The 68,515-nt window shown below is 45.0% G+C and overlaps 3 protein-coding genes across 3 annotated transcripts; 2 read left to right on the top strand and 1 right to left on the bottom strand.

Annotated features, from left to right (window-relative positions):
- Positions 1-15,003: 15,003 nt before the first annotated feature.
- LOC123116580 (putative serpin-Z5) lies at positions 15,004-16,551 on the bottom strand. The gene is made up of 2 exons (XM_044537519.1): positions 16,131-16,551; positions 15,004-16,029 (listed from the first exon to the last, which is right to left on the bottom strand). The coding sequence occupies exons 1-2, from the start codon at positions 16,521-16,523 to the stop codon at positions 15,154-15,156; spliced, it is 1,269 nt and encodes a 422-aa protein (XP_044393454.1). The 5' UTR covers positions 16,524-16,551; the 3' UTR covers positions 15,004-15,153.
- Positions 16,552-23,603: 7,052 nt separating this feature from the next.
- Positions 23,604-27,610, top strand: LOC123112736 (inositol-tetrakisphosphate 1-kinase 6-like). Its single transcript, NM_001422829.1, has 12 exons — positions 23,604-23,906; positions 24,010-24,045; positions 24,517-24,712; positions 24,876-24,964; positions 25,048-25,119; positions 25,199-25,401; positions 25,560-25,713; positions 25,916-26,029; positions 26,227-26,289; positions 26,551-26,687; positions 26,804-26,951; positions 27,116-27,610. Exons 1-12 carry the CDS (start codon positions 23,754-23,756, stop codon positions 27,260-27,262), a joined length of 1,512 nt encoding a protein of 503 aa, NP_001409758.1. The 5' UTR covers positions 23,604-23,753; the 3' UTR covers positions 27,263-27,610.
- Positions 27,611-27,781: 171 nt separating this feature from the next.
- On the top strand, positions 27,782-30,044 carry LOC130685180 (uncharacterized). Its single transcript, NM_001422828.1, has 5 exons — positions 27,782-28,002; positions 28,098-28,273; positions 28,489-28,567; positions 28,655-28,769; positions 29,074-30,044. The coding sequence occupies exons 2-5, from the start codon at positions 28,099-28,101 to the stop codon at positions 29,854-29,856; spliced, it is 1,152 nt and encodes a 383-aa protein (NP_001409757.1). The 5' UTR covers positions 27,782-28,002; position 28,098; the 3' UTR covers positions 29,857-30,044.
- Positions 30,045-68,515: the final 38,471 nt, after the last annotated feature.

Here is a 68,515-nt window from a genome sequence, read left to right as displayed (position 1 = left end):
TCGTGTGTCTTCTGGATTTACCGCACGTGAAATACCATGTGTGCATGAACAATTGCATCATTTATCGGGACGAGCACGCGGAGTCTACCATATGTCCGGTGTGTGGCGTCACTCGATACAAGAAGAGGAAGAAAGCTCCTCGAAAATCGGTGTGGTAATTTCCGATCACTCCTCGTCTGCAGCGGTATTTCGCGGACCCTAAGGTAGCAAAGCTCCTGCGTTGGCACGCGGATAGGGAGGAGAAGAAGCGGGAAGATGACGGAAATGATCCGGAGATAAATAAAAAAGACAAGATGCTGAGTCACCCTAAGGATGCGAGCCAGTGGCAAGCGTTGAACTTCGAATACCCAGAATTTGGGAAGGATCCAAGGAACATCGTGCTGGGCGCGAGCACCGATGGAGTCAATCCATTTGGCAGCCAGAGAAGCACACATAGCACCTGGCCTATGTTTGTGTGGATGTACAACCTCCCCCCTGGTTGTGCATGAAGAGGAAGTACATTCACATGAGTATGCTAATTGAAGGGCCGAAACAACCAGGGAACGACATCAATCTGTATCTGGGGCTGCTGAAGGAGGAGCTAGACACGCTATGGAAAACGCCAGCCAGTATGTGGGACGCCGCAGAGAAAGAATACTTCCCTATGAGAGCCGCACTGCTCACGATGGTGCACGACTATCTCGGTTACGGATATCTCGCGGGGCAGGTAGTCCACAGATTTTCTGGATGCGTAAGGTGCATGGATGACTCAACGTATCGCCAGCTAGATAGAGATCCCGGGTCTTCGAAAACCGTGTTCATGGGACATCGAAGGTGGCTTCGCGACGATGACCCATGGAGGAAACGCAAGGATCTGTTAGATGGTGAAACCGAACCCCAAAAACACCCGTGTACGAGGAGCGGCGAGGAAATAGACGAGCTGTTGAAAAATTGGAAAGACTGCCCACTGCCGGGAAAGAAGCAAAAGGCACCAGAGCCGGGAAAGAAGCGAAAGGCGCCAGAGCCGCTGCTGAAGGTATGGAAAACGAGGTCTGTTTTCTAGGACTTGCCGTACTGGAAGATCCATCGTGTGCCTCACAGCCTTGATGCCATGCATATCACGAAGAACGTGTGCGAGAGTCTGCTTGGTACCCTGCTCAACATGCCAGAGAGGACCAAAGATGGACCGAAAGCAAGGGCAGACTTGAAATCAATGGGCATCAGGCAGGAGCTTCACGCTAATGATGATGATGAGGCGAAGCAGGACATAGAAAGTCGTCGCAAAGGCAAAAAGGCCAAGAAGACCGGAAATGACTACCCTCCTGCGTGCTTCACTCTAAGTCAGGAGGAGATCGAGCAGTTTTTCACCTGCCTCCTAGGAGTAAAACTTCCTTACGGTTACGCGGGGAAGATAAGCAGATATCTAGATCCAGCGAAGCAGAAGTTCAGCGGGATGAAGTCTCACGACTGTCACGTGCTGATGACGCAGATACTTCCATTTGTAATCCGTGGGATCATGGACGCGCACGTCCGTGAAACGCTATTTGGCCTATGCAACTTTTTCGACGTCATCTCTCGGAAGTCGATTGGCGTGACGCAACTCAGAAGGCTACAGGAAGAGATCGTGGTGATACTATGCGAGCTTGAGATGTACTTCCCGCCCGCATTCTTTGATGTTATGGTGCATCTGCTGGTCCATATCGTGGAGGATATCATCCAACTTGGGCCGACGTTCCTGCACAGCATGATATCGTTCGAAAGGATGAATGGTGTCATCAAAGGATACGTTCGCAACATGTCACGTCCAGAGGGAAGTATAGCCAGGGGCTTTCTGACCGAAGAGTGCATCTCCTACTGCACGAATTATCTAGGCATCAAGAACCCCGTTGGTCTGCCCGTCAACAGGCACCTCGGCAGGCTCGCTGGATGGGGTCACCGTGAGGGTCGCCGCGAAATGCATGTCGACTTCGAGGGTCGACTTGCCGATTTTGAAAGAGCAAACCTAGTCGCGCTACAACACATAGACGTGGTCGATCCTTGGGTGGTAGAGCACAAAACCTTTATTGAGAAGACGTACAATGACCGAGGCCAACAGAGGACGGACGGAGATATAATCAAAGAGCACAACTCATGTTTCACGCATTGGTTCAAGCAGAAGCTTCTGTCATACCCTTTACATGAGGATTCTTCCGCGGAAGACAACTCATATTCGCCTTGTCACAGGGCGCCGAGCACAACCTGATGACCTATGAGGCGTACGATATCAACGGCTACACATTCTACACCGAGAACAAGGACATGAAGAGCGATGGTTATCAGAACTTCGGGGTAACGATGGAATCCTACACCGACAACGACAAGGACAAATACTACGGAAGGATCAAGGAGATCTGGGAGCTGAGCTACGCTAGAGAGAAGGTCCCGATGTTCCATGTCAGATGGGCCAAGAGCGTCCTAAAAGAAGACCGGTATTTCACCACCATGGTTATACCCGAAGCCAAATCCAAGACCGCGGGCGCAAACGTCACCGCGAAAAATGAGCCATGGGTACTGGCTTCCCAAGTGGACCAATGCTTCTTCATTACCGACCCGTCAAAGCCCAGTCGTGTTGTCATGAGGAGAGGCAAAAGGAAGATCATCGGAATGGATGGAGTAGCCAATGAGCAAGACTTCGACAAGTACGGCGACCCGAAGATCGAACATGACGACGACGATGAAGTAGCAGCACACACCATAAGAAGAAGCAGGACCACCCTACCTAAAGGACGTCCGTTCCACAGAAGAACTCCATTTGCGAAAAAGAAGGGCAAGAAGATTATGAACAGATAGCTAGCTAAGATGATTGTATTTAAATTGTAGTCTTCATTTCTCGATTGTATTTCGACATTTTGAAATGATATTTCTTGTGTTCTAGTCCTCATGAATATTGAATTATGTTTATTATGGTATTGAATTACTAACTCACAAAAAGTATTGAATTTGTTAATATTTTGTGAACTCATTAATATTTTTAAATTTTTATGATATTTTTTCAAATATTTTCAAATAAAAAATTTGATGATATTTTTTAATATTCATAAATAATTTCAAATAAGAAATTTGATGATATTTTTTCACATTCATAAATGTTTTCAGATTTGATTTGTCATTTTCTAAAAAAATATTAGAAAAAATAATTTTTATCAATAAAAATAAAAAATAAAAATAAAAATAATTTTATCAATAAAAAAATAAAATAAAAAATATTTTTTATCAATAAATAATTAGATTTGATTTGCACCCTCCCTCCCTCCTCTACTCATCTCCTGTATATGGTGTAATAATTTTTATCAATAAAAAATAAAAAAATAAAAGTTACTAATGGCGCACCAGGAGAGGGTGCGCCATTGTTATCAATAAAAAAATTACTTATGGCGCACCCCTCGGTGGTGCGCCATTGTTATGGATGTACTTATGGCGCACCCCTGGGTGGTGCGCCATTGCTATCCCTTTCCCCCCTCTATCCCTTTCCCCCTCGCCCCCCACGCTAGATCAAATCCCTAGCCCCCTCGCCCCCCGCGCCAGATCCCTTTCCCCCTCGCCGCCGACGACCCCTTTCCAGTGCACCCTGTCCCCACATCCAGCGCTCCTCCACCCATCACCACCGCAGCTCTTCCACCCCTCACCACCGCAAGCCGCCGCCACTCCCGAGCATCCCTCTAGTTCGATTTGAACTCATCAGATCGCGCGATGACCGCGGCCCCCTCGTCGTTGCCGCGACCACCGTCGTCGTTGTCGCGCGGGAAGACGTCCATGAGGATCACCGCGTTTGGCTTCTTCCGTTCAGGGAACCAGCTCGAGCCGGGGTCTCGCGTAGCCGCCGCCGTCGCCGCCTTCTTCGTTCGTCCACCCACATCTCATCACCCCGGCCTTGTCGAGCTCTCCTCCGGCCCTCCCCGTGGTGAGCGTCCTCCACCCCCACCCGTTCCCCCCTCTGTCGCATGCACCCGTCACCCCCATGGGCCTCCCCTTCCCCCTGTTGCCCCCATCGCTGATGATTCTGCTGCCGCTGCTCTATTGTTTTGCCGCCACTGCTGACGCTGCTTGCTCTGCTGCGCTGCTGCCTGTCCTTGCACAGCCGCCCGCGTCCCGCCCGTCTTGGCCTCAGAATGGAAATAGGGTTGTTGTTGTAAACTAAAAATGGATCAGAATGGAAAAGTGCGTGTTTCTCTCAAAAATTTCAAAAGAGTAGGATGGGTCTTTGTTCAAAAATGATTTATAGGAATTATAGGGTCTCCCAAAAATTTTGTGGCAATTTTATAAAAATTATTTGAATTAGTTTTAGTGCAACACAGGCAACTCAGAGTTTGAAAATGGCATTAAAGGAATTTGTTTTTAGGGTAAACTCTATTATGAAATAATTCCTATTGTTATTTAAAATATAAATGAAATGATTTGGAACACCAAGCAAGAGTTACGTTTCAAGTTGCTGAACCTTTTCATATAAGCTTGCAGAAGATTTAATTGATCATACAGAAAATGAAAAACGAAGGTCATACCGATCCTAGTTGGTATTATTTTCCTCAATTTTAAGTGTTGAATGAACACATAAAGAGAGTGCTAAGTGATTTCAATATATCAAGTTTCAGAATAATATATAGGATTGTTCGTTTTTAACCTTGGTTGCCATTGTTTCTATTTGTAACGGTCTGAAGAATGACTCATGCTGTTTGTGCTAACAATCTCTAAGTGAGAGCAACTAGTTGGAGTAGATTTGTGCACACAATACTCCTTCCAAGACAATTTGCTTCCAAGGAGTAGTTTCAGTTTGCTTGCAAGGAGTAGTTTCAGTAAAGTTTCAGCATGGTTTCAGTATAGTTTCAGCATGGTTTCAGTTTGCTTCCAAGGAGTTGTTCTCTGTCTGGTCCAATTCTGAAGAAATAAAAAGTAAATAGTTTGTTTGTTCCCTGTGTGGTCACTCTATTTTTTGAGTACTAACATTAGTTATGTTTGTTAGCAGCAAGATATTTAAATGAAGCTTGTTCTTTTTCAACTATTCAACTGATGCCATGAAACTAAATATAGTAGTTGAAAACCCTGTTTTTCTTCCTGATCGTGAAAATTTGAAGTCTTGTTTGTGTTTTGGTTTTGTTGGTTGACAATTATGTTTAGTTTTTCATTTCATGGGTGCTGTAAAATGTGCAGGTGGTGAGTTGAGGCTCAGCATACAGCTTGTTTGGACTAACCAAGAGGACGAGGTATGTTGCTTGCCCAAGCTAAGTGACACGTACGCGCCAAGTTTTCTGTTATATAATTACCTGTTAGTGCTTAGTTAAACTGCATGATACGGCCATAGCAGATGGATGGTACTAGGTGTTGTTTTGTTTCTTGCCAATGTATTCAGAGAGCAGATGTGCCACTGCAGATTTCTTTTCTTGAAGGCAGCTCACATAAGTTGAGCTACAAGTGAACAACTTGCTGCTATTAGATCTGGAATGGAAGCTCACATAAGTTAAGCTGATTTTTGTCCATATGAAAGAAGAGGACCATATGGTCTGTGGCCTTTTCATCCATATGAAAGTAGAGGCGCATTGTGGTGCTAGTTTGCTGGGTTTTGTCTCCGACCATCGTGTCGTGATGATTTTGCAGGTACCCCGAGAGGCCCTTGAGTTTGCCAGAATGTTGATTAGCTTCCATTCCGGCAAATTCGGGTACTCCATATGTCCTATTTTCAGCAAAGGTCATGCTGAAATTTTCCGTGAATTTTAGCATGACTTTGCTAAAAATAGGACATATGGGGTACTTGCTACTAATGCATGGGCCGGGGTATCTTAATACTTAATTAAGTAGGATCAACTGCCCCTTTATTCTTGCTGCATTAAACCATAGGTGGCAATAGAGCCAAGTGATTAGGCCCAACTTAGAATTCTCCTTAGCATCGATAAACCCTAGATGATAAACCCAACATAGGTGGCAATAGAGCCAAGTGATTAGTGCCAAGTGATTAGGCCCAACCTAGGGTGCCTCGGCATCGATAAACCCTAAATGATGAAAACTTAACTTGGCTGCCCCGGATGCCTCAGTGTCGATGAGAACCTAAATGATGTACGCTTAGGCTTTTAGGGTGCCTCGACGTCGACAAACCCTAAATGATGAAAGCTTAGGCTTTTAGGGTGCCTCAGCGTCGACAAACCCTAAATGATGAGACCATGATCTTGTTCCTTGACAATAACCAACTTTTTGACCAACCTTTTTTCCTATTTAGAGCGAAACATGGCCCACAACGATGAGGCCGGTGGTTCGGGTGGCAAGCAATTCTGGGAGCTATCCCAGGAGATGGAGGAACAACCTCACCGCTATGAAGACGCTGCAGAACACATCGATCCTGACTACACAACCCCTAGTGGCGTCGGGGATGACACCACTGATGGTGCCACCGAGGATGCCACCACTGATGATGGCGGCGCACACACAGATGGCAGCCAACCGAAGAAGCAAAGGAAGGACCGGCGCCCGAATGCGCTCCGCACCCTCAAGGAGGAATTTACTCAAGTGGACTCCGACGGGCATCCAACGGAGCCCAAACATATAGTCAAGGGGTACTCGCTTCAGCTCGGGTACATTCTCTAGAGCACCATCTCGATCAACGCCGAGAACCTTAGGCATAAGGACCACGGGAATTTGCACAACCTCCTCTTCACGAAGTTGCACGAACGATACAAGTTCCCCGCCGAATTTGAAAACACACGCCTCTCAGGAAATAAAGTGAACAGTGCCGCCCTCATGGGGATGAGCACGGCCCTGTCTACTTGGAGAAGCGCGGTGAAGAGAATGATTGATAAAGGTGATAGTTATGAGAAGATCAAGGCGAAATATCCTTTGATGAGCGAAGATGAGTACAAGGAGTTCAAGATCAAGTGCGAGAGCAGCGCAACCTCCGAATCAAGTCAGTGGGGGGAAGAAATGCGGGGGCTGAACTTAGGGGAACACAAACTCGGTCCCGGCGGTTACAGAGTGGTGGAGCCTATATGGGACAAGGAGGATGCAGAGCATGCCGAGCAAGGCCTACCGCCCCGCTTCGAGAAATACAGCAGTGACAAGCAGACCAGGAACTTTGTCAGGGCCTGGTATAAGGAGGACCCGATAATAAAGGAGCTTACCACGGATCCGAAGACCAGGGCGCTTGAGCTTGTTCTGGTAAGGAATACAGCCCCGCGTAATTAGCTCCATATGGTTGCACTCTAATTAATCCCCAATATTTCTAAATGGTTCACATTCCTTTCGCAGGACACTGAAAGCAGTAGCACGGGGTCGTCTCAGAGCTCCCCTTTCGGCACCCCTTTAAATAGGGCGTTGAACGTAATGAAAAAGAAGGATAAGCTCACTAAGCCGACGTCAGCTGGTCGTGTGGCCGGCAAAGGCTTGTCCACAAAATGGGGGTCATACTATACCGCTGGTGTGTGGAAGGAGAAAAAGACCAGCTCGGAAAGCCAGACGCGCGAGGTTGAAGCACTCAAGGCACAAGTGGCGCGGATTTCGGAGCTTGTCCAAGAGCAAGTGGAACAACAACTGGGAACGAAGCTCAACGCCATGGTGCCTACGTTGATTCATGGGCTGACGACGTGGATTGCGGACGACCAACAGGGGCCTCCCCCGGTTCCCAGCTTCATGGCCAGCAACTCGCACAGCGCGCAGGCGGCGCCATTGGTGTCTCAGGCGGCGCCATTGGTGTCTCTGGTGGCGGCGCCATTGGTGTCTCCGGCGGAGGTGGTATTCGTGTCTCCGGCGCCGGCACGGGCATTGGAGCTTAATGCACCCGGGTGTACGCCGGCCGGCACCTCGCCAGCAAGCGCCCCCTCCGTCAGTTGCACGCTCGCCGTTGGCGGTGCCTCGACATTAGTCGAGCTCGACGGCATCATGGTAACTAGGCCTCTCGGCCAATGACTTCATCTCCTTGCCTTTGACTGGGCATCCCTGACGCCCTACATGTTTTCGCAGGGCGCCGCCGACGTTCCTTGCACTCTTCTGCACTTCGTGGGCGGCGAGTTGGTCGATGTCGCCAAGGGCAGAATCGTTCAACTGGGCAACCGCATGTTCCACGGTAATCCGATGGCACCCACAGTGTATAGGGTTGAAGTGGTTCGGGTGCTGCCAGGCTGCGACGAGCTGTTACCTCCGATTCGACCCGATGGGGCCGACGAAGAAGATGAGATGACCCTCAGCGCCTGCGTAAACTGGCCCCTGCTTTGGCCGAAGAGCCAGATTCGTTTGGGGGCGGGGGACACCACCCCACAGACAAGACCGCCAGTCGTGCCGGCGCCAAGCCATGGCAAGAACGCCGCAACGCTACCTGACCTGCCGGACATCCCTATGTCGGACATCCCTATGGCACAGGATACGGACATCCCTATGACACAGGATCCGGACGACGACGACAACGATGATGATACATTTACCAAAGTTGATAAGTACTTTGCCGAACATGGGTACGCTGATGAGTTCTGCGGGCCTCTTTCTCAAGAACCCAACCAAGACGACCGCAATCTAGCTGATACGGCGGAGAAATCCAATTGCAACAGGCGTCGTCTGGCGTTCAGTTCTCAGGAGACGCCTCCAGCTCCCGCCTTCACCGAGCCTCATATAGCTGAGGTGCGAAATATTATCAGTCCCAACACGCTCAAGAAGGCGGTCTGTGAGCAGAACTCGGTCCCATTACAGGAGATCAAGAAGAAGGGACGAAAACGAAAGACTAACAAGGGCGCCGGTGCGAGCCAGCCGGCACTGAGTTCAATCCGTGCTCAGGACGGGCCACCTTCACCTAAGGATATCTCGAGGAGGGTGCATGTGGCGGGTAGGGCGATGCTACCACCAAATATGCTCAATGCTGCAACCAGCGCTATGCGGAGTCTGCACGACAGTGTTCTTTCTTTGGAGAAGCGGCGTCTCAGAGAGAATGATGTGGCATACCCGGTTTTCGTGGCCAAGGTGCCAGAGGGCAAGGGCTTTGTGGATGGCGACATCGGGGGTACGATCGTCCTGCGATTTGATGACATCTTTGCTATGTTTAACCTTCATCCGCTGCACTACACCTTCGTTCGGCTGTTTTCGCTGAGTATGGAGATGCGGATCATTAGAGACAAGACCCCGGACATCGTGATAGTCGACCCCTTCTACATGCGTGCCAAGCACTTGAGCAGCGCTGGGGACCGCCAAGTTGCGAGTTCACACCTCGAAGGCGTCATTCTGGCAAACCCAGATAAGGATAACTTCCTTGTGGCTTACTTTCCCGAGTAAGTCATCCCTTAACCGCCCCGTAACATATGATTTCTTAGATTTCGATCGTTCTTTTTTTTCTAACATTCCGTGTTCTGTGCAGTGACACACATTGCACACTCATCCTCTTAAGCCCGAAATATTCCATGGCCACGTATTTCGACCCGAACCGTAACTCCAAGATAGACTACACAAATGTCAAGAAAGTTCTTGATGATGTTCTCCCCGGCTACGCCAAATCTGGAGGCACCTTCACCAGGGCAGTTCGTAAGTACGGCAAGCACACCTTCTCACACAATACGAATTTCTGCTGCGTCAAGCAGCCGCCTGGCGGTCAGAAGGATGCCTACTACGCCCTCCATCACATGCGGGCGATCGTAAGGGACCATCATCACCTTCTGCTACCAGATAGTCTCAAAGATTGGGCCGCAAGGTTGTCGGCAACCCAGGACGCGGACCTCAGACAAGAATTCTTTCGCATCCAGTCGGAGTTTGCGGACATCATCCATCAAGATATCCTTCATACCTCGGGGCAGTTCTACCTCAGATATCAACCGTCCAACAATGAGATATATGAAACGCTACAAATGCAGGGTGACAACGACCGCGATTTCATGACCATCACGACAGACGACACTTCATCCACGCTCCTGTCCGATGAGTCGAGTCGAAAGTAGTGATGTGTAGTTCTGAAACATTGATTGACTCATGTTGTAATTAAACTTTAATGAATTCGTATGTCTTTGGTTTGGATAGTCATTCAACTTAGATGTAATCGATGCTATTTATTAGTAGGATCATGAATCGTGCTATTAATGTCTTGCTTTTCTCTTCCGATCCTTTTGTTGCATACTTACATATTGCTTATGTATTGTCTGTTGTCTATTGTTTGGCTTGTTCATAGAGATGCCGTCATATTCGTGTACAAGGGTAAGGTTCCCGGAGTCTACGACGATTGGGAGGAGTGTCGGAGACAGATTCACCATTTCAGCGGTAACAGTTACAAAGGGTACACCACTAAGGCGGAGGCCGAATCTAGATACGATAGCTATCTAGCGGGAGAGAGGAGGGAGCGTTGGAGGAACCGGATGAAGACCAGTTTGATCACGATGATGCTCATCGTGATGACTGCAACTCTCTTTTATGTGATGGTAGTTTAGATGATCGATATCGACTTGTAATGTGAAGACAAACTCGATACTCGCGGTCTTGAGACTTGTAATGTTTTATCTTTCTTCGGTCTTTTAAATTCGGAGACTAATATGATAAATTGTATTCGAAGACTAATCTTCTATTGTGTTCGATGAATCTGCTGTTGTTGTGTGCTGCTGTCTATATTCTGTCCAATAATATATTTTGTAACATGTGCAAAAATCAGAAAAGCAAAAAAAACCCAAATATTCATACTAATGGCGCATCACCACAAGGTGCGCCATTAGTATGCCAAAGGATGCTAATGGCGCATCAAGGCAGAGTGCGCCATTAGTATGACAAAGCACATGGTTACATATGGGCCCCGGGAGGCATACTAATGGCGCATGGTCTTACATACTAACGGCGCACTGCCTGGTATGCCATTAGTACACTAGATACTAATGACGCACCAGTGATGCACCATTAGTAAAAAATACTAGTGGCGTGCTACTAATGGCGCACCGGTAGTGCGCCATTAGTAGGCAAAACCGGTGCGCCATTAGTAGGCCTTTCCCTAGTAGTGGAGTTTTTGAGTGAAATACATTTGAACGAGTGAAATATGTTTATTGAAATGATTGAAATCAATTTTTATATGAGTGAAATATCAGTTCTGCAAGCGCACAATGAAATTAGTTTGTAGTATATCTTTTGTAATGAGTGAAAAAGATTTTTCAAAATGAGTGAAATACAATATTTCAATTCAATGAGTGTAATGTGTTTTCTGAAATGAGTGAAATGTGTTTTTGTAGTGAAATAAGTTTACTGAAACTGAAAATTCATATTTGTGAGGATGAGTAAACAAATATTCAAAAGAAACCTATTTCAAAAGAAATAGCATGAACAAAACCTATTTCGTAAGAAATATGTGAAATAAACCTATTTTATAAAATGTGGTAAAATATATTTATTGAAATGATTGAAATCAATTTTTATATGAGTGGTATATCAATTTCGCAACCACGCAGTGAAATTAGTTTTGAAATATATCTTTTGTAATGAGTGGACAAGGTTTTTTGAAACAAGTGAAACATAGTATTTTCAATGGAGTGAGTGTAATGTGTTTTCTGAATGAACGAAATCTGTCTTTCGTAAATGAGTGTAATATCCGTCTTTCGTAAATGAGTGTAATGTGTTTTCTAAAATGAGTGAAATCTATCTTTTGTAAATGATTACAGTGTGTTTTCTGAATCTAGTGAAATGTGAAATTGACTGGAAGATTTTCCGAAACTAGTGAAATGTGAAGTTGACTGAAATGCTTTCTCTGAAATGAGTGAAACGGTAAAATTCAAACTAGCCAAGTGCATCCAAGATTGATCTTGTTTTAAAGGTCTTGCCGCCCTGAATTTAAAAATATAAAATATTTCAAAACTGGATATTTAGTTCAAAAGTTATCAACATTTTATAATGTTGTATGGAAAATAAAATGCAAGTATTTAGTGTGTGTGCATGCAGCTCGTCCATCCGCTCTTCCTCACCCTGTCACCTGACAAAAGTACTGTTGTGGACCCCGTCCAACCCTGTATATCTATTTGTATAAGCTTGGTATTGCTAAAAGAGAGAAAGTGGGGTCTACTAGCCACACCAATCTCAAAGCAATGTTTGTGGCTGATTCTACACCGGTACCTCCCTCCACCGGTAAAAAAACTTAGCCGAAAGAAATGCGTACCGTGCATTCGGCACTATCTTTTTTCTCTTTCTGAGATCTGGCAGTTTTTCCTTTAACTTTCACGCATTGGGCAGTTATCCACTCCCTCCAACCAAGCTTAGGTTTTGGGTACCGAGCGAACATTGGACGAAAGGCGTGAAATAAATTCAAAGAAATGCAAGCGTCCAACCATACATTGGTAGTCGCCTACTCACGCAATCACCCCCTCTCATGGACATCATTTATCCTTTATGTTTTTCTTGTGTCTAACTTGGGACAGGTTGGTAGGAGGACAGCGGTATCCCCCAGTCCATCAAGGTTCATGTCCTAGACTTAATATTGATGCTCATATTTTTTCTAGATTTATTATTCCAGACTTTCCGGCGATGTTCTTTAAGTGAAAGGAGATGTTTTCCTCGACTACGAGGCGCGTTTGATGACTTGTTAATCTTAAGATGATGTGCCGGTCATTTTCTCGGAGCGGAGAGGCTCAGTAAGGGTAAGATATACGTGTGTGTGTTTATAGGTGTATATATGCTCGTGTATGTGAGCGACTTCGATTGTATTGTATTAAAAGAAAGAGTAAAATGCACCCGCGGTCATTAAACTTGTGTCAAAAGCTCACTTTGGTCACTGTACTTAAGAATACAGTCAATACGATCATTATATACAACTTGAGGTGATTATACGGTCACTGGGTCACCGTATAGCTCCGTATTTTTCTCTGTTGACTGGTCAAACATCACAACACCCTATATGGGCCCCATCTGTCAATTAAAAAATGCCATGCGTGGCAGGAGAACCAGCGATCATCTGCTGAAGCCCACGTACGCACACAACTGTGCCCACACAACTTCGTTTTAATATGTACTCACAGAACACGCATACAGCACACTTGAATGCATATTTAATTAACACGCACACAACACACTTAAATCGCATGCACGCAACACTTTCGCAAGCCGTTGGGCTACTTGCACAACACGAGGTTGAGGCGCGACGTTGTAGTGTCGCAGTTCTTTGTCGACGTCGCCATCCTTCTGGCGGTGCACATCCTCGGCGCCGTCGCCATTATGGGTATCATTTACGTGTCGCCGGTGGCAAGGCAAAGATGAGTGGTTAGATAAGAGGGTGTCCTAAAACCTATGCTCTACAATATGTTTACCGGCAAGGCGAACGCTATGGGGCAAGGTCTAGATGTGTGAACCTTCGCCGTGCTCATCATGGTGTCCATGTTGTCGAGCTAACAGCTAAGGCCTGTGCGGCTGCGCGTGCATGCCGGTGAACGGGAACATGGCCATGTTCAAGCGAGCACACCGGTCTCAGCTGCTTGTGCCGAGACACTGGTCGAGAATGTAAGATGAAATAGCACGAGAAAGACTGCAACTGCAACTATTTTCGACCGTATTCATTCACCGTGCTCAACTGTATTCACCATCATCGCACGAGAGAATGTACAGGGATGATGAGCAGGTAGGTGCGGCAACTACGCTAACAAGCAAGGATGGCGTGGCGACGGCGGTATCCTCGTGGTGGACCTTTGTCCTCGGGCTCTGTCGTTGCGACGACGTTTGCTCCAGCATCGGCGTGGAGCTTGGAAGGTAGTCCAGGAACGAATGCAGACTATGGTAAGCAACAGACACTTTAAGTCACCACGCTCTAAAGCGGTAAGCAGAGGGGAGGCAAATCCATGAACTCGTAGGTAAAGTCTAGAGGGGAGAGTTTATCCTAGCCATCTAGGAGTAGGGAAGAAAACAAGAGGAACTTTTCACATAACAGAATTTAGGTTAATTGGGTTGATATTTTGTGTCGGTGGTTTGGTACATATAGCTGCCATGTTTTTAGGCTAGAAATTTAGATGTGAAAGTTAACCCGTTTTCACTCGAACGTGAAAATCGACACTCTTTCCATACTCTTAAAATCAACAAAGAAGATTAAGATTCTCTAAGATTTATAGTTTTTTTGACATAATACATACACATACACTTATATATGCGTACATACATTCATCTTTATAAACGCACGCACATCATACACCTATGAGCACCTCTAAGAAATTGAGTCTCCGTATCATCTTGAGATTGACGAAGTCATCACAAACACCTTCATAGCCGGTGGGGATATCTCCTCCCACTGAATACACATTGCCAAAAAGCATGAAATAAATTCAGAAAAATGCGAGCACCCAACCATAGGTTGGTAGTCGCCTACTCACCCATTCACCCCCTCCCATCGACATCCTTTACCCTTTATGTTCTCCAATTTGTGTCCAACTTGTGATAGGTTGGTAGGAGGATAGTGGTATCCCCAGTCCACTAGGTTTTCAAATCCTAGACTTAAAAGTGGGCTAATTTTGCCTGACAAACTTCGATGGCAAAATCCTTTCCAAAATTTTGAGTCGTCTTTAAACTCTTTTCTTTGTCTCATTTCGAATGAATTGACTTTTATTCCTTATTCTGATCCAACTCTGTTGTTGAGACAACTGAAAATTGTGTTTACTTGTTCTGAAATCCTTTATCTTTGATTTGTGAAATCCTTGGTTTAGACATTGGTGCTTGCATTCTTTGGATTTATTTCAATCTTTCCGGCCATGTTCATTAAGTGGAAGAAAACGTTTCCCTCGACTACGAAGCGCGTTTGATGACTTTGTCAATCTTAAGATGATGTGCCGGTCATTCTCTCGGAGGTGCTCAATTGGGGGTAGGGTATGTGTGTGTGTGATTATAGCCTAGGAATGGGTGTATATATATGCTCGTGTATGTGAGCGACTTTGACGGTATATATTGTATTAAAAAAAATTGTGTCCACCTTTGACACGACTGGGTGCGCAACGGACACTCTAGCCGTTCGATTTCGAGCTTGATGCGATTCTAGCCGTTTGATTTGGCCTCGAGTGATTCCTGTTCGTCGGATAAAAATCGGGTTCGAAGCAATGAATAGTAATAGTCCATATTCCCCTACTCATTTCTCTCTTTGAATAGTCAATCCAGTTTAAACTCCCAGTCTTCGGCAAAATAAAAATTCACAAGCTTGAGTCATTAGTTGGCGGGTGGCTATTGGAGATACAAAATATAGTCGAGTTTCTAATCCACGTCGTGTAATGTGTCTTGGTGTTTTGTAGGATCAAGCACATGGCCGGCGAAGACGACGGCACCGGACACCTCCTCGATCACAAAGAAGGCAAACGGATGGTCGGCGATGAAATCCACCGGCTGACAGGCCGATTCATCTTCCTCCTCACAGACGGTTACTGCCGCCGCCTCCGTGCCTTCCTCGTTCACCTCGACCACCGCCCTCTGGAAAACGTCCTTGAGCACCAGCCGCTTTATGTCCCCAGAGGTATCCTCGACGTCGGGCGCCATGCCAGTCAGGTCAGCCTTGTCGGCCTTGAACGTGGCCACGAGTCCCATATCCCCAAGCACCCCGGACAGCTTGCCGTAGAAGGAGACCTTGAACTTGGGCAGGCGGAACTCGTCGACATCGACCTCGTATTCCGGCAGGTGGTCGCGCAGGAAGCTCGGGCTGGACGCGATCTTGCCGACGAGGTCCCACAGGCCGTCGCGCGCGTCCGGCAGGAAGACGCACATGGAGTAGCGCGGTAGTGGCGGGGCAGGATCGTCGCCGGACGAGGTGCCGCGTCGCCGCTTCTTGGAGGCGCCGGGGTCCTTGGACCTGTACGGCAGCCGGAGCACCTTGAAGCCGTCGTGCTCGTCGATGTACTGGCTCCGCCCGGTGCGCATCATGGGCGCATCCACGGCGGTCCCGTCCAGGAGGTAGAACCGCTCCACCTTGGTCTTCTTCTTCTTGAATGGCGTCTCCCACTTGCCCTTGAAGTAGATGGCGTTGGCGAGCACCACGGCCGTGTCCTCGCCCACCGACTCAGCGGGGAGGATCGAGTCGATGAGGTTGCCCGTGGCCGCCGCGACCCACTTGTTGATCTCTTCCCTCGACTCGTCCGCCTGCACCGACAGCAATCGATCAATTTCCATTGGATGGATTCATGCGTGCACTATATATATATATATATATATATATATATATATATATATATATAACTGACCTTGTTGCGGAAGTCGACGGCGCGTATCTCGGCCAAGTAGGACGCGGCGACGGCCTCCCTGTAGGCCGGCTCCAGCGGCCGCCCCGCGTCGTGCCACACGCCGGAGGCGAACACGACGCGTGGCCCACCTGATGGCGAGCGGTCGGCGAGCGCGCGCTCCGCCACGAAGCGGCCGTTCGCGGCGAGTTCGTCGCGGGAGCTCGCGCCGAGGACGGCGAGGAGCTCGTCCAGGGTGCTGCCCCGGGCCCCGGCGGCCACCAGGGATAGGGCCGAGTAGATAGTGAGCGGCGAGAAGGCGACGTTGCTGGGGGTTTCCCTGGTGACCGACAACTGGTCGGCGAGGCGGTGGGTGAGCGCCGTCAGGGCGTCGGAGCCGGTGAACCCGCGTGCCATCTTGTCTGGCCCTAGCTAGGTTTGTTTTCTTTGGTGAATCTGATGATCTGATGTCCCGGGTGTGTGCGCTTATATATATATGGAACACTTTATACGTGCGACGATCGGAGTAACCAAACGTATAGATTTGTCTCTCCCACGTTAGTAATACCGATTGGTTCATAGCTCAAAGAGGAAATAGAGGGAAGATCAGATCCTGCAACTCATGGAACAGTGCATACAGCATACGTATCTATGTTCAGATTGCCTCCCATAAACAAGTCCAATATTCTTCTTTTTCTCTATGGCGGGCAAAATATGTCTTAATCTATTCCCCTCCCTCCCTAGGTGTATTTTCGGCACAGTGACCAAGTCACATAATCCTAGACATTTTAGGTTCGTTGATTAGAGGCAAGTAAATTGTTTATGCTAGGGAAAAAAAGATATATATCACACGTTGGGTTTTACATTTCTGAAGTAGAACACGCGCCATGAAAAGATAATTGCGACCAAGTGTTCTAGACTTCAAGTGGGACCAAATGTTCGTTAGGAAGATTATTACTCCCTCAATTCCTTTATATAAGGTGGATTTTTTTAATGAAATTTTAAAATGTAAGATGCATTTCTTCTAATTCCTCGCAGTTTCAGTTTTAGCCCTCTAGAAAAAGAAAAGTATCTCTCGCTTGGTTGCATGTATCTAGAAAAAACGTGTGATACGCAGGTTCAAGAGGGTAGCGGAGACCATGGCATAGTGGACCTAAACCGTCTTCCGTCGTTCAAAGAAGCCTGCATTCTTTGATGTAATCAGAGTAGTTATTGGATGGCGAATCACGTCCAAACCGCTTGGTCCAGACGGGTGCAGGCGGTTTAGGGGCCCATATTGGAGATGCCCTTATGCTCTACACGCTGGCCTCACCTCCCTACATTCATTTGTGGGAGTTCAATTTTAGAAAGAATGTGCTTATGTGGAGTACATGATCAAGGATGATCGTTTGAATGCTCCTGATATTGCAGATGAAGCTCAAGAGCTTGCCATCAAAGACTTTTTTTCTTCCACGAAAAGAAAGAGGGCCCTTTGGCTAGGGTTTCCCGTGCCTCTCGCCGATGCCGCCACCGGTTTACCTTGTCCCCTGTGGTCTTAGGGCCATGGATGCGTGGTGGACCCCGGCCTTTGCTGGCGGGAGGACTTCAGTTTTTCATGCTCTTTTGAGTTTTGTTAAGGTTCGTGTCCTGCTCAGAGAGGCAAGGCAGCGGCGGCTCTTTGAAGATGGAATAAGGTTCTCCGCGACCTGTCTCTGTCACGGTGGTGTTTCTAGCATCGTCAGAGGGCGTGTGAAGGTTTTTCTCCAGCGGATTTTCACGGGATTCGATCGGTGTTTGTCTTCGGTGGATCCATGTGGATCTTGTCTTCGTTCGTCTGTGTTCGTGTGTTTACAGATTGAATCCTTCCGGTCTACGCTTCTCTTCATCGGCGGCGGTTGCTGTTCTGACGCGCAGGTCCTATGGGGCCTTAGCACGACGACTTGCCCGACTCCGATGAGGGAGTCTTTGGCTCACTCCAATGCTAGTAGTCGTCGCTAGGTGGTCTACGGACCTAGAAGAAATTCTCTATACTACCTTGACAGTTGATGAATAGATTGAAATTTATTCTCGACAAAAGAGGTTGATGAAGAAATATGAAGCTGGAAAGACTCTAGGGACAATCGTGCAAATTTTATTTCTTGTTTGGGTCTTTAGTATATTCATTTTTGTCACTTGAGGTGTTTGTGATACTAGGAAACATGCCCGTGCGTTGCAACGGGAGAAAACAGCCCTCACACATCTTACCCACTAAGCATGGCTAAAGACCTCACCCTCATGCCCATAACATAATAAACATGACTAATACCTCATCCTCAGGTCCACTCCTCCATTTCAATATAACACCAGACACATGTTTCCGCTTGTCGTCTTTGCCGTCCTCGTCACCGGTGGTCGCAGCACCAGTTGTCACTAACCAAGGTTGGCAAGGTCCAATAGCTGGATTGTTGAGCCGCCTTCGTGTCCGACGAAGATCAAGAGTGTTGAACGCAGTTTTTTTATCATCTGGCTAATATAATAGGGAAAAGCACTGCACACAATATATGTCTGTGTCATCATGTAAATTGAGTAGTTTGTGTCTTATAGGCCATGCATGAAACCTTGATTGGACTTCATGCATTTTGACGGGAGTCACTGGGCAGAGTGAGACTGGTTGTACGTGAAGATGCGTCAGAGAAAAAGATTCCTTCCATATCCCTAGTTTAGTAAAGTGAAGTAAAACAAAGCATCATGTGGGCATATTTAAAAAACTCGCCAAGTTTTATTAATATAGGTATAGATTAAAACAATTTAGCTATAGTACCTCCCAGTTTAAAAAAACATGTTTATAAAAATGTTTGCCTGTTCAAATTTAATGTTCAAAAAATATTTTTGTTTTTAAAATATTTGCAAATTTGAGAAATAATGACAACAATACCTCCTACTTTTAAAAAATTGTTTGTGTTTTAAAAAATACTCAGGTTTAAAAAAAAGACAAATAGTGTTCTTTAAAAAAATGTTTGCCTTTAAATTTTTTATTAACAACTTTGCAAAAATTTCGCGTTCTAAAATTTATTCACTTAAAAAAATATTCCTCTCAGTATCTGGCGCGACTGTGTACTTAATTTTAAATTTTGTGATGCTAATTAAACACCTAGTCTTGTTTAGTTTAATGGTTAGCATTTGAGTGCTCTGCCGTGAGTGGCTGGGTTCGAATCCTTCCGTGGCAGTATTATTATTCCCCAGAAATTCTTTTACTGGCATGTGCCGTTTGTACACCAATGGGCCGGCCCATTGAGGCCCCGTGCGTCCTGTAATTTGTTTTTTACAAAAACTCTGGCGTTCGCACGCCCACCTCATGCCCCGCCGATTCCCCGCGTAGCCGCCCCGCGCCCGGACACAGGCGCCGCCCCGCCTGCTACACCGCTCCCCATCGCAGTCGCCACCCCTAGACGCCCTTGCCTGCGCGCTCCTGGCCTCCCTCCCCGCTCCCCCCATGGCAGACCATAAGCGCGCACGAGGGGCGACATCAACTTCACTCACTAGTGTGTTATCTTCTCCATCGTCCTTCATTCCCATTGACTGGAAGCAATCTTGTCGATTTCATTTATTTGATTTTGATTGTTCGTCGCCACTCTGTTCTAGATGAAATAACCTCCGCTGCCCGTGGCTCCCTGACTCTCTGATGGCAAGAACTGGAACTTGTGGCACTCATACAAGTCAACAGCCTGCACTTTAATGCTGCACAAAAGGGTTGTACTCGATTAGTCATTTCGTCAGATTTTAATGTGAGTCCTTACTGACAAATGCTTGCTAGATTGATCAGTGCTCCACTGGTCCTTTCTCTGCAGCTTCCTTTTGGGTGTATTTTCTAGGCACATAGTATAATACATGATACATAAGGGCAACATGAATAGAGTGAAATACTAAAATTCACTATTTGTAATGGATATGTCGTCTCCTTGAACAAATACGAGCAGCCGGTAGTATTTGTTCATCGCCATATTTTGCATATAGGGGTAGTAAATAAATGTCTTCATACGGAATTATACATCAAAGGTATGCTACAGTACTAGAGATATATTTATTTTCCCATTTTTTGATAACCGTCGCAAAGGATGGACACATATACAACAAGTATGTTATTTCACCTATTGAGCACTCATAATTGAACCCATACAACAAGTATTTGTAGTTCTTTTCTACGAGTTGAGTTTTTGCATAGTGATTTTGTATTAACTATAGATTCCCCTCAGCCACTAGAAGGTCCTAATTGCAATTCTGAGCACTCCTGGTTGTACGCATACAACAATTCTTATAGTTCTTTCATAACAGTTGAGTATTTCCATATAGATTATGTACTTATAGAGATTGCCATCAGCCAGTAAAATGTCCATTTTTTGGATCACCTCATTTTTGCAACTCTGATCTATCTATAATATTTTTCGAGTTATCAATATTGTATCCATGACATGGGGAATATTCGTTGAATTAAATCTGAGTCTACACGTGATATTGTTATCTCTGTTTATCCCATTTGTTGAGCAATGGTACTATTTTTTAAGGCTGCTTGTTGAGCAATTCCATGTTAGATCCCGTGTTCACACTGAACATTGTATTCATACGCGTCCTTGTATTAAATTTTATATTGCTCTGGTTGATGCAAGCCTTCTTGTTACCTGAATGTTGTTTATTCTGCAATACTTGTCTTACGTACAATCCAAGCTTCGACTCAAAGTCAAAAGTTGTTGGCTGTGTCAACCCCTCCCCTGTTGTTCATGTAGTCTTAGATTTGGATTTAGAATCTCTTTTTATTCTGCAACCAAAGTGTTAATAAAGTATACTGATTAGCATCTGCAGTCTTTCGATTAGCACCTGCAATCTTTTGCAGGTTTTCATTTTATGTCTGACTTGTTTTCATATTCACTCACTCCCGAACCAATGAAAGTTGATAATATTTTAAAATTAGTTTTTTCCTATCAAGCAGTTGTAGAATCCAAGGTTCAAGCTATCTGTTTTGAACAATCACACAATGATTGTACAAGAAATTTGGAGATACATATACAATAGCTAGCTATTGACAAGCCTGATTTTATGTTTTTTCTCGAGGGTCTTAATATCAATCAAATATTTTGATTTTTAGCTGAATGATGGAACAATGGAGAGTGCTTCTTAATCTCGAACTAGGCCACTGAAAGCTTATTCACATAGATAGTTTTATGTCTCCTTAGAATTTAGTCCACATTTATGACTATGACTTTATATGCTCTGCTAATTCTGTAACGACATGTTAGATTTTTGCTACATGTGTGAGGTGCTATGTTTCATAATGACATGTCTTCTAGGCGTCAGGGAACGATTTGCTGCGACTACAACTCACATGAAATATATTTGTTTACAGCTCAGCATTCCTTCTTTTCTGTTGAGTTTTGTCGATATAGCAATGAACATGCAATGGTCTATATTTATATTACTTCCGAAGTTGCATGTGCACTATTGCTGGATTAGACTGTTAGTATACGAATCTATTTGTATATGAGAAAAGAAAGCATTGCCTTTAAAAACTAACTTATGTGTATGGTTTATCTTAGTTGTTGGTCTGCCATTTGAGGGCGTGAGCACGTGAACATTTTCAATGTACATATGATTTCTACTTTCTTGATCAATAATAACAGATATGCCAATGAAAGTAAGGTCTTTTTACTGTCAAATGGGAGGTTTGGAGTATGATATTTGGTCTACTCACATGGCATTGGCCCTGCTTGATCAACACATGATTCTTGTTGACTTCTTACATAACCTGATGCACCATCCACATGCACCTGCACCTGGTCTTGATTTCATATATGTTACTGGTAATAAGACACTCCATTTTTTCTTTGCCACATTTCTATCCATGTTAAATCTGTGGTCATTTCAGTGTTTTTTTTATTCTTGGTTCTGGAGCAAATTATGCTTCCGCTAAATGCAGTTACAGCAGGTTAAACGACTAAATACAGTTACACAATAAAGTTTGAGGAAGATGGCTTTCATGATCACATTTATTTCCTCCTTATTGTTTAATACATTCAGAAGTTATGCTTGACAAGAAAACTTATTTCTCAGACTAAACCATATATGTTAATACATTGATTTATGCTACAACAACGTAATTTTGGAATGTATAGCTCCTAAGTGCCGAATACATGAGATTGAATTTGGTTATCCAGAACATGATTTGGTCTTATTGATAGCAAGGTGAACCTTTAGAAAATTGTTTTAATTCATTTGTCTTCTCTTAGTGGACCTGGAATCTTTCTGTGGCCTTTTTTCCTGGGGCTGCATTATTTCATTTAATCCTTTTTTGCCTGAGCTCAAGGATCTAATGAGAAACTGTTGGTTCACAATCAACCCTTGGAAGAGTCAACATCTAGATCGACCAATTTTACAGCAAGGTTGTCATTAAATTCTTTTGAGGCCCCTATAGAAGTGAAGGTATTTCATGTAATTATAATTGTGCTTACTATTTATTAGGTGACTTGAATTTTCAGCTGCGTCAGTCGACATGTGCCTGAGAAGTAGGTGAGACGGCACCAAGGCTCAGGTGGAGGCGACACTACCTGTTGCATGGACGTAGGCAGGGACGACACAACTTGTTGTGGCGTCGACGGCGGAGGACATGCAACGGGTTATGGGGTTTGGGTAGAGGTGGGTTAGAGGGATGACCGGCAACAGCAGTGGTAGCTCGGGCAGACCAGGGCGGCAAGGCTGCAACGTGGGCGGTCGTGTGTGGTGGCGTATGCCTGGAGGAAGAAGAAGGCTATAGGTCCGTTGGATGCATATATGGAATGGTGGAGGGAAAACCGACTGAGGAGAAACCTTTTCGAGCCTGAAATAGTCGCTCTCAATTGTAACTGTAGAAGCTTGGCACGGTTTTGAAGGATCAGAGTTGCTTGTGTGTTGTATGACTGAATTTTTTCTTGCAAATTTAAGTCATTTGTTTGCTTTATATGTTGAAGACTTTTGTTCTACACGTCTTCCTATGGGTTTTGAAGAAATAGAGTTGCGTCGTACGACATGGTGAAAAGAGAAGATGCACATGATGAGATAGAAATGAACTATGTGTTTTTATCTGTAAGTAGCTACGTAGGTTAAGTGTCACTACATGGACAGGATCATCACATTGCTATGATTAATTGGTCAACACGTGCGTTGCACGTGCACATTTACTAGTCGGGAAAACGCCCGCACGAGGAAACGCCTGCGACGTACGAACGAAGCCTGGGACGTACGAAAATTATGTGGGTCCCACCATGAACGAAAAAAGCTGAAGAAACAATCCTTCCTTTAATATTAGGTAAAGGTAAAGATAAAGATAAAAAATAAAGATAAAGATAAAGATAAAGATGTTGAAATGCCCGCAACTGTTTATTTAATTTAATTTAAAAAGAAAATGAGGACGTACGCCCCTCGACACAGTGCACCGGATTCCTGCAACACTAGCCAGTAGCCATTATATCAGCCTTATTAAAAAATGAAAAAATATAAATAAAACGAGAAGGTGCTTTCCGCATTTCGCCACCGTCCCGCCACCTGTCTGCCACGCGCCCGCAGGGCCCACCTCGGCCCTCTCACACGTGGGCCCACCGCTCAGGAGCTTCTCCTTCCTCCAAGTCCGGCCCCCCAACACCCAGAAACCCGAAGCCCGCAGCCATGGCCATGGAGCGACCTGTGCGGCTGGTGCTGGATGCGTCCCTCCTCCTCGATCCCGTCGGTGCAGGGGCGCAGGAGGCTGCGCCGGTGCCCACGCTGCGTCCCGGGGCGGAGGCGCTGCTGCGGCGGCTGCGCCACTCCAATCTGGGCGTGGTACGAGCCCGGCTCTTCCCCGCGTGCGCTCTGAGTATAATTCTTAGGAAATAGTAGTACCTTGTAGTCAACTGATTGCATCTTCTTGCTCCTTTTGTTTCAGGCAATTTGCCATCCGGAGGAAATGCCAACTACTGTGGTATATCTGTCTCCCCCCTTCTGAACCTTTTTTTCCTCCAAGTTACTGTGTTTGATTCATCTCAGTTACACTTGTACTGTTTATGATTCGTGATGGGGGCTATACAGAGCAGAGTATACTTAAAATAGAAGTGTGTGCATGATCACTTCAGACGAACCGGAATATATCCAGCTAGATTTATTTCCAGATGCTCCCTTGCACTGATCACTCTTGATATCTGTCAAAGTTTTCTTTTGCTAAATCCCGCCGTGCGGTTAAAACTTGCAATACTTGTGGCCAAGCCTTTTATAACCCTCAGTTTACTGCGCTAATATCCGTACCCCTCCCCTATGGAATGAAAAAACTGCTAGCGCAGGCTTGCGGCATTACATTCCCATTCTTCTGAAGGCATTGTTTTGTGAATGCTTTACATCATTCCGTAAGGTAGTAGACGTATACGCTTACACGGGGCTTCTCTGTTGCTTTTATCAGTCAGGCTTTCTTGAAATGACAGCAGACTTGAACTCCTTTGGGTATATACCACTACCTGCTCCAACTGGGAATCACTTACTAAATGAATTGATGCTAGAGTGGAGCAGAACAAGTTCTTGTTTTTATGTTACTTCAAGAGTTGATGAAGATCTATTTTCTGAACTTCAGAGCCATAACTGGAAGGTTATTGCTGTAGGTAAGCATAAATCAGGATGAAATGTTAATTGTCCTTCTCATGCTGTTTCCAACTAGCTGTTTGGCGTTAGGACTTCATCCATGATATATCTGCTGTGTAGCCCATGCTGTTTTACATATTGGAAGGAGGTGCTAATATTATCTTTGATATTCTTATGATCCAGATAGTGAATGTGGAACAAAAGATTCTGGAGTTGTAAATATTGGCAAGCTTCAAGAGCTGCTTATCACTTTGGCTACTTTAATTAAAAAGGTTAAATTGTCATTCATGTCTACTTGGTCATATTTCTTGTGATGTGGTGCACTAAATTCGAAATTATGTTTTCTTTCATCCAGGAAATAGCTAGCTCATCTATTTTGATGGTTGGCTATGCAATGAAACCATCCCGTGAGGAAGACTTTGCCAAGGCAAGTTTTCTATAGTGTGTTAGTAAGTACATAGTATTTGATCTCTGCTGGAACATCATTATTCCTATGTTGCTTGCAGAGAGGAGCATTTCCCCTTTATCCAAGTCAAAATGGACTTATCTTTGTCCCACTCTCATTTGAACTTCCTTTAGCCTCTCAACTTCAAGAAGTTGACATAATCCTCCACAAAATGACGGATGAGATCATTAGCATTGATCCAAATTGCTCCATCAGTTTTCCCAGGGGAATTTCATTTTCTGCAGGAATGTCTGAAGTTATAAGGTACAATGGATTACAGAAGTAATTTAGTGGATTTACACTTTCGTATCTTCTAGCAACAAATATCAACCATCTGATAACTTGCTTTATATAATTTGTAACAGGTCGATATGCTGAAGTATTATACTCACTGTTTTCACTATCACCCTCTTTGTAAGCAGGTTTATGGAAGAATATCCTGATTTCTGCATCATTGATCCATTCAAACATATTTCCCCGTTGCTGGATCGTCTGCAAATCCAAGAAATTCTAGTTAAATTGCAAGAACTTGGCTCTGAAGGAAGGCCCAAACTCCGAGCACCACATTCTTTGAAGGTCTTTTTATTTGAATTACACTTATGCAGAAGTATGACTTCATGGCTTTTGTACTGTATGTTACTGATATCTACCATCATTAAACACTCCTGTCTTCATGCATTTCTGAAGAGCATTTATGTGCAGTGCATGTTGCATTGTTTTACTATCTACAATCGACTTTGTCTTGACTATTGAGTTCTCTTGCTATTTTCCAATGCAGGTCATAAACTTCAGTGGCAGTGAATTACAGAAGCAACTAGCCGAAGCTAATTTATCATTTCCACTCATCGTGAAGCCACAAGTAGCATGTGGAGTTGCTGATGCGCACAATATGGTAGCTTATTGTCTTTGTATTTAGTTCTACATCAACTGAATGTTCGGGTATTGCATTTATTTCCAATCATATCCTTTTGTCACCATTCCTATGAAGATGGTTATGCTGACTTATTGTGCTGCTTGATCCCTTTTCAGTTCGGAGTTTTATTTGCTTTCTTTTGAGTTATGCATCTAATGAAAAATTGTTGTCTGCAGGCATTAGTTTTCCAAATTGAAGAGTTTAGCAACCTTAGTGTGCCTCTTCCAGCTATTCTACAGGTACAATTTTCTGCCTTTTCCTCTCTGATAGCAGGTGTCTTGGAAGGAAATGGGCATATTTGATATACTCTTAATATATTATATGTTTAGACGATTAATCACATCTTGCGTGTTTTCCTTCAATTTTGACCCTCTTGAGGCATTCCATGTTGAGTCTTGAGGCACTCTGCAGATCTGTACCTGTGAACTACAGTTTGCGACGATTCATCTTCAGAAACAACCGGGAGATTCTGATGTGTAGGTTTTATTTATGTGATGTAGGAATACATCGATCACGGGTCCAAGATATACAAGTTTTATGTAATTGGAGACAAGGTTTTTCATGCTGTAAAAACTTCAATGCCCAATGCAAATTTGCTAAAATCGTCATCGGGGGATGAACCTCTTACGTTTAATAGGTAAAGTTTGGAAGTACTCATTTGGGAATATATATTTTAGGCATGGTGTTGGATGTGTTTTCATTCATCTGCTAAAGTGTACTTCCCGTACCAAATTATTTGAATTTGCTTCACAGTTTGAAGACTCTTCCAGTGGCTACCAAGGAGCAGCTGCTGCTGAACAGGGCACAGGATAACAAATCTCTGAACATCGGTGTGGTGGAAGAGGCTGCAAAATTGTTAAAGGAATCACTTGGACTAACAATTTTTGGATTTGATGTTGTTGTAAGTATTTCTTCTCGTATAGTTTTTGCTATTAGTAGTCAAGTACAGCTACAAACAGAGTAACTTCTTCCCACTGGAAGTCTGAAACACTTCAAGTCACCATTATCTTTTTACTGTTGTGCATTCTACTTCGGAATTTTCAAAAATAGCCTTTGCATACACAGGTTCAGGAGGGTACCGGAGACCACGTCATAGTGGACCTAAACTATCTTCCGTCGTTCAAAGAAGTTCCTGACTCCGAGGCGATGCCTGCGTTCTGGGATGCAATCAGGCAGTCACATGAGTCGAAGAAAGGGAAGGTGCAAACTTAGTCAATGGCTTCGAGAAAAACCATATACAATAATGGCGACCACATCCACACCATTCGGTGGAGATCACCACTACTGGGTGTTGAATCAACAATCTGTCTAGAAGCAGCTGCTTGTCGCCTAGAATCGTAGAGTACTTCGAAACTTTGCAGGCAGAGATGTGTACTAACACTAATAATCCGGGAGCCATGACGCTCAACTGTGGGGTTAAAACTGGCTTCCGTACAAGTGTATAACCATGCTAACCTCCTCTTTTTTTGCTCTGTGTTGTATGATTTACATGTGAATGTGAGTGGCCCTGTAGACACTGTACTGCAATGTGAGTAACGTGATATGCTTGTTTCTGCTCTGCATAGACCAGCAGCCTGCTTCTCTATGTATCTACTCTGTTCTTTGTATCTCTAATTATATCATGTAAAAGCCTGTTTTTTCGTCGTCTTGCTGTGGATTTATCCCCGGCCTCGGCCGACTATGGGCATGGTTTTTATATGGGGGCACACTGAAAGCAATTACAGTTGGCCTTTATGAAGGGGCCAAAACTGAACAAATTTGTGCCATGTGGAGCCCAAGGAGAAAGAAACGGTAGTGCCCAATGTAATAATACTTCCCATTGGGCTGCATCTTGATGTCCCTTTCACCAACATATTTGTTGCATTTGTGCAGATCGCGTGGAGCCCCAGGGAAACTTTCAGGATTGCCGGCACAGTTTTGGCCTTTTATTATTCAGGTAAGCCTCCGTCACTGTATGCAATATATGCATGTATGTTACCTGCTCTCCCCGTGTCTCGGCACCTTTAGTTTGGCCGTTTACTCTGCTCCCTGCGTTGAGCACCTGAAGAATGGATCACATGAAGAGATTCTCCGGCATGGTGAGGGGCACACCCGCGTCAGCTCCGGCACGGAAGGACGAAGACGAGAGCCTGGTTCTCTTTGGGGAACTGTACAGGCATGATCAGGAGAAGGAGGTGAACCTCCTTGACCCAATGTACTCCGTGGAGTTTGAAGCCATCCAAGGTCAGGTGTTGTCTCTTATATTTTCACTTCTTTACGTGTTCATTTTGTCGCCGAGATGCAATTATCCCCCCCTGCTATCGCCGTCCGGGGCTAAGATGATGAGATTTTGAGTCACTGGTATCAGTAAACTGTTGGGAAGATCTAGGGAAGTTGATACACATCTTTCCTTGGAAGATGGATAATCTGACTAGAACGCTTTGGTTGTCTGAATATAGGTGACCGCCGCATGTTCAAACTTGCCTCGGGGAAGCGAGATTACCTACTCACAGATGGCGAAAAGAACGATTACGATTGGTAAAGATGGAATTTGCTTGCAGTGAAAACATGTTGACCTATTCTCTCACTGCGTATTTTGAAACGGGGCGGTTCATTTGATTTCAGGCTCAAGACTCCTCCGCCCACCCCGCTGTTCGCTTCCCTTGAGATGGAAGCTGATTCCGCCCAAATGGTTTTCCAGAGGGAGCTGCCTATCCTTCAACCGGTTAAAACTTCAAGGGTATGATGGCTATTGAGTCTTCACAGTAATAACAACACTTTTCACTGTACATACCTTCACATAGAAGACATGCTGCTCTCCAGTCCGTTGTAGAAAAAAAATCGCTATACATATCGAAGTAATTACCATTCACCAAGTCGAAATACAGCATCAGGATTGTAGAACATTTAAAGACAAAACCCTCTTCTCATACTACACAGGCAACCGTGAAAGTTATCGGCAATCGAAACAAGAGAAGCTTTTGTATGCAATTTATTCATTTTTTCTGTTGATCTTACTGTTTGACATTGTAAAATTTCAACAGTTCTCAGGAAAGTTCGAGGCACCCAGCAGCACATCAACGAAGTCCGAATCTCCTACAACATCCAGCTCCTCAAAGTCTGCCACTCCAACGACGAGACCCAACTCTTCGTCAGACAAAAGCCTCACCGCCAGAGGATCCCCTGCCTTCTGCAACCAAGAGTCCCCATCTTACAAAATAGACAAGAGATCAAGCTACACACCTCTGGGAAACAGGCTGCAGAATGCAGTGGCAGCTCCTACGGCAGACACCAAGGCAGCTAAGAAAACCTCGTCAGACAAGAAGGCTGTAGCCCCAGGCAGCACAAAGGCAGCCAAGAACATTGCGGACAAACCCGCGACGAAGAACGTCACGGTGGCTGCCCCAAGAGCTCGGACCAAGGATCCTTCGGTTGGTGCAAAGGATCCGAAGGTCAATGCTGGCAATGGTGGCGCCACAAGAAGAGTGTCGGTTGGTGCAAAGGATCTGAAGGTCGATGCTGGCAATGGAGGCGCCACAAGAAGAGGATCGGTTGGTGCAAAGGACCTGATGGTCGATGCCGGCAATGGCAGCGCTGCAAGAAGAGTGCCACGTCAACCGGCTGCAGCAACAGGCATCGGCAAAGACCCCTCTTCAGTGCCGGCAACGGCAAGAGGAAGGAACAGAGGTGGCCACGAGCCGGCTACTGGTAACGGTGTCGATGCCGCTGACGGGGCTGCGGTGAAGGGGAGGAGGAGAGCAGGCGGGGAGAAGGAGCAGCAGAGGCAGCAAAGGGTTGGAAGCCATGGAAAGAAGCTAGTCGGGTAGCTTCCCCGGCCGGCATTCAGCACCCTGGCCTGAATTTTCAGGAAGGAGATGGCAACATTCGGTTCAGAAAAGAACTTTCAGTTGCCTAAATTTATGCAAAGTACTTTTGATTGGAAGATTGTTCATATTTTGCAGTAGAGATTTTCACCATGTAGCTGAATGGACAGTCTACACGCTGAGTAGCAGAACCGTCTTGTAATACAAGTCGCTCAAGCAGTGAAACCGTTGTTGCATTCAGTAAAAGAAATGCATTTCTATGAAGAAAATTGCGGGTTCATTTCTATGAAATTTCAAGTTTGCCGAAACAACTCGTCACGCATACAAGTACAAAACCCACAGAGCTACCATAGCCGCGATTAGCCTATTAATGTTCAGCACCAGTCTACACTAGGAGTGCACCTGGCACACGAGAAAAAAAAATGCCCCTCTACAACTTGGGCCAGCAACTCCATATAGCTGGTTTGTCCACCTAGCACCGTATCCGTCTGCAGACCGGTGGAGACCGACTTGTGAACATTGATGTGAAAGCCGGCCATTCAATCGGACCCGCATACATTTCAAAACAAAGTTGAATAAATTGGACAAATTTTATCAAACAAAACAGATTTTAGCATAGTTCGGACATAACTTACATAAATCGGACGATATTTTGACTGTTTAACTATTAATTTATTTTTTAAAAACTAGGACGTTAAATTATGGCAAACGACGACCTAGCATGCGTGGCCGCTCTGGCCGGCTGCAACGCTGCCGTCATCGTCCTTCCAGCGTGGAAGGACGCGGGGACACGGCAGCCTTGCTTGACTATCACCGCCTGACGCTAATGAGGGGGTTGTTCCGCTTCTTCCTGCGTCGTGCAGAGGGCCGCTTCGACAATGTTGGCCCCGATCGCGGTGCCCTAGCGGAGGTGCCGCTTAGCGACCATTCCTCTCCAACCTTGGCAAGCTACCCATCAAGGTGGCGGCGCCACCGCTCGTCCATCTCCATGGTGGTGACAGAGCGGCCAAGAGCCCAAGGCGGCCGCTAGGTCAAGTCGTTTCGGACCCAGGTAGGTGCCTCGTCCGACTTGGCGAACGTGGAGCGGCAGGCCGCATTGCGCCACTCCTGTCGCGCCGCCCTGTCCTCGGCGGACACGATGGCACATGATGAAGGGGAGCCGCCGCCACCGAGCTAGTGGAGGATGTGCCTGCATGCCATCGCGATCGCGAACAACAACTCCTCCTTGACGATCTAGCCGCGCTAGTTGAGGTGCGGCGGCAACGCCGGCTCCTTCACGTGGCACCTGATTTGGACGCCGCGATTGTGTAGGGGAAGTCGTCTCCTCCTTCATGCGGCGCCCGATTTAGACGCATCGGTTGCATGGGGGGCGTCGTCTCCTGCTTGACGCGGTAGTGCGGCAAGGAGAGAAGCTCCTCCTTGACGGCACGCAGTGAAGAGGGCGGCGCTGTGCCACATTCCCAGAGTGACTGCTCTGTCAGCAGCTCGATCCGACAGACGAACTCCTTGTCTATCACCGCAACCTCTGAGAGGAGGCATGCCTGCTTACGGAGCGGCTGTTGCTGCGGCGATGCCTGGTCCTCCTCGTCACCGGAGGGGATGACGATCTCCTCCTCACGGAGGAGCCGACGACCGTGGAGCCCGAGGGCCCAGAGAGAGAGATGGCGCCGGCGCCAAGATCCGGAGCCACCACCTGCTGGCGCGCAGAACCACAACTTGGGCATGGTGTGGATGGGGAGAGGAGGAGTTTGGAGATGATGAGAAGCGACTAAGCACAGAGGTCTGGATGTGGACGTTGCCGAAGCACAAATTATATATGTGTGGTCGGGCCAGGAGAATTAACGGTCAACCCGCTTTAGTGTGGGCAATAACCAGGGTTGGTTTCTCAGGATGATGTGTCCGCATTGAAGCGGTGTCACCCATCTGGTCGTGTCGGTCAGCGCTGCCCCCCGTCTGACCACATCACGCGACATCAATGCGCCCACTGTGGCTCTAGGCCGACATGAATGCGGCGGGGGAAGCGGAGCATCCATTGGAGAGAAAGCGTGAGAGAGGGTTTTTGGTGGGCCCGGGTGTCGAACGCGTGCGTGGCAGCGGTCCGGACGTCGAGACCGGTACACGGACGGATAGGGGACCGCATTGGATGGTAAAACCCGTTTGGACAGTCCGAACGAATGCGGGAGTTGCAAAGGTTACTTCTTCTACATTGCATTAGGCATAACCCATTCATTACTTAAATCACCATAACTTGCAAAACGCAATTGACCAAGAAATACTAATGAATGTTTAATTGCCATAGTTAATCTTATAAGCTAGAGGCTCTATAAAATGATTATCTCATCATACACTAGAAACTATTGTGGAGATAATTGTTTCATGGTATGCTTTAGAGATCTCTAGCATGGTATATATTTAAGAATGGTAAAATACATACAGTTCACACTACAAAGTTATTTATACATTTGTCAAAATATAATTCAAGAAGGTTTTGCTAAAAAATATAGATAAATTATAGCTCAACGTGAATGTATTTTAGAATAATATACATAATTCTATATAGCAATGTTAGTGTGCTTAACTATGCCAATTAAACAAATTATAAGTGAAAAATATAGTAACATGTAAATTATAGAGAAGTATAGAAGTTTAGTATAAATTATGTATGTGTGTTTGGTTCGGGGAAATGTAACGTACATAGAGGCTGACTAACATGAAAGGAAAATATCGATCAAGGTTGGGTGATATAAATACAAATGTGTTAGGTGTGTGTATTCTTAGGGATGTCATCTCAAGGCCAAATGGGTTTTATGTCCCCGAAGATCAATATTACCCTGTCGATTTTTGTTACACAAATGCCAGAGGATTTGAGGTTCCATACCATGGTCAAAAGTACCACTGGGATGGTTGGACAACACAGAACCCACCTCGTAGTGCAGAGGAGTATTACAATATGCGCCATTCTAGAGCCCAAAATATTGTACAAAGGTCCTTTGAAAGGCTCAAGAGTCAGTGGGCGATTTTGAGGTCCCCGTCTTTTTTTCCTTTGAAGACCCAATGTCGAATCATCATGGCATGTGCACTCCTGGACAATCTTATCTTGCAAAAGATGTTGCTCGACCCACTCGATAATGACGAGCCAATAATGCAAGAAACATTGGAAGCCATAGAGGGAGAATTAGGCCAACCAAAATTCATCACTTTTACCTCAACTTCGAAATAGTGAACAAATTTTCGGAATGTCTTGCACAGGGAATGTATAATAGACATATGGCTGCTAGGGGTAATTGAGGTATACGCCATTTCTATTTTTAACTTTTCTGCTAGTTTTTTTGTTTTGTATCTCATTTGTATTTGTCCCATTTCATTTGTATTTGTTCCTTCTTGATCCAGCAAGCGGAATGAGAGGTTGAGGAAGAAGGCTCCAGCAGCAGCACGACGGCATGATGATGGTGGAGAGGCAGTACTCCGACAAGGCTTCGCCAAGCACACAACGGAGGAGGAGAGGTGTTGGGGAGGGGAGGGGCTGCGTCTTGGCTTGGGTGTGCAGCCCTCCCCTCACCCCTCTATTTATAGGGGAAGGGGCAAGGGGGGCCGGCCCCTCTAGATGGGATCTAGAGGGGGGCGGCGGCCAGGGAGGGGGGACTTGCCCCCCAAGCAAAGGGGCGCCCCCTCTAGGGTTCCCCCCAACCCTAGGCGCATGGGCCCAAGGGGGGGGGGCGCCCAGCCCTCCAGGGGCTGGCTCCTGCCCCACGCAGCCCATGTGGCCCCCCGGGAGGGGTGGCCCCTCCCGGTGGACCCCCGGAACCCTTCCGGTAGCCCCGGTACAATACCGATATGCCCCCGAAACCTTCCGGTGTCCGTATGACAACATCCCATATATAAATCTTTACCTCCGGACCATTCCGGAACTCCTCGTGACGTCCGGGATCTCATCCGGGACTCCGAACAACTTTCGGTAATCACATACAAGTCTTCCTAATAACCCTAGCGTCGCCGAACCTTAAGTGTGTAGACCCTACGGGTTCGGGAGACACGCAGACATGACCGAGACGGCTCTCTGGTCAATAACCAATAGCGGGATCTGGATACCCATGTTGGCTCCCACATGCTCCTCGATGATGTCATCGGATGAACCACGATGTCGAGGATTCAATCAACCCCGTATACAATTCCCTTTGTCAATCGGTATGTTACTTGCCCGAGACTCGATCGTTGGTATCCCAATACCTCGTTAGTCTCGTTACCGGCAAGTCACTTTACTCGTACCGTAATGCATGATCCCGTGACCAAACACTTGGTCACTTTGAGCTCATTATGATGATGCACTACCGAGTGGGCCCAGTGATACCTCTCCGTCATATGGAGTGACAAATCCCAGTCTTGATCCGTGTCAACCCAACAGACACTTTCGGAGATACCTATAATGCACCTTTATAGTCACCCAGTTACGTTGTGACGTTTGGTACACCCAAAGCACTCCTACGGTATCCGGGAGTTACACAATCTCATGGTCTAAGGAAGAGATACTTGACATTGGAAAAGCTCTAGCAAAACGAACTACACGATCTTGTGCTATGCTTAGGATTGGGTCTTGTCCATCACATCATTCTCCTAATGATGTGATCCCGTTGTCAACGACATCTAATGTCCATAGTCAGGAAACCATGACTATCTGTTGACCAACGAGCTAGTCAACTAGAGGCTTACTAGGGACGTATTGTGGTCTATGTATTCACACGTGTATTACGATTTCCGGATAATACAATTATAGCATGAATAAAAGACAATTATCATGAACAAGGAAATATAATAATAATCCTTTTATTATTGCCTCTAGGGCATATTTCCAACAGTCTCCCACTTGCACTAGAGTCAATAATCTAGTTACATTGTGATGAATCGAACATCCATAGAGTTCTGGTGTTGATCATGTTTTGCTCGCGAGAGAGGTTTAGTCAACGGATCTGCGACATTCAGATCCCTATGTACTTTGCAAATATCTATGTCTCCATCTTGAACATTTTCACGGATGGAGTTGAAACGACGCTTGATGTGCCTGGTCTTCTTGTGAAACCTGGGCTCCTTGGCAAGGCCAATAGCTCCAGTGTTGTCACAGAAGAGTTTGATCGGCCCCGACGCATTGGGTATGACTCCTAGGTCGGTGATGAACTCCTTCACCCAAATAGCTTCATGTGCTGCCTCCGAGGCTGCCATGTACTCCGCTTCACATGTAGATCCCGCCACGACGCTCTGCTTGCAGCTGCACCAGCTTACTACTCCACCATTCAACATATACACGTATCCGGTTTGTGACTTAGAGTCATCCAGATCTGTGTCGAAGCTAGCGTCGACGTAACCCTTTACGACGAGCTCTTCGTCACCTCCATAAACGAGAAACATGTCCTTTGTCCTTTTCAGGTACTTCAGGATATTCTTGACCGCTGTCCAGTGTTCCTTGCCGGTATTACTTTGGTACCTTCCTACCAAACTCACGGCAAGGTTTACATCAGGTCTGGTACACAGCATGGCATACATAATAGATCCTATGGCTGAAGCATAGGGGATGACACTCATCTCTTCTTTATCTTTTGCTGTGGTCGGGCATTGAGCCGAGCTCAATCTCACACCTTGCAATACAGGCAAGAACCCCTTCTTAGACTGATCCATTTTGAACTTCTTCAAAATCTTATCAAGGTATGTGCTTTGTGAAAGACCTATGAGGCGTCTCGATCTATCTCTATAGATCTTGATGCCTAATATATAAGCAACTTCTCCAAGGTCCTTCATTGAAAAACACTTATTCAAGTAGGCCTTAATGCTGTCCAAGAATTCTATATCATTTCCCATCAAAAGTATGTCATCTACATATAATATGAGAAATGCTACAGAGCTCCCACTCACTTTCTTGTAAACGCAGGCTTCTCCATAAGTCTGCATAAACCCAAACGCTTTGATCATCTCATCAAAGCGAATGTTCCAACTCCGAGATGCTTGCACCAACCCATAAATGGATCACTGGAGCTTGCATACTTTGTTAGCATTCTTAGGATCGATAAAACCCTCCGGCTGCATCATATACAGTTCTTCCTTAAGATGCCCGTTAAGGAATGCCGTTTTGACGTCCATCTGCCATATCTCATAATCATAGTATGCGGCAGTTGCTAACATGATTCAGACGGACTTAAGCTTCGCTACGGGAGAGAAAGTCTCATCGTAGTCAATCCCTTGAACTTGCCGATAACCCTTAGCGACAAGTCGAGCTTTATAGATGGTGACATTACCATCCGCGTCCGTCTTCTTCTTAAAGATCCATTTGTTTTCTATCGCTCGCCGATCATCGGGCAAGTCAGTCAAAGTCCATACTTTGTTTTCATACATGGATTCTATCTCAGATTTCATGGCTTCTAGCCATTTGTTGGAATCTGGGCCCACCATTGCTTCTTCATAGTTCGAAGGTTCACCGTTGTCCAACAACATGATTTCCAGGACAAGGTTGCCGTACCACTCTGGTGCGGAACGTGTCCTTGTGGACCTACGAAGTTCAGTAGCAACTTGATCCGAAGTACCTTGATCATCATCATTATTTTCCTCTTCAGTTGGTGTAGGCATCACAGGAACATTTTCCTGAGCTGCACTACTATCCTGTTCAAGAGGTAGTACTTCATTGAGTTCTACTTTCCTCCACTTAGTTCTTTCGAGAGAAACTCTTTTTCCAGAAAGGATCCGTTCTTGGCAACAAAGATCTTGCCCTCAGATCTTAAGTAGAAGGTATACCCAATGGTTTCTTTAGGGTATCCTATGAAGACGCATTTTTCTGACTTGGGTTCGAGCTTTTCAGGTTGAAGTTTCTTGACATAAGCATCGCATCCCCAGCTTAGGTTTCTTCCCAAACCATAATTCATACGGTGTCGTCTCAACGGATTTAGACGGTGCCCTATTTAAAGTGAATGTAGCTGTCTCTAGAGCGTATCCCCAAAATGATAGCGGTAAATCGGTAAGAGACATCATAGATTGCACCATATCCAATAGAGTACGATTACGACGTTCGGACACACCGTTTTGCTGAGGTGTTCCAGGCGGCGTGAGTTGTGAAACGATTCCACATTTTCTTAAGTGTGTACCAAATTTGTGACTTAAATATTCTCCTCCACGATCCGATCGTAAGAATTTTATCTTTCGGTCACGTTGATTCTCTACTTCATTCTGAAATTCCTTGAACTTTTCAAAGGTCTCAGACTTGTGTTTCATCAAGTAGACATACCCATATCTACTCAAGTCATCAGTGAGAGTGAGAACATAACGATATCCTCCGCGAGCCTCAACGCTCATTGAACCGCACACATCGGTATGTATGATTTCCAACAAGTTGGTTGCTCGCTCCATTGTTCCGGAGAACGGGGTCTTGGTCATTTTGCCCATGAGGCATGGTTCGCATGTGTCAAATGATTCATAATCGAGAGACTCTAAAAGTCCATCATCATGGAGCTTCTTCATGCGCTTGACACCAATGTGACCAAGGCGGCAGTGCCACAAGTATGTGGGACTATCGTTATCAACTTTACATCTTTTGGTATTCACGCTATGAATATGTGTAACATTACGTTCGAGATTCATTAAGAATAAACCATTGACCATCGGGGCATGACCATAAAACATATCTCTCATATAAATGGAACAACCATTATTCTCGGATTTAAATGAGTAGCCATCTCATATTAAACGAGATCCAGATACAATGTTCATGCTCAAACTTGGCACTAAATAACAATTATTGAGGTTTAAAACTAATCCCGTAGGTAAATGTAGAGGTAGCGTGCCGACGGCGATCACATCGACCTTGGAACCATTCCCGACGCGCATCGTCACCTCGTCCTTCGCCAGTCTCCGCTTATTCCGCAGCTCCTGCTGTGAGTTACAAATGTGAGCAACAGCACCGGTATCAAATACCCAGGAGTTACTACGAGTACTGGTAAGGTACACATCAATTACATGTATATCAAATATACCTTTAGTGTTGCCGACCTTCTTGTCCGCTAAGTATTTGGGGCAGTTCCGCTTCCAGTGACCCTTCCCCTTGCAATAAAAGCACTCAGTCTCAGGCTTGGGTCCATTCTTTGACTTCTTCCCGGCAACTGGCTTACCGGGCGCGGCAACATCTTTGGCGTCCTTCTTGAAGTTCTTCTTACCCTTGCCCTTCTTGAACTTAGTGGTCTTATTGACCATCAACACTTGATGTTCTTTCTTGATTTCAACCTCTGCTGACTTCAGCATTGAAAATACTTCAGGAATGGTCTTCACCATCCCCTGCATATTGTAGTTCATCACAAAGCTCTTGTAGCTCGGTGGGAGCAACTGAAGGATCCTGTCAATGACCGCCTCATCCGGGAGGTTAATGTCCAGCTGGGACAGGCGGTTGTGCAACCCAGACATTTTGAGTATGTGCTCACTGACAGAACTATTTTCCTCCATCTTACAACTATAGAACTTGTCAGAGACTTCATATCTCTCGACCCGGGCATGAGCTTGGAAAACTAGTTTCAGCTCCTCGAACATCTCATATGCTCCGTGTTGCTCAAAACGCTTTTGGAGCCCCGGTTCTAAGCTGCAAAGCATGCCGCAATGAACGAGGGAGTAATCATCAGCACGAGACTGCCAAGCATTCATAATGTCTTGGTTCTCTGGGACGGGAGCGTCACCTAGCGGTCCTTCTAGGACATATTGTTTCCTGGCAGCTATGAGGATGATCCTCAGGTTCCGGACCCAGTCCGTATAGTTGCTGCCATCATCTTTCAGCTTGGTTTTCTCTAGGAACGCGTTGAAGTTCATGTTGACATGAGCGTTGGCCATTTGATCTACAAGACATATTTTGCAAAGATTTTAGACTAAGTTCATGATAATTAAGTTCATCTAATCAAATTATTTAATGAACTCCCACTCAGATTAGACATCCCTCTAGTCATCTAAGTGTTACACGATCCGAGTCGACTAGGCCGTGTCCGATCATCATGTGATACGGACTAGTCATCATCGGTGAACATCTCCATGTTGATCGTATCTTCCATACGACTCATGTTTGACCTTTCGGTCTCTTGTGTTCCGAGGCCATGTCTGTACATGCTAGGCTCGTCAAGTTAACCCTAAGTGTTCTGCATGTGTAAATCTGTCTTACACCCGTTGTATGTGAACATAAGGATCTATCACACCCGATCATCACGTGGTGCTTCGAAACGACGAACTTTAGCAACGGTGCACAGTTAGGGGGAACACTTTCTTGAAATTATGATAAGGGATCATCTTATTTACTACCGTCGTTCTAAGTAAACAAGATGCATAAAACATAATAAACATCACATGCAATTATATAAAGTAGTGACATGATATGGCCAATATCATATAGCTCCTTTGATCTTCATCTTCGGGGCTCCATGATCATCTTGTCACCGGCATGACACCATGATCTCCATCATCGTGTCTTCATGAAGTTGTCACGCCAACGACTACTTCTACTTCTATGGCTAACGCGTTTAGCAACAAAGTATAGTAATTTACATGGCGTTCTTCAATGACACGCAGGTCATACAAAAATAAAGACAACTCCTATGGCTCCTGCCGGTTGTCATACTCATCGACATGCAAGTCGTGATTCCTATTACAAGAACATGATCTCATACATCACAATATATCATTCATCATTCATCACAACTTCTGGCCATATCACATCACATGACAATTGCTGCAAAAACAAGTTAGACGTCCTCTAATTGTTGTTGCATCTTTTACGTGGCTGCAATTGGGTTCTAGCAAGAATGTTTTCTTACCTACGAATAACCACAACGTGATTTTGTCAACTTCTATTTACCCTTCATAAGGACCCTTTTCATCGAATCCGCTTCAACTAAAGTGGGAGAGACAGACACCCGCCAGCCACCTTATGCAACTAGTGCATGTTAGTCGGTGGAACCGGTCTCACGTAAGCGTACGTGTAAGGTTGGTCCGGGCCGCTTCATCCCACAATACCGCTGAAGCAAGATAAGACTAGTAGCGGCAAGCAAGTTGACAAGATCTACGCCCACAACAAAATTGTGTTCTACTCGTGCAATAGAGAACTACGCATAAACCTGGCTCATGATGCCACTGTTGGGGAACGTTGCAGAAAATTAAAAATTTTCCTACGGTTTCACCAAGATCCATCTATGAGTTCATCTAAGCAACGAGTCAAGGGAGTGAGTTTGCATCTACATACCACTTGTAGATCGCGTACGGAAGCGTTCGAGGGAACGGTGATGATGGAGTCGTACTCGCCGTGATTCAGATCACCGATGACCAAGTGCTGAACGGACAGCACCTCCGCGTTCAACACACGTACGGTACGGTCGACGTCTCCTCCTTCTTGATCCAGCAAGGGGAATGAGAGGTTGAGGAAGAAGGCTCCAGCAGCAGCACGACGGCGTGATGATGGTGGAGAGGCAGTACTCAGACAGGGCTTCGCCAAGCACACAACAGAGGAGGAGAGGTGTTGGGGAGGGGAGGGGCTGCGCCTTGGCTTGGGTTTGCAGCCCTCCCCTCACCCCTCTATTTATAGGGGAAGGGGCAAGGGGGGGCGGCCCCTCTAGATGGGATCTAGAGGGGGGGCGGCGGCCAGGGAGGGGGACTTGCCCCCCAAGCAAAGGGGGCGCCCCCTCTAGGGTTCCCCCCCAACCCTAGGCGCATGGGCCCAAGGGGGGGGTGCCCAGCCCTCCAGGGGCTAGCTCCTGCCCCACGCAGCCCATGTGGCCCCCCGGGAGGGGTGGCCCCTCACCCCTCCCGGTGGACCCCCGGAACCCTTCCGGTGGCCCCGGTACAATACCGATATGCCCCCGAAACCTTCCGGTGTCCGTATGACAACATCCCATATATAAATCTTTACCTCCGGACCATTCCGAAACTCCTCGTGACGTTCGGGATCTCATCAAGGACTCCGAACAACTTTAGGTAATCACATAGCCGAACCTTAAGTGTGTAGACCCTACGGGTTCGGGAGACACGCAGACATGACCGAGACGGCTCTCTGGTCAATAACCAACAGCAGGATCTGGATACCCATGTTGGATCCCACATGCTCCTCGATGATGTCATCGGATGAACCACGATGTCGAGGATTCAATCAACCCCGTATACAATTCCCTTTGTCAATCGGTATGTTACTTGCCCGAGACTCGATCGTCGGTATCCCAATATCTCGTTAGTCTCGTTACCGGCAAGTCACTTTACTCGTACCGTAATGCATGATCCCGTGACCAAACACTTGGTCACTTTGAGCTCATTATGATGATGCACTATCGAGTGGGCCCAGTGATACCTCTCCGTCATACGGAGTGACAAATCCTAGTCTCGATCCGTGTCAACCCAACAGACACTTTCGGAGATACCTGTAACGCACCTTTATAGTCACCCAGTTACGTTGTGACGTTTGGTACACCCAAAGCACTCCTACGGTATCCGGGAGTTACACGATCTCATGGTCTAAGGAAGAGATACTTGACATTGGAAAAGCTCTAGCAAAACGAACTACACGATCTTGTGCTATGCTTAGGATTGGGTCTTGTCCATCACATCATTCTCCTAATGATGTGATCCCATTGTCAACGACATCTAATATCCATAGTCAGGAAACCATGACTATCTGTTGACCAACGAGCTAGTCAACTAGAGGCTTACTAGGGACGTATTGTGGTCTATGTATTCACACGTGTATTACGATTTCCGGATAATACAATTATAGCATGAATAAAAGACAATTATCATGAACAAGGAAATATAATAATAATCCTTTTATTATTGCCTCTAGGGCATATTTCCAACAAGAACTTCGGCAGCACGATGTCGTGGTGGTGGTGGAGCTCGTGGTTCTTCGGCAGGGCTTCGCCAAGCACTACGGAGGAGAAGGATGTGTAGCAGGGAGGAGGGCTGTGCCAGGGGCAAGGGTGCGGCTGCCCTCCTACCCTCCTCTATTTATAGGGTGAAGGGGAGAGGCCGACCCTCCTAGATGCATCTAGAGCGGGCGGCGGCCAAGGGGGGGAATTTGCCCCCCCCCCCAAGCAAGGTGGGTGGCGCCCCCACCCCTAGGGTTTTCAACCCTAGGCGCCTTGGGCCCTTAGGAGGGGGGCACCAGCCCACTAGGGGGCTGGTTCCCACCCATATTCAGCCCACTTGGTCCCCCGAGGTAGGTGGCCCCACCCGCTGGACCCCCGGACACCTTTCGGTGGTCCTGGTAGAATACCGATAACCCCCGAAACCTTTCCGGCAACTGAAACTGGACTTCCCATATATAAATCTTCACCTCCAGACCATTCCAGAACTCCTCGTGACGTTCGGGATCTCATCCGGGACTCCGAAGAACTCTCAGTAACCACATACAATTTTCCATTACAACTCTAGCATCACCGAACCTTAAGTGTGTAGACCCTATAGGTTCGGGAACCATGCAGACATGACGGAGGCATCTCTCCGGCCAATAACCAATAGCGGGATCTGGATTCCCATATTGGCTCCCACATGTTCCACGATGATCTCATCGGATGAACCACGATGTTGGGGATTCAATCAATCACGTATACAATTCCCTTTGTCCATCGATATGTTACTTGCCCGAGATTCGATCATCGGTATCCCCAAACCTCGTTCAATCTCGTTACCGGCAAGTCTATTTACTCATTTTGTAACGCATGATCCCGTGTCTAACTCCTTAGTCACATTGATCTCATTATGATGATGCATTACTGAGTGGGCCCAGAGATACCTCTCCTTCATATGGAGTGACAAGTCCCAGTCTCTATTCATGCCAACCCAACAGACACTTCGGAGATACCTGTAGTGCACCTTTATAGTCACCCAGTTACGTTGTGACATTTGATACACCCAAAGCATTCCTACGGTACCGAGGAGTTGCACAATCTCATGGTCTAAGGAAAGATACTTGACATTAAAAAAGTTGTAGCAACGAACTATACGATCTTTGTTCTATGCTTAGGATTAGGTCTTGTACATCACATCATTCTCCTAATGATGTGATCTCGTTATCAATGACATCCAATGTCCATGGTCAGGAAACCCTAACCATCTATTGATCAACAAGCTAGTCAACTAGAGGCTCACTAGGGACATGTTGTGGTCTATGTATTCACACATGTATTACAATTTCTGGTTAATACAATTATAGCATGAACAATAGACAATTATCATGAACAAGGAAATATAATAATAACCATTTTATTATTGCCTCTAGAGAATATTTCCAACAGTCTCCCACTTGCACTAGAGTCAATAATCTAGTTACATTGTGATGAATCGAACACCCATAGAGTTCTGGTGCTGATCATGTTTTGCTCGTGGAAGAGGTTTAGTCAACGGATCTGCGACATTCAGATCCGTATGCACTTTACAAATATCTATGTCTCCATCTTGAATATATTCATGAATGGAGTTGAAGCGATGCTTGATGTGCCTGGTCTTCTTGTGAAACCTGGGCTCCTTGGCAGGGGAAATAGCTCCAGTGTTGTCACAGAAGAGAGTCATCGGGCCCAACGCATTGGGAATCACTCATAGGTCGGTGATAAACTCCTTCATCCAGACTGCCTCCTGTGCTGCTTCCGAAGCAGCTATGTACTCCGCTTCACATCCACGATGCTTTGCTTGCAACTGCAGCAGCTGACTGCCCCACCATTCAAAATATACACGTATCCGGTTTGTGACTTGGAGTCATCCGAATAGGTGTCAAAGCTAGCATCGACGTAACCATTTATGACGAGATCTTCAGCACCTCCATAAACGAGAAACATATCCTTAGTACTTTTTAGCTACTTTAGGATATTCTTAACCGCTGTCCAGTGTTCCATTCCGGGATCACTTTGGTACCTCCCTACCAAACTTATGGCAAGGTTCACATCAGGTCTGGTGCACAACATGGCATACATAATAGAGCCTATGACCGAGGCATAGGGGATGACACTCATCTTTTCTCTATCTTCTGCCGAGGTTGGGCATTGACCTGTGCTCAATTTCATACCTTGCAGTACAGGCAAGAACCCCTTCTTGGATTGATCCATATTGAACTTCTTCAATATCTTGTCAAGATATGTGCCTTGTGAAAGACCAATGAGGCATCTCGATCTATCTCTATAGATCCTGATGCCTAATATGTAAGCAGCTTCCCCAAGGTCCTTCATTGAAAAACACTTATTCAAGTAGGCCTTTATGCTTTCCAAAAGTTCTATATCATTTCCCATCAATAGTATGTCATCCACATATAATATGAGAAATGCTACAGAGCTCCCACTCACAAGTCTGTATAAACCCAAACGTTTTGATCACTTCATTAAAGTGAATGTTCCAACTCCGATATGATTGCACCAGCCCATTGATGGAGCGCTGGAGCTTGGATACCTTGTCACCATTCTTAGGATCGACAAAACCTTCCGACTGCATCATATACAATTCTTCCTTAAGGAAACCGTTAAGGAATGACGTTTTGACGTCCATTTGCTAGATCTCGTAATCATAGAATGCGGCAATTGCTAACATGATTCGGACGGACTTCATCATCGCTACGGGTGATAAGGTCTCATCGTAGTAAACTCCTTGAACTTGTCGATAACCCTTAGCAACAAGCCGAGCCTTATAGACGGTCACATTACCATCCGTGTCAGTCTTCTTCTTAAAATCCACTTATTCTCTATGGCTTACCAATCATTGGGTAAGTCCACCAAAGTCCATATTTGTTCTCATACATGGATCCTATCTCGGATTTCATGGCTTCAATCCATTTGTTGGAATCCGGGCCCGCCATCGCTTCTTCATAGTTTGAAGGTTCACCGTTGTCTAACAACATGATTTCCAGGACAGGGTTGCCATACCATTCTGGTGTGGAACGTGTCCTCGTGGACCTTCGAAGTTCAGTAGCAACATGATCCGAAGTTTCATGATCATCATCATTAACTTCCTCTCTAGTCGATGCAGGCATTGTAGAAACATCTTCCTGAGCTGCGCTACTTTCCGGTTCAAGAGGGGTTACCTCATCAAGTTCTACTTTCCTCCCACTTACTTTTTTCAAGAGAACTCTTTCTCCAGAAATGACCCATTCTTGGCAACAAAGATCTTGCCCTCGGATCTGAGGTAGAAGGTATACCCAATAGTTTCCTTAGGGTATCCAATGAAGACGCTTTTTTCCGATTTGGGTTCGAGCTTTTCAGGTTGAAGTTTCTTGACATAAGCATCACATCCCCAAATTTCAGAATCGACAGCTTAGGTTTCTTCCCAAACCATAATTCATACGGTGTCGTCTCAATGGACTTAGACGGTGCCCTATTTAAAGTGAATGCGACAGTCTCTAAAGCATAACCCCAAAATGATAGTGGTAGATTGGTAAGAGACATCAAGATCGCACCATATCCAATAGAGTGCGATTACGACGTTCGGACACACCATTTCGCTGAGGTGTTCCAGGCGGCGCGAGTTGTGAAAAAATTCCACATTTCCTTAAGTGCATGCCAAATTCGTGACTCAAATATTCTCCTCCACAATTAGATCGTAAGAATTTTATTTTTCTGTCACGTTGATTCTCTACCTCGTTCTGAAATTCCTTGAACTTCTCAAAGGCCTCAGACTTGTGTTTCATTAAGTAGACATACCCATATCTACTTAATTCACCAGTGAGGGTGAGAACATAATGATAGCCATCGTGAGCCTCAATGCTCATTGGACAACATACATCAGTATGTATTATTTCCACCAAGTTGGTTGCTCGCTCCATTGTTCCGGAGAATTGAGTCTTGGTCATTTTGCCCATGAGGCATTGTTCGCAGGTGTCAAATGATTCATAATCAAGAGACTCCAAAAGTCCATTTGCATGGAGTTTCTTGATGCGTTTGACACCAACGTGACCAAGGCGGCAGTGCCACAAGTATGTGGGACTATCATTATCAACCTTACATCTTTTGGTATTGACACTATGAGTATGTGTAACATCACGTTCGAGATTTAATAAAAATAAACCATTCACCAGCGGGGCATGACCATAAAACATATCTCTCATATAAATGGAACAACCATTATTCTCAGATTTAAATGATTAGCCATCTCACATCAAACGAGATCCAGATACGATGTTCATGCTCAAAGCTGGTACTAAATAACAATTATTGAGGTTTAAAACTAATCCCGAAGGTAGATGTAGAGGTAGCGTGCCGACAGCGATCACATCGACCTTGGTACCATTCCCGACGCGCATCGTCACCTCGTCCTTCGCTAGTCTCCGCTTATTCCACAGCTCCTGTTTTGAGTTACAAATGTGAGCAACCGCACCGGTATCAAATATCCAGGAGATACTATGAGCGCTGGTAAGGTACACATCAATAACATGTATATCATATATACCTTTGGTGTTGCCGACCTTCTTATCCGCTAAGTACTTGGGGAAGTTCTGCTTCCAGTGACCACTTCCCTTGCAATAAAAGCACTCAGTCTCAGGCTTGGGTCCATTCTTTGGCTTCTTCCTGACAACTAATTTACCGGGTGCGGCAACTCCCTTGCCGTCCTTCTTGAAGTTCTTTTTACCCTTGCCTTTCTTGAAACTAGTGGTCTTATTCACCATCAACACTTGATGTTCCTTTTTGATCTCCACCTCCGCTGATTTCAACGTCGAATATAACTCGGGAATGGACTTCTCAATCCCTTGCATATTGTAGTTCATCACAAAGCTCTTGTAGCTAGGTGGAAGCGACTGGAGGATTCTGTCAGTGACCAAGTCATCTAGAAGATTAACTCCCAGCTGAGACAAGCGGTTGTGCAACCCAGACATTTTGAGTATATGCTCGCTGACAGAACTGTTTTCCTCCATCTTACAACTGTAGAACTTGTTGGAGACTTCATATCTCTTGACCTGGGAATGAGCTTGGAAAACCATTTTCAGCTCTTGGAACATCTCATATGCTCCGTGTTGCTCAAAACGCTTTTGGAGCCCTGATTCTAAGCTGTAAAGCATGCCACACTGAACCAGGGAGTAATCATCACTATGCGACTGTCAGGCGTTCATAACATCTTGAGTTGCTGGGAAAATGGGTGCGTCACCTAGCGGTGCTTCAAGGACATATGCTTTCGTGGCAGCTATGAGGATGATCCTCAAGTTACGGACCCAATCCGTATAGTTGTTTCCATCGTCTTTCATCTCGACTTTCTCTAGGAACGCTTTGAAGTTGAGGGCAACATTAGCGTGGGCCATTGGATCTACAGGATAGATTGTAAAGACAATTTTAGACTATGTTCATGATAATTAAGTTCATCTAATCAAATTATTTAATGAACTCCAACTCAGATAGAAATCCCTCTAGTCATCTAAGTGATACATGATCCGAATCGACTAGGTCGTGTCCGATCATCACGTGAGATGGACTAGTTATCAACGGTGAACATCTCCATGTTGATCGCATCTACCATACAACTCATGTTCGACCTTTCGGTCTCTCGTGTTCCGAGGCCATGTCTGTACATGGTAGGCTCGTCAAGTCAACCTAAGTGTTTCGCATGTGTAAATCTGGCTTACACCCATTGTATGAGAATGTTAGAATCTATCACACCCGATCATCACATGGTGCTTAAAAAAACAAACCTTAGCAACGGTGCACAGTTAGGGGGAACACATTTCTTGAAATTTTAGTGAGGGATCATATTATTTATGCTACCGTCGTTCTAAGAAAATAAGATGTAAACATGATAAACATCACATGCAAATCATAAAGTGACATGATATGGCCAATATCATCTTGCGCCTTTGATCTCCATCTTCGAGGCGCGGCATGATCACCATCATCACCGGCATGACACCATGATCTCCATCATCGTGTCTTCATGAAGTTGTCTCGCCAACTATTACTTCTACTACTATGGCTAACGGTTTGCAATAACGTAAAGTAATTACATGGCGCTTATATTGACTCGCAGGTCATACAATAAATTAAGACAACTCCTATGGCTCCTGCCGGTTGTCATACTCATCGACATGCAAGTCGTGATTCCTATTACAAGAAAATGATTAATCTCATACATCACATATATAATCCATCCTTTTGGCCATATCACATCGCATAGCATACCCTGCAAAAACAAGTTAGACGTCCTCTAATTGTTGTTGCATGTTTTACGTGGCTGCTATGGGTTTCTAGCAAGAACGTTTCTTACCTACGCAAAAGCCACAACAGTGATATGCCAATTGCTATTTACCCTTCATAAGGACCCTTTTCATTGAATCCGATCCGAATAAAGTGGCTGAGACGGACACCCACTAGCCACCTTATGCAACAAGTGCATTTCAGTCGGTGGAACCTGTCTCACGTAAGAGTACGTGTAAGGTCGGTTCGGGCCGCTTCATCCCACAATGGCGCCAAATCAAGATAAGACTAGTAACAGTAAGCAAATTGGCCAAATCATCGCCCGCAACTACTTGTGTTCTAGTCGTGCATAGAATCTACGCATAGACCTAGCTCATGATGCCACTGTTGTGGAACATAGTAATAATTCAAAAAAATTCCTACGTGTCACCAAGATCAATCTAGGAGATGCTAGCAACGAGAGAGAGAGAGAGAGAGAGAGAGAGAGAGAGAGAGAGAGTTGATGGAGTTACAAGAATGCAAAGCGGAAGCGTTACAAGAACACAGTTGATGGAGTCGTATTCGCGGCAATTCAAATCGCGGAAGATCCGATCCAAGTGCCGAACGGACGGCGCCTCTGAGTTCAACACACGTACAGCCTGGGGCCATGTCCTCCTTCTCGATCCAGCAAGGGGGAAGGAGAAGTTGAGGGAGAACTCCGGCAGCACGACGGCATGGTGGTGGTGGAGCTCGTGGTTCTCTGGCAGGGCTTCGCCAAGCACTACGGATGAGGAGGAGGTGCAGCAAGGGGAGGACTGCGCTACTGGCAAGGGTGCGGCTGCCCTCCCACCCCCTCTATTTATAGGGTGAAGGGGAGAGGGGACCGGCCCCTAGATGCATCTAGAGGGGGGCGTAGGCCAAGGGGGGAGGGAACTTGCCCCCCAAGCAAGGTGGGAGGCGTCCCCACCCCTAGGGTTTTCAACCCTAGGCGCCTTGGTCCCTTGGGGGGGGGGGAGGGGGCGCACTAGCCCACTAGGGGGCTGGTTCCCACCCATATTCAACCCACTTGGTCCCCCGGGGTAGGTGGCCCCACTCGATGGACCCCCGGACACATTTCGGTGGTCCCGATACAATACCGATAACCCTCGAAACCTTTACGGCGACTGAAACTGGACTTTCCATATATAAATATTCACCTTCAGACCATTCCAGAACTCCTCGTGACGTCCGGGATCTCATCCGGGACTATGAACAACTTTCGGTAACCACATACAATTTCCCATTACAACTCTAGCATCACCGAACCTTAAGTGTGTAGACCCTACGGGTTTGGGAACCATGCAGACGTGACCGAGACATCTCTCCGGCCAATAACCAATAATGGGATCTGGATACCCATATTGGCTCCCACATGTTCCACGATGATCTCATCGGATGAACCACGATGTTGGGGATTCAATCAATCCTGTATACAATTCTCTTTGTCCATCAGTATGTTACTTGCCCGAGATTCGATCGTCGGTATCCCCGTACCTCGTTCAATCTCGTTACCGGCAAGTCTCTTTACTTGTTTCGTAACGCATGATCCCGTGGCTAACTCCTTAGTCACATTCAGCTCATTATGATGATGCATTACCGAGTGGGCCCAGAGATAACTCTCCGTCATACGGAGTGACAAATCCCAGTCTCGATTCATGCCAACCCAACAGACACTTTCGGAGATACCTGTAGTGCACCTTTATAGTCACCCAGTTAAGTTTGATACACCCAAAGCATTCCTATGGTACCCGGGAGTTGCACAATCTCATGGTCTAAGGAAAGGTACTTGACATTTGAAAATCTCTAGCAAACAAACTATACGATCTTTTTGCTATGCTTAGGATTGGGGTTTTGTCCATCACATCATTCTCCTAATGATGTGATCTTGTTATCAATGACATCTAATGTCCATGGTCAGGAAACCATAACCATCTATTGATCAATGAGCTAGTCAACTAGAGGCTCACTAGGGACATGTTGTGGTCTATGTATTCACACATGTATTACAGTTTCCGGTTAATACAATTATAGCATGAATAATAGACAATTATCATGAACAAGGAAATATATTAGTAACCATTTTATTATTGCCTCTCTGGCATATTTCCAATATAGTTTTGGGTTCAATCTTGCGGTGTCCTTTCCCAGTTACAGTAGGGGCAGCTAGGCACGTATTGTATTGTTGCCATCGAGGATAAAAAGATGGGGTTTACATTATATTGCTTGAGTTTATTCCTCTACATCATGTCATCTTACTTAATGCGTTACTCTGTTCTTCATGAACTTAATACTCTAGATGCAAGCAGGAGTCGGTTGATGTGTGGAGTAATAGTAGTAGATGCAGGCAGGAGTCAGTCTACTTGACACGGACATGATGCCTATATTTCATAATCATTGCCTTAGATATCGTCATAACTTTGCGTTTTTCTATCAATTGCTCGACAATAATTTGTTCACACACTGTATTATTTGCTATTTTGGGAGAAGCCACTAGTGAAACCTATGGCTCCCGGGTCTATTTTCCATCATATAAGTTTCCGATCTACTATTTTGTAATCTTTTACTTTCCGATCTATAAACCAAAAATACAAAAAATATTTACTTTACCTTTTGTTTTGTTTCATCTATCTCTATCGGATCTCACTTTTGTAAGTAACCATGAAGGGATTGACAACCCCTTTATCGTGTTGGGTGCAAGTTGTTTGATTGTTTGTGTAGGTCTTGGTGATTTGTGCGTTGTCTCCTACTGGATTGATACCTTGGTTCTCTAACTGAGGGAAATACTTATCTCTACTTTGCTGCATCACCCTTTCCTCTTCAAGGGAAAAACCAACGCAAGCTCAAGAAGTAGCGGGAAGAATTTCTGGCGCTCTTGCCGGGGAGAGAGCAATCCTCCCACTCAAGGGCTTAGCCGCGAACCAGTTTCACCTAAGTTAAAAATCTACTCCGAGTGAGAACAATCCTACCACTCGGGGGCTTAGCCGCGAACCAGTTTCGCCTAAGTTCAAAATTTACTCCGAGTGAGAGCAATCCTACCACTCGGGGGCTTAGCCGCGAACCAGTTTTGCAAGTTACAAATCTACTCCGAGTGGAGAGCAATCCTCCCCCTCGGGGGCTTAGCTGCGAACCAGTTTCGCCTAAGTTAAAAATCTACCCCGAGTGAGGGCAATCCTCCCACTCAGGGGCTTAGCCGCGAACCAGTTTTGCCTAAGTTAAAAATCTACTCCGAGTGGAGAGCCATCCTCCCACTCGGAAGCTTAGCCATGAACCAGTTTCGCTTAAGCCAAAAAACCCCGTTCTCGTAAAGCATTCTGTAAGGGGGAAAGCAATATTCAGATAAATCCACCATGTTCGGATAAAACCTTCAAGTCCAGAATTGCAAGCAAAAGTATTCAGACGTCAAGCCCGAAGCAGTTTAACAATTACAGGATCACTCGGCATCCCGAGGTGATACGTCCATTTTGCATCATGTTTTCCTACTGTTTTTATGTTGTTTTATTGTATAATAATGCTTTTTGGAGTAATTCTAATGCCTTTTCTCTCATAATATGCAAGGTATGCACCAAGGGGGAGAATTCTGGCAGCTGGAAATCTAGACTTGAAAAAGCTATGTCAAGCTACCTATTCTGCACAACTCCAAATGAGCTGAAACTCCCAGAGGATTTTTTTACGGAATATTTAATAAATATTGGAGCAAATAAGTACCAGATCAGGGTCACCAAACGGGCACAATCCACCTGGGCACGCCAGGAGGCCCAGGCGCACCCTAGTCAGTGCTGCCCTCCTCGAGCCCACCTCCGGTGCCCATCTTCTGGTATATAAGTCATTTTGACCTAAAATAATTAAGAGGAGGACATTCGGGATGAAGCATCGCCGCCTCGAGGCGGAACTTGGGCAGGAGCACTTTTGTCCTCCGGCGGAGCGATTCCGCTGGGGGAACTTCCCTCCCGAAGGGGGAAATCATCGTCATCATCATCACCAACAACTCTTCCATCTTGGAGAGGGCTATCTTCATAAACATCCTCACAGCACCAACTCCTCTCAAACCCTAGTTCACCTCTTGTGTTCAATCTTTGTATCAAAACTATAGATTGGTGCTTGTGGGTGACTACTGGTGTTGATTACATCTTGTAGTTGATTACTATATGGTTTATTTGGTGGAAGATTATATGTTCAGATCCATTATGCTATGTAATACCCCTCTGATCTTGAGCGTGTTTATCATTTGTGAGTAGTTACTTTCATTCTTGAGGTCACGGGATAAATCATGTGAACTTGATATGTGTTCGATATTTTGATGATATGTATGTTGCCATTATCTTAGTGGTGTCATGTGAACGTCGACTACATGACACTTCACCATATTTGGGCCTAAGGGAATGCATTGTGTAGTAGTTATTAGACGGTGGCTTGCGAAAGTGACAGCAGCTTAAACCCCAGTTTATGCGCTATTCCGTAAGAGACCGATTGGATCCAAAAGTTTAAGCTGCTGTCACTTGAGAGGAGTTTGTTCAAGTAAGAACAACACCTAAGGACTGGTCCACCCACATATCAAATTATCAAAGTACTGAACACGAATTAAGCCAACATGATGAAGGTGACTAGATGAAATTCTCGTGTACCCTCAAGAACACTTTCCTTATCATAAGAAACTGTTTTGGCCTGTCCTTTGCCTAAAAAGGACTGGTATCTTGCTGCACTTTTGTTATTACTATTGTTACTTGCTTGTTACAAATTATCTTGATATCAAACTACTCCACTACTTACAATTTTGGCACTTGCAGACAATACCTTGCTAAAGACCACTTGTCATTTCCTTCCGCTCCTCATTGGGTTCGACACTCTTTCATATAGAAAAGGCTACAATTGACCCCATATACTTGTGGGTCATCAAGGCTATTTTCTGGTGCCGATGCCAGGAGTGAAGCGCTCTTGGTAAGTGGAAACTAGTAAGGAAACATTATTACTACGTGCTGAAATTTATAGTCACTTGCTACTATGGAAAACAATCCTTTGAGGGGTTTGTTCGGGGTATCTTTACCTCGACCAGAGCCACAATTAGTTACCCCTCAACCTACTTCACCTACTGGAAATATTGAATATGAAATTCCTTCGAGTATGTTATAACAACTGCTAGCTAATCCTTATGCAGGAGATGGAACCGAACATCCTGATATGCACTTGATATATCTGGATGAAATTTGTGGATTGTTTAAGCTTGTAGGTTTGCCGGAGATGAAGCTAAAAAGAAGGTTTTCCCTTTATCTTTGAAGAGAAAAGCATTGACATGGTATAGGCTATGCGGTGATATTGGATCTTGGAACTAGGACCATTTGAAATTGGAATTTCATCAGAAATTTTATCCTATGCATCTAGTTCATTGTGATCGGAATTATATATATAATTCTTGGCCTCGTGAAGGAGAAAGTATCGCTCTAACTTGGGGTAGGCTTAAGTCAATGTTTGTTATATTCATGCCCCAATAATGAGCTCTCAAGAGAAATTATTATTCAGAATTTTTATGCTCGGCTTTCTCGTAGTGATCAATCCATGCTCGATACTTCTTATACTGGTTCTTTTATGAAGAATACTATTGAATTCTGATGGGATCTTTTAGAAAGAATTAAACGCAACTCTGAAGATTGGGAACTCGATGAAGGTAAAGAGTCAGTTATTGAACCTAAGTTTGATTGTATTAAATCTTTTATGAATACCAAAGCTTTTCAAAAGTTTAGCACTAAATATGGACTTGACTCTGAGATAGTAGCTTCCTTCCGTGAATCTTTTACTACTCATATTGATCTCCCTAAGGAGAAGTGGTTTAAATATCACCCACCAATTAAATAAGAAGTTAAAGAACCGACGAAAGCTAAAGAAGAAACTATCATTTACAATGTTGATCCAGTTGTTCCCACTGCTTATATTGAAAAACCACCTTTCCTGTTAGGATGAAGGAACATGCTAAAGCTTCAACTGTGGTTAACAAAAGTTATGTTAGAACACCCAAACCATCTGAACAAATCAAAGTTGAACCTAGCATTGCTATGGTTAAAGATCTCTTAGTTTATAATATTGATGGGCATGTTATTTACTTATGTGGTGAAGCTTCTAGAATTGCCAAACCCGAAGGAAAAGATAAACATAGACCAGTTGTTGGCATGCCTATTGTCTCAGTTAAGATAGGAGATCACTGTTATCATGGGTTATGTGACCTAGGTGCTAGTGTGAGTGCTATTCCTTTCTCCTTATACCAAGAAATTAAAGATGAAATAGCACCTGCTGAAATAGAAGACATAGATGTTACTATTAAACTTGCTAATAGAGATACTATATCACCAATTGGGATGCTTAGAAATGTTGAAGTCTTGTGTGGGAAAATAAAATACCCTACTGATTTTCTTGTTCTTAGCACCCTAGAAGATGACTTTTGTCCCATTATTTTGGTAGACCTTTCTTGAACACCGTCAATGCTAAAATAGATTGTGAGAAACAATCTGTCAGTGTGAGCTTTGGTGATGAACCTCATGAGTTTAGCTTTTCCAAGTTTAGTAAACAACCTCATAAGAAAGATTTTCCTAATAAGGACGATATTATTGGTCTTGCTTCTATTGTTGTACCTCCTACTGATCCTTTAGAACAATATTTGCTAGACCATGAAAATGATTTGCATATGCGTGAAATAAATGAAATAGATAGAATCTTTTTCCAACAACCACCTCTGCTTAAACACAGTTTTCCTATTGAAACTCTAGGAGGTCCTCCTCCACCTAAAGGTGATCCTGTGTTTGAATTAAAACAATTGCCAGACACTCTAAAACATGCTTATCTTGATGAAAAGAAGATATATCCTATTATTATTAGTGCTAACCTCTCAGAACATGAAAAAGAAAGATTATTGAAAGTTCTAAGGAAGCACATGGCTGCTATTGGATATACTCTTGATGATCTTAAGGGCATTAGTCCCACTCAATGTCAGCACAAGATTAATATGGAACCTGATGCTAACCCCGTTGTTGATCACCAACGTCGGTTAAATTCGAAAATGAAAGAAGTGGTAAGAACGGAAATATTGAAACTTCTGGAAGCAGGTTTGGCAATCTATCCTATAGCTGATAGTAGATTGGTAAATCCTGTTCATTGTGTCCCTAAGAAGGGAGGTATTACTGTTGTTCCTAATGATAAGAATGAGTTTATTCCACAAAGAATTGTCACAGGCTATAGAATGGTAATTGATTATAGAAAATTAAATAAAGCTACTAGAAAAGATCATTACCCTCTTCCTTTTATCGATCAAATGTTAGAAATATTATCTAAGCACACACATTTTTCCTTCCTTGATGGATACTCTGGCTTTTCACAAATACCTGTTTTACAATTTGATCAAGAAAAGACCACTTTTACTTGTCCTTTTGGAACATTTGCTTATAGACGTATACCTTTCGGTTTATGTAATGCACCTGCTACCTTTCAAAGATGTATGACTGCTATATTCTCTGATTTTTGTGAAAAGATTGTTGATGTTTTCATGGATGACTTTTCTATTTATGGGAAGTCTTTTGATGATTGTTTAAGCAATCTTGATCGAGTTTTGCAGAGATGTGAACAAACCAATCTCATCTTGAATTGGGAGAAGTGCCACTTTATGGTTAACGAAGGTATTGTCTTGGGCCATAAAATTTTGGAAAGAGGCATTGAGGTGGACAAAGCCAAGGTTGATGCAATTGAGAAAATGCCATGTCCTAAAGATACCAAAGGTATTCATAGTTTCCTTGGTCATGCTGGTTTCTATAGGAGGTTTATCAAAGACTTTTCTAAAATTTCTAGTCCTCTCACTAATCTTTAGCAAAAGGATATTCCCTTTGTGTTTGATGATGATTGCATGGAAGCCTTTGAAACACTAAAGAAAGCCTTAATTACTGCACCTGTTGTTCAACCACCTGATTGGAACTTGCCTTTTGAGATTATGTGTGATACTAGTGATTATGCTATTGGTGATGTTCTAGGACAAAGAGTTGATAAGAAACTAAATATTATTCATTATGCTAGTAAAACTCTAGATAGTGCACAACGGAACTATGCTACTACTGAAAAAGAATTCTTAGCTGTGGTGTTTGCTTGTGATAAATTCAGATCTTACATTGTTGATTCTAAAGTAATTGTTCACACTGATCATGCTGCTATAAAATATCTTATGGAAAAGAAAGATGCTAAACCTAGACTCATTAGGTGGGTTCTTCTGCTACAAGAATTTGATTTGCATATCACTGATAGGAAAGGAGCAGAGAACCCCGTGGCTGATAACTTGTCTAGACTTGAAAATATTCTTGATGACCCACAACCAATTAATGATAGCTTCCCAGATGAACAACTAGCTACAATAAATGTTTCTCATAGTACACCTTGGTATGTCGACCATGTTATTTATATTATTGCTAAATACATACCACCTAGCTTCACATACCAACAAAAGAAAAAATTCTCCTATGATTTAAGACATTACTTTTGGTATGACCCACATCTTTATAAAGAAGGAGTAGATGGTATTATTAGATGTTGTGTACCAGAGCATGAGGAGGAACAAATCCTACAGAAATGTCACTCCGAAGCTTATGGAGGACATCACAAGGGAGACAGAACCGCTCATAAGGTATTGTAATCTGGTTTTTACTTGCCTACTCTCTTCCAGGATGCCCGTAAGTTTGTCTCATCTTGTGATGAATGCCAAAGAATAGGTAATATCGATAAGCGTCAAGAAATGCCTATGAATTATTCACTTGCTATTGAACCATTTGATGTTTGGGGATTTGACTTCATGGGACCTTTTCCGGTATACACATATTTGGTTGCTGTTGATTATGCCACTAAGTGGGTAGAAGCTATTCCAACAAGTAGTGCTGATCAAAACACCTCTATTAAAATGCTTAAGGAAGTTATTTTCCCAAGGTTTGGAGTCCCTAGATATTTAGTGTCTGATGGTGGTTCACACTTTATTCATGGTGCTTTCCGTAAAATGCTTGCTAAGTATGATGTTAACCATAGAATTGTGTCACCTTATCATCCTCAGTCTAATGGTCAAGTTGAACTAAGCAATAGAGAAATAAAACTAATCTTAGAAGACTGTTAATAGGTCTCGGAAGAATTGGTCTAAGAAATTACATGATGCACTTCGGGATTATAGAATAGCTTACAAAAATCCTATGGGTATTGTTGGGGAACGTGATAATTTCAGAAACATTCCTACGATCACGCAAGATCTATCTAGGAGATGCATAGCAACAAGAGGGGAGAGTGTGTCCACGTACCCTCATAGACCGAAAGCGGAAACGTTATGACAACGTGATTGATGTAGTCGTACGTCTTCACGATCCGACCGTTCCTAGCATCGAAGATACAACACCTCTGCGATCTTCACACGTTCAGCTCGGTGACGTCCCACGAACTCTAGATCCAGCTGAGGTTGAGGGAGAGTTTCGTCAGCACGATGGCGTGGTGACGGTGATGATGAAGTTACCGCTGCAGGGCTTCGCCTAAGCACTACGACGATATATGATCGAGGTGGAAATCTGTGGAGGGGGGCACCACACACGGCTAAAATATCAACTTGATCAAGTTGTGTGTCTATGGGGTGCCCTCCTCCCCCGTATATAAGGGATTGTAGGAGGGGGAGGGCCAACCCTCTATGGTGCGCTCAAGGGGGGGGGGAGTCCTACTCCCAGTAGGAGTAGGTTTTCGCCCTTTCCCTAGTTGGAGTAGGAGAAGAAGGAAGAGGGAGAGGGAGAGAAGGAAAGGGGCCCCGACCCCCTCCCAATTCGGATTGGGCTTGGGGGGGGGTGTTGGAAATATGCCCTAGAGGCAATAATAAAACGATTATTATTATATTTCCTTGTTCATGATAATTGTCTATTGTTCATGCTATAATTGTATTGACCGGAAACCGAAATACATGTGTGAATACATAGACCACAACAAGTCCCTAGTGAGCCTCTAGTTGACTAGCTCGTTGATCAACAGATGGTCATGGTTTCTTGACTATGTACATTGGATGTCATTGATAACGGGATCACATCATTAGGAGAATGATGTGATGGATAAGACCCAATCCTAAGCATAGCACAAGATCGTGTAGTTCATTTTGCTAAAGCTTTTCTAATGTCAAGTATCATTTCCTTAGACCATAAGATTGTGTAACTCCTAGATACCGTAGGAATTCTTTGGGTGTACCAAACGTCAGAACGTAACTGGGTGGCTATAAAGGTGCACTATAGGTATCTCCGAAAGTGTCTGTTGGGTTGGCACGAATCGAGACTGGGATTTGTCACTCCGTATGACGGAGAGGTATCTCTGGGCCCACTCGGTAATGCATCATCATAATGATCTCAATGTGACTAAGTAGTTGGTCACGGGATCATGCATTACAGAATGAGTAAAGTGACTTGCCGGTAACGAGATTGAACGAGGTATTGGGATACCAATGATCAGATCTTGGGCAAGTAACGTACCGATTAACAAAGGGAATTGTATACGGGATTGCTTGAATCCTCGACATCGTGGTTCATCTGATGAGATCATCGTGGAACATGTGGGAGCCAACATGGGCATCCAGATCCCGCTGTTGGTTATTGACCGGAGAGCTGTCTCGGTCATGTCTGCATAATTCCCGAACCCGTAGGGTCTACACACTTAAGGTTCGATGACGCTAGGGTTATAGGGAAAGTTTGTACGTGGTTACCGAATGTTGTTCGGAGTCCAGAATGAGATCCCGGACGTCATGAGGAGTTCCGGAATGGTCCGGAGGTGAAGATTTATATATGGGAAGTCATCATACGGTCACCGGAAGTTTTCGGGGGTTTGCCGATATTGTACCGGGACCACCGAAGGGGTTCCGGGGGTCCACTGGGAGGGTCCACCTACCCCGGAGGGCCCTATGGGCTGTATGTGGAAGGGAACCAGACCCTAAGTGGGATGGGCGCCATCCCCCTAGGGCCCATGCGCCTAGGGTTGGGGGGGACCCTAAAGGTGGCGCCCCCTTGGCTTGGGGGGGGGGGCAAGCCCCCTTCCCTTGGCCGCCCCCTTTAGATCTCATCTAGAGGGGCCGCCCCCCTTCCCCCTTCACCATATAAATAGAGGGGAGGAGGGAGGGCAGCCGCACCACATCCAAGGCGCAGCCCTTCCCTCTCCAAGACATCTCCTCCTCCGTTTGAGCTTGGCGAAGCCCTGCCCGAGAACCGCTGCTCCACCACCACCACGCCGTCGTGCTGCTGCTGGAGTTGTCTTCCCCAACCTCTCCCTCCTCATTGCTGGATCAAGGTGCGGGAGACGTCATCGGGCTGCACGTGTGTTGAACGCGGAGGTGCCGTTGTTCGGCGCTAAGATCAGAATCGACCGTGATCTGAATCGGTACATGTACGACTTCGCCAACCGCATTCTTGCAATGCTTCTGTTTCACGGTCTTCAAGGATATGAAGATGCACTCCCCTCTCTCTCGTTGCTAGTCTCTCCATAGATTGATCTTGGTGATGCGTAGAATTTTTTTAATTTCTGCAACGGTCCCCAACAGTGGTGTCATGAGCTAGGTCTATGCGTAGTTTCTATGCACGAGTAGAACACAAGTTGTTGTGGGCGTCGATTTTGTCAATTTACTTGCCGTTACTAGTATTCTCTTGATTCGGCGGCATCATGGGATGAAGTGGCCCGGACCGACCTTACACGTACGCTTACATGAGACAGGTTCCATCGACTGACATGCACTAGTTGCATAAGGTGGCTAGCGGGTGTCTATCTCTCCCACTTTAGTCGGATTGAATTCGACGAAAAGGGTCCTTATGAAGGGTAAATAGCAATTGGCATATCACCGTTGTGGCTTTTGCGTAGGTAAGAAACGTTCTTGCTAGAAACCCATAGCAGCCATGTAAAACATGCAACAACAATTAGAGGACGTCTAACTTGTTTTTGCAGGGTATGCTATGCGATGTGATATGGCCAAAAGGATGTGATGAATGATATATATGCGATGTATGAGATTGATCATGTTCTTGTAATAGGAATCATGACTTGCATGTCGATGAGTATGACAACCGGCAGGATCCATAGGAGTTGTCTTAATTTATTGTATGACCTGCGTGTCATTGAATAACGCCATGTAATTACTTTACTTTATTGCTAAACCGTTAGCCATAGTAGTAGAAGTAATAGTTGGTGAGACAACTTCATGAAGACACGATGATGGAGATCATGATAATGGAGATCATGGTGTCATGCTGGTGACGATGATAATCATGGCGCCCCGAAGATGGAGATCAAAAGGAGCAAAATGATATTGGCCATATCATGTCACTATTTGATTGCATGTGATGTTTATCATGTTTTTACATCTTATTTGCTTAGAACAATGAAGCATAAATAATATGATCCCTCATAAAAATTTCAAGAAAGTGTTTCCCCTAACTATGCACCGTTGCGAAAGTTCGTTGTTTTGAAGCACCACGTGATGATCGGGTGTGATAGATTCTAACGTTTGCATACAACGGGTGTAAGACATATTTACACATGCAAAACACTTAGGTTGACTTGATGAGCCTAGCATGTACAGACATGGCCTCGGAACACAAGAGATCGAAAGGTCATACATGAGTCATATAGCAGATAGGATCAACATGAAGATGTTCACCGATGATGACTAGTCCGTCTCACGTGATGATCGGACACGGCCTAGTTGACTCGGATCATGTATCACTTAGATGACTAGAGGGATGTCTATCTGAGTGGGAGTTCGTTAAGTAATTTGATTAGATGAACTTAATTATCATGAACTTAGTCTAAAATCTTTGCAATTTGTCTTGTAGATCAAATGGCCCATGCTAATGTTGCCCTCAACTTCAACGCATTCCTAGAGAAAACCAAGCTGAAAGATGATGGTAGAAACTATACGGACTGGGTCCGGAACTTGAGGATCATCCTCATAGCTGCCAAGAAAGCATATGTCCTAGAAGCACCGCTAGGTGAAGCACCCGTTTTCCCAGCAACTCAAGACGTTATGAATGCCTGGCAGTCGCGTAGTGATGATTACTCCCTGGTTCAGTGCGGCATGCTTTACAGCTTAGAACCGGGGCTCCAAAAGCATTTTGTGCAGCATGGAGCATATGAGATGTTCCAAGAGCTGAAAATGGTTTTCCAAGCTCATGCCCGGGTCGAGAGATATGAAGTCTCCGACGAATTCTACAGTTGTAAGATGGAGGAGAATAGTTCTGTCAGCGAGCACATACTCAAAATGTCTGGGTTGCACAACCGCTTGTCTCAGCTGGGAGTTAATCTCCCGGATGACGCGGTCATTGACAGAATCCTTCAGTCGCTTCCACCTAGATACAAGAGCTTTGTGATGAATTTCAATATGCAAGGAATGGAGAAAACCATTCCTGAGGTATATTCAATGCTGAAATCAGCGGAGGTGGAGATCAAAAAGGAACATCAAGTGTTGACGGTCAATAAAACCACTAGTTTCAAGAAAGGCAAGGGTAAGAAGAACTTCAAGAAGGACAACAAGGGAGTTGCTGCGCCCGGTACGCCAGTTGCCGGGAAGAAGCCAAGCATGGACCCAAACCTGAGACTTAGTGCTTTTATTGCAAGGCAAACAGTCACTAGAAGCAGAACTGCCCCAAGTACTTAGCGGACAAGAAGGCCGGCAATACCAAAGGTATATGTGATATAAATGTTATTGATGTGTACCTTACCAGTACTCGTAGTATCTCCTGGGTATTTAATACCGGTGCGGTTGCTCATATTTGTAACTCAAAACAGGAGCTGCGGAATAAGCAGAGACTGGCGAAGGACGAGGTGACGATGCGCGTCGGGAATGGTTCCAAGGTCGATGTGATCACCGTCGGCACGCTACCTCTACATTTACCTACGGGATTAGTTTTAAACCTCAATAATTGTTATTTAGTGCCAGCTTTGAGCATGAACATTGTATCTGGATCTCGTTTAATGCGAGATGGCTACTCATTTAAATTCAAGAATAATGGTTATTCTATTTATATGAGATATATGTTTTATGGTCAATGGTTTATTCTTATTGAATCTCGAACGTGATGTTACACATATTCATAGTGTGAATACCAAAAGATATAAGGTTAATAATGATAGGCCCACATACTTGTGGCATTGTGGCACTGCTGCCTTGGTCACATTGGTGTCAAATGCATGAAGAAGCTCCATGCAGATGGACTTTTGGAGTCTCTTGATTACGAATCATTTGACACGTGCGAACCATGCCTCATGGGCAAAATGACCAAGACCCTGTTCTCCGGAACAATGGAGCGAGCAACCAACTATTGGAAATCATACATACTGATGTGTGCGGTCCAATGAGTGTTGAGGCTCGCAGTGGCTATCGTTATGTTCTCACCCTCACTGATGACTTAAGTAGATATGGGTATGTCTACCTAATGAAACACATGTCTGAGACCTTTGAAAAGTTCAAGGAATTTCAGAGTGAGGTAGAGAATCAACGTGACAGAAAAATAAAGTTCTTACAATCAGATCGTGGGGGAGAATATTTGAGGCACGAATTTGGTACGCACTTAAGGAAATGTGGAATTGTTTCACAACTCACGCCTCCTGGAACACCTCAGCGTAACGGTGTGTCCGAACATTATAATCGCACTCTATTGGATATGGTGCGATCTATGATGTCTCTTACCGATTTACAGCTATCATTTTGGGGATACGCTTTAGAGACAGCTACATTCACTTTAAATAGGGCACCGTCTAAATCTGTTGAGATGACACCGTATGAATTATGGTTTGGGAAGAAACCTAAGCTGTCGTTTCTAAAAGTTTGGGGATGCGATGCTTATGTCAAGAAACTTCAACCTGAAAAGCTCGAACCCAAGTCAGAAAATATGTCTTCATAGGATACCCTAAGGAAACCATTGGGTATACCTTCTACCTCAGATCCGAAGGCAAGATCTTTGTTGCCAAGAACGGGTCCTTTCTGGAGAAAGAGTTTCTCTCGAAAGAAGTAAGTGGGAGGAAAGTAGAACTTGATGAAGTACTGCCTCTTGAACCGGAAAGTAGCGCAGCTTAGGGGAGATGTTTCTGTGGTGCCTGCACCTCCTAGAGAGGAAGTTACTGATGATGATCAAGGTACTTCGGATCAAGTTGCTTCTGAACTTTGTAGGTACACAAGGACACATTCGACACCAGAATGGTATGGCAACCCTATCCTGGAAATCATGTTGTTAGACAACGGTGAACCTTCGAACTATGAAGAAGTGATGGCGGGCCCAGATTCCAACAAATGGCTTGAAGCCATGCAATCTGAGATAGGATCCATGTAGGAAAACAAAGTATGGACTTTGACAGACTTGCCCGATGATCGGCGAGCGATAGAAAATAAATGGATCTTTAAGAAGAAGACGGACACGGATGGTAATGTTACCATCTATAAAGCTCGGCTTGTCGCTAAGGGTTATCAGCAAGTTCAAGGGTTTGACTACGATGAGACCTTCTCACACATAGAGAAGCTGAAGTCTGTCTGAATCATGTTAGCATTACCGCATCCTATGATTATGAAATATGGCAAATGGACGTCAAAATGGCATTCCTTAACGGTTTCCTTAAGGAAGAATTGTATATGATGCAGCGGGAAGGTTTTGTCGATCCTAAGAATTCTAACAGGTGCAAGCTCTAGCGCTCCATCTATGGACTGGTGCAAGCATCTCGGAGTTGGAACATTAGCTTTGATGAAATGATCAAAGCATTTGGGTTTATGCAGACTTATGGAGAAGCCTGCGTTTACAAGAAAGTGAGTGGGAGCTCTGTAGCATTTCTCATATTATATGTGGATGACATACTATTGATGGGAAATGATATAGAACTTTTGGAAAGCATAAAGGCCTACTTGAATAAGTGTTTTTCAATGAAGGACCTTGGAGAAGCTGCTTACATATTAGGCATCAAGATCTATAGAGATAGATCGAGACGCCTCATAGGTCTTTCACAAAGCACATACCTTGATAAGATATTGAAGAAGTTCAATATGGATCAGTCCAAGAAGGGGTTCTTGCCTGTATTGCAAGGTGTGAAATTGAGCTCGGCTCAAAGCCTGACCACGGCAGAAGATAGAGAAAAGATGAGTGTCATCCCCTATGCCTCAGCCATAGGGTCTATTATGTATGCCATGCTGTGTACCAGACCTGATGTAAACCTTGCCGTAAGTTTGGTAGGGAGGTACCAAAGTAATCCCGACATGGAACACTGGACAGCGGTCAAGAATATCCTGAAGTACCTAAAAAGGACTAAGGATATGTTTCTCATTTATGGAGGTGACAAAGATCTCATCGTAAAGGGTTATGCTGATGCTAGCTTCGACACAGATCTGGATGACTCCAAGTCACAAACCAGATATGTGTATATTTTGAATGGTGGGGCAGTAAGCTGGTGCAGTTGCAAGCAAAGCGTCGTGGCGGGATCTACATGTGAAGCGGAGTACATGGCAGCCTCGGAGGCAGGGCATGAAGCAATCTGGATGAAGGAGTTCATTACCGACCTAGGAGTTATTCCCAATGCGTCGGGCCCGATGACTCTTTTCTGTGACAACACTGGAGCTATTGCCCTTGCAAAGAAGCTCAGGTTTCACAAGAAGACCAGGCACATCAAGCGTCGATTCAACTCCATTCGTGAAAATGTTCAAGATGGAGACATAGATATTTGTAAAGTGCATACGGATCTGAATGTCGCAGATCCATTGACTAAACCTCTTCCACGAGAAAAACATGATCAACACCAGAACTCTATGGGTGTTCGATACATCACAATATAACTAGATTATTGACTCTAGTGCAAGTGGGAGATTGTTGGAAATATGCCCTAGAGGCAATAATAAAATGATTATTATTATATTTCCTTGTTCATGATAATTGTCTATTGTTCATGCTATAATTGTATTGACCGGAAAGCGCAATACATGTGTGAATACATAGACTACAACAAGTCCCTAGTGAGCCTCTAGTTGACTAGCTCGTTAATCAACAGATGGTCATGGTTTCTTGACTATGGACATTGGATGTCATTGATAACGGGATCACATCATTAGGAGAATGATGTGATAGACACGACTCAACCCTAAGCATAGCACAAGATCGTGTAGTTCGTTTGCTAAAGCTTTTCTAATGTCAAGTATCATTTCCTTAGACCATGAGATTGTGTAACTCCCGGATACCGTAGGAATGCTTTGGGTGTACCAAACGTCACAACGTAACTGGTGGCTATAAAAGTGCACTACAGGTATCTCCGAAAGTGTCTGTTGGGTTGGCACGAATTGAGACTGGGATTTGTCACTCCGTATGACGGAGAGGCATCTCTGGGCCCACTCGGTAATGCATCATCATAATGAGCTCAATGTGACTAAGTAGTTGGTCACGGGATCATGCTTTACGGAATGAGAAAAGTGACTTGCCGGTAACGAGATTGAACGAGGTATTGGGATACCAACGATCGAATCTCGGGCAAGTAACGTACCGATTGACAAAGGGAATTGTATACGGGATTGCTTGAATTCTCGACATCATGGTTCATCCGATGTGATCGTCGTGGAACATGTGAGAGCCAACATGGGTATCCAGATCCCGCTGTTGGTTATTGGCCGGAGAGCTGTCTCAGTCATGTCTCCATGATTCCCGAACCCATAGGGTCTACACACTTAAGGTTCGATGACGCTAGGGTTATAGGGAAAGTTTGTACATGGTTACCGAATGTTGTTCGGAGTCCCGAATGAGATCCCGGACGTCACGAGGAGCTCCGGAATGGTCCAGAGGTGAAGATTTATATATGGGAAGTCATCATACGGTCACCGGAAGTTTTCGGGGGTTTGCCAGTATTGTACCGGGACCACCGAAGGGGTTCCGGGGGTCCACCGGGAGGGTCCACCTGCCCTGGAGGGCCCTATGGGCTGTATGTGGAAGGGAACCAGCCCCTAAGTTGGCTGTGCGCCATGCCCCTAGGGCCCATGCGCCTAGGGTTGGGGGGAACCCTATAGGGGGCGCCCCCTTGGCTTGGGGGGCAAGCCCCCTCCCCTTGGCCGCTGCCCCCCCTCTAGATCTCATCTAGAGGGGTCGGCCCCCTTCCCCCATCACCATATAAATAGAGGGGAGGAGGGAGGGAAGCCGCACCACATCCAAGGCGCAGCCGTCCCCCTCTCCAACACCTCTCCTCCTCCGTTTGAGCTTGGCGAAGCCCTGCCGGAGAACCGCTGCTCCACCACCACCACGCCGTCGTGCTGCTGCTGGAGTTGTCTTCCCCAAGCTCTCCCTCCTCCTTGCTGGATCAAGGCGTGGGAGACGTCACCGGGCTGCACGTGTGTTGAATGCGGAGGCGCCGTTGTTCGGCGCTAAGATCGGAATCGACCGTGATCTGAATCGGTACGTGTACGACTCCTCCAACCGCGTTCTTGCAACGCTTGCGTTTTCCGATCTTCAAGGGTATGAAGATGCACCCCCTCTCTCTCGTTGCTAGTCTCTCCATAGATTGATCTTGGTGATGCATAGAAATTTTTAATTTCTGCAACGATCCCCAACAGGGGGTGCCCCCACCTTGGCCGCCTCCTCCTCTCTTCCACCATGGCCCATTAAGGCCCATTAACTCCCCTGGGGTTCCGGTAACCTCCCGGTACTCCGGAAAAATGCCCGAACTACCCGGAACCTTTCCGGTGTCCAAACATAGCCTTCCAATATATTAATATTTATGTCTCGACTATTTTGAGACTCCTCGTCATGTCTGTGATCACCTACGGGACTCCGAACAACCTTCGGTACATCATATCACATAAACTCATAATACCAATCGTCATCGAACGTTAAGCGTGCGGACCCTACGGGTTCAAGAACTATGTAGACATGACTGAGACAAGTCTCCGGTCAATAACCAATAGCAGAACCTGGATGCTCATATTGGTTCCTACATATTCTACGAAGATCTTTATCGGTCAAACCACATAACAACATATGTTGTTCCCTTTGTCATTGGTATGTTACTTGCCCAAGATTCGATCGTCGGTATCATCATACCTAGTTCAATCTCGTTACTGGCAAGTCTCTTTACTCATTCCGTAATACTTCATCCTGCAACTAACTGATTAGTTACAATGCTTGCAAGGCTTATAGTGATGAGTATTACCAAGAGGGCCCAGAGATACCTCTCTGAAACGCGGAGTGACAAATCCTAATCTCAATCTATGCCAACTCAACAAACACCTTCGGAGACACCTGTAGAGCACCTTTATAATCACCCATTTACGTTGTGACGTTTGGTCGCACACAAAATGTTCCTCCGGTATTCGGGAGTTGCATAATCTCATAGTCTGAGGAACTTGTATAAGTCATGAAGAAAGCAGTAGCAATGAAACTAACACGATCATAATGCTAAGCTAGCAGATGGGTCATATCCATCACATCATTCTCCTAATGATGTGATCTCGTTCATCAAATGACAACTCATGTCTATGGTTAGGAAACATAACCATCTTTGATTAACGAGCTAGTCAAGTAGAGGCATACTAGGGACTATATGTTTTGTCTATGTATTCACACATGTACTAAGTTTCCGTTTAATACAATTCTAGCATGGATAATAAACATTTATCATGAATTACGAAAAAAATAATAACTTTATTATTGCCTCTTGGGCATATTTCCTTCAGTCTCCCTACTTGCACTAGAGTCAATAATCTAGATTACATAGTAATGATTCTAACACCCATGGAGCTTTGGTGCTGATCATGTTTTGCTCGTGGAAGAGGCTTAGTCAACGGGTCTGCAACATTCAGATCCGTGTGCATCTTGCAAATCTCTATGGACCCTTCCGACACTTGATGACGGATGGAATTGAAGCGTCTCTTGATGTGCTTGGTTCTCTTGTGAAATCTGGATTCCTTTGCCAAGGCAATTGCACCAGTATTGTCACAAAAGATTTTCATTGGACCCGATGCACTAGGTATGACACCTAGATTGGATATGAACTCCTTCATCCAAACTCCTTCATTTGTTGCTTCCGAAGCAGCAATGTACTCCACTTCACACATAGATCCCACCATGACGCTCTACTTGGAACTGCACCAACTGACAGCTCCTCCATTCAATAAAAATACGTATCCGGTTTGCGACTTAGAGTCATCCGGATTAGTGTCAAAGCTTGCATCGACGTAACCGTTTACGACGAGCTCTTTTTCACCTCCATAAATGAGAAACATATCCTTAGTCCTTTCCAGGTATTTTAGGATGTTCTTGACCGTTGTCCAGTGCTCCACTCCGGGATTACTTTGGTACCTCCCTGCTATGCTTATAGCAAGGCACATATCAAGTTTGGTACACAACATTGCATACATGATAGAACCTATGGCTGAAGCATAGGGAACGACTTTCATTTCCTATCTATCCTCTGCAGTCGTCGGGCATTGAGTCTGACTCAACTTCACACCTTGTAACACAGGCAAGAACCCTTTCTTTGACTGA

The sequence above is a fragment of the Triticum aestivum genome, chromosome 5B, assembly GCF_018294505.1.
Source record: "Triticum aestivum cultivar Chinese Spring chromosome 5B, IWGSC CS RefSeq v2.1, whole genome shotgun sequence".
NCBI lineage: Eukaryota > Viridiplantae > Streptophyta > Magnoliopsida > Poales > Poaceae > Triticum > Triticum aestivum.
This window is presented reverse-complemented; position numbering and strand designations above follow the sequence as displayed.

Coding starts and splice junctions, on each gene's coding strand:
- LOC123116580 (XM_044537519.1), bottom strand. CDS start 16,523: ATGGCACGCGGGTTCACCGGCTCCGACGCCCTGACGGCGCTCACCCAC. Junction 16,030..16,130: donor CCGTCGACTTCCGCAACAAG/GTCAGTTATATA, acceptor CTGTCGGTGCAG/GCGGACGAGTCGAGGGAAGA.
- LOC123112736 (NM_001422829.1), top strand. CDS start 23,754: ATGGCCATGGAGCGACCTGTGCGGCTGGTGCTGGATGCGTCCCTCCTC. Junction 25,120..25,198: donor GTGAGGAAGACTTTGCCAAG/GCAAGTTTTCTA, acceptor TGTTGCTTGCAG/AGAGGAGCATTTCCCCTTTA. Junction 26,290..26,550: donor CTCTTCCAGCTATTCTACAG/GTACAATTTTCT, acceptor TATGTGATGTAG/GAATACATCGATCACGGGTC.
- LOC130685180 (NM_001422828.1), top strand. CDS start 28,099: ATGGATCACATGAAGAGATTCTCCGGCATGGTGAGGGGCACACCCGCG. Junction 28,274..28,488: donor GGAGTTTGAAGCCATCCAAG/GTCAGGTGTTGT, acceptor GTCTGAATATAG/GTGACCGCCGCATGTTCAAA. Junction 28,568..28,654: donor GAAAAGAACGATTACGATTG/GTAAAGATGGAA, acceptor ATTTGATTTCAG/GCTCAAGACTCCTCCGCCCA.